General features: G+C 49.8%; 2 protein-coding genes across 3 annotated transcripts; both read right to left on the bottom strand.

Annotated features, from left to right (window-relative positions):
- Positions 1-27,462: 27,462 nt before the first annotated feature.
- Positions 27,463-31,746, bottom strand: LOC100193450 (uncharacterized). The gene is made up of 3 exons (NM_001138568.1): positions 31,069-31,746; positions 28,883-29,118; positions 27,463-27,926 (listed from the first exon to the last, which is right to left on the bottom strand). The coding sequence occupies exons 1-3, from the start codon at positions 31,687-31,689 to the stop codon at positions 27,674-27,676; spliced, it is 1,110 nt and encodes a 369-aa protein (NP_001132040.1). The 5' UTR covers positions 31,690-31,746; the 3' UTR covers positions 27,463-27,673.
- Positions 31,747-36,127: 4,381 nt separating this feature from the next.
- On the bottom strand, positions 36,128-38,029 carry LOC100280486 (uncharacterized). Of its 2 annotated transcripts, XM_008663636.3 has the most exons (3): positions 37,815-38,029; positions 37,481-37,622; positions 36,128-36,588 (listed from the first exon to the last, which is right to left on the bottom strand). In XM_008663636.3, the coding sequence occupies exons 2-3, from the start codon at positions 37,571-37,573 to the stop codon at positions 36,361-36,363; spliced, it is 321 nt and encodes a 106-aa protein (XP_008661858.1). In that variant the 5' UTR covers positions 37,574-37,622; positions 37,815-38,029; the 3' UTR covers positions 36,128-36,360.
- Positions 38,030-52,286: the final 14,257 nt, after the last annotated feature.

The following is a 52,286-nucleotide window of genomic DNA, read 5'->3' as shown; positions in this document are numbered from 1 at the left end:
TCGAGCCAGCCTAGCGCACCGGACACTGTCCGGTGCACCACCGGACAGTCCGGTGCACCCAGACTGGGCAGACTTTGGCTGCTCGAGCCATCTCTTCTCCAACTCGATTTCTTCTGTTTCCAGCACTTATACACAATACATTAGTCCATAAAACAATGTACTAAGTCTGAGAAACATACCTTTATCCTTGATTTGTACTTTGTCCACCATTTTACAATTAGGCACCTGTGTTGGGCACTAAATCACCAAAATACTTAGAAATGGCCCAAAGGCACATTTCCCTTTCAATCTCCCCCCTTTTGGTGATTTATGCCAACACAACATAAAGCAAGTAGAACAAGTACAAAATCAATCCAACTAAGAACTCATAATTGTTTTGATTCAAATTTGACATATATGGATCACTCTATGCCACCACTTGGTTTGTTTTTGCAAATCAAACTCAAATTCCTATCTCTAAGTCAAATCCACTTGTAGAGACATAAAGAGAGGTTTTCCAAAGAAATTTGATCAAGGGTTTCAAAAACTCCCCCTTTTTCCCATAATCAACACTTCTCCTTACAAGAGGCCAACTTTTTGACATAAGAGACAACAAAAGAGTTTTGACAAACCAAAAGCCAAACCAAAAGCTCTAATCTACTATTTTCAAAATTTCTCAAGTGGTAGCTGATCCATCTATTGCTTTGGCCTTTATTTTCTCCCCCTTTGGCATCAAGCACCAAAACGGGATCAATCTTGGCCCTTTAACCCCATTGCCTCACCAAAATCTTCAAATAAGAACACAAAGGCAATAAGAGTATAAAGATGAACTTGGAAAAGTTACTCTTTTCATCGGAGTGCAGTGGAAGTCTTGCATGGTCCAAGTCCACCTTTTCCCTTTCAATTCTCCTTGGAGACTAAAACAACCAAACTCAAGAACATGGTTAGTCTCAAAGGGTCAAGTTGTAGCACAGCTCCCCCTAAATATGTGCATCACTTGCAAACAGGACTTGTGAGGTCCAGGGAGTGTTTGTACAACTTGAGCACCACAATAAGCAACAACATGCAGAATGAACATGATCAAAGGCATAAACACATGTATGCTACATTTCAATCCATGTTCCGCGAATCTAAGATATTGAGCTCACTACGCAGCCTGCAAAAGGTCTTCTCATCTAGAGGCTTGGTAAAGATATCGGCTAGCTGGTTCTCGGTGCTAACATGAAACACTTTGATATCTCCCTTTTGCTGGTGGTCTCCCAAAAAGTGATGCCGGATGTCAATGTGCTTTGTGCGGCTGTGCTCAACAGGATTTTCCGCTATTCGGATAGCACTCTCATTGTCACATAGGAGTGGGACTTTGCTCAGATTGTAGCCAAAGTCCCGGAGGGTTTGCCTCATCCAAAGTAGTTGCGCGCAACACTGTCCTGCGGCAACGTATTCGGCCTCAGCGGTGGATAGGGCAACGGAGGTTTGTTTCTTAGAGTTCCATGACACCAGGGACCTTCCTAAGAATTGGCACGTCCCCGATGTACTCTTCCTATCGACCTTACATCCAGCATAGTCGGAATCTGAGTACCCAATCAAGTCAAAGTTAGACCCCTTTGGATACCAGATCCCGAAGCAAGGCGTAGCGACTAAATATCGAAGAATTCGCTTCACAGCCACTAAGTGACACTCCTTAGGATCAGATTGAAATCTAGCACACATGCATACGCTAAGCATGATATCCGGTCTACTAGCACATAAATAAAGCAAAGAACCTATCATGGACCGGTATGCTTTTTGATCAACGGACTTACCTCCTTTGTTGAGGTCGGTGTGTCCGTCAGTTCCCATCGGCGTCTTTGCGGGCTTGGCGTCCTTCATCCCAAACCGCTTTAGCAAGTCTTGCGTGTACTTCATTTGGGAGATGAAAGTGCCGTCCTTGAGTTGCTTCACTTGGAACCCAAGGAAGTAGTTCAACTCGCCCATCATTGACATCTCGAATTTCTGCGTCATCACCCTGCTAAACTCTTCACACGACTTTTGATTAGTAGAACCAAATATTATGTCATCGACATAAATTTGGCACACAAAAAGATCACCATCGCAAGTCTTAGTAAAAAGAGTTGGATCGGCTTTCCCAACCTTGAAAGCATTAGCAATTAAAAAGTCTCTAAGGCATTCATACCATGCTCTTGGGGCTTGCTTAAGTCCATAGAGCGCCTTAGAGAGCTTACACACGTGGTCGGGGTACCGTTCATCCTCGAAGCCAAGGGGTTGCTCTACGTACATCTCCTCCTTGATCGACCCGTTGAGGAAAGCGCTCTTCACATCCATTTGGTACAACCTGAAAGAATGGTGAGCAGCATATGCTAGCAAGATACGAATTGATTCTAGCCTAGCCACAGGAGCAAAAGTCTCCTCAAAGTCCAAACCTGCGACTTGGGCATAACCTTTTGCCATAAGCCGAGCCTTGTTCCTTGTCACCACCCCGTGCTCGTCCTGTTTGTTGCGGAACACCCACTTGGTTCCCACAACATTTTGCTTGGGACGAGGCACCAGTGCCCAAACTTCATTGCGCTTGAAATTGTTGAGTTCCTCCTGCATGGCCAACACCCAGTCCGGATCTAGCAAGGCCTCTTCTACCCTGAAAGGCTCAATAGAAGAGACAAAAGAGTAATGCTCACAAAAATTAACTAATCTTGAACGAGTGGTTACTCCCTTGCTAATATCACCCAATATCTGGTCGACGGGATGATCCCTTTGAATCGTCGCTCGAACTTGGGTTGGAGGTGTCTGAGGTGCTTCTTCCTCTTCAACTTGAACATCCTGTGCTCCCCCTTGATCATGCGCCTCCACTTGAGGTACCTGTTCGTCATCTTGGGTTGGGGGATGCACCATAGTTGAGGAAGACGGTTGATCTTGCTCCAAATGTTCCTTAGGCCGTACATCTCCAATCGCCATGGTGCGTATTGCGGCCGTTGGAACGTCTTCTTCATCTACATCATCAAGATCAACAACTTGCTCTCTTGGAGAGCCATTAGTCTCATCAAATACAACGTCGCTAGAGACTTCTACCAAACCTGATGATTTGTTGAAGACCCTATACGCCTTTGTATTTGAATCATAACCTAATAGAAACCCTTCTACAGCTTTGGGAGCAAATTTGGAATTCCTACCCTTCTTCACTAGAATGTAGCATTTACTCCCAAATACACGAAAGTACGATATATTGGGTTTGTTACCAGTTAGCAGCTCATATGAAGTCTTCTTGAGGAGGCGATGAAGGTAGACCCTGTTGATGGCGTGGCAAGCCGTGTTCACGGCTTCCGACCAAAAGCACTCGGGGGTCTTGAACTCTCCAAGCAGAGTCCTCACCATATCTATGAGCTTCCTGTTCTTCCTCTCTACCACACCATTTTGCTGAGGTGTGTAGGGAGCGGAGAACTCGTGCTTGATCCCCTCCTCCTCAAGGAACTCCTCCACTTGAAGATTCTTGAATTCGGACTCGTTGTCGCTTCTTATCTTCTTTACCTTGAGCTCAAACTCATTTTGAGCTCTCCTGAGGAAGCGCTTGAGGGTCCCTTGGGTTTCAGACTTATCCTGCAAAAAGAATACCCAAGTGAAGCGGGAAAAGTCATCAACAATAACTAGACCATACTTACTTCCTCCTATGCTCAGATAGGCGACGGGTCCGAAGAGGTCCATATGCAGCAGCTCCAGAGGTCTTGACGTGGTCATCACATTCTTGTTGTGATGTGCTCCTCCCACTTGTTTACCTGCTTGACAAGCTGCACAAGGTCTATCTTTTTCGAAATGAACATTGGTTAGACCTATCACGTGTTCTCCCTTTAGAAGCTTGTGGAGGTTCTTCATCCCCACATGTGCTAAGCGGCGATGCCACAACCAGCCCATGCAAGTCTTAGCCATTAAGCATGCATCTAGACCGGCCTCTTCTTTTGCAAAATCAACTAAGTAAAGTTTGTCGTCTAGTACACCCTTAAAAGCTAGTGAACCATCACATCTTCAAAAGACAGACACATCTACATTTGTAAATAAATAGTTATATCCCATATTACATAATTGACTAACAGATAGTAAATTATATCCAAGACTCTCCACTAAAAACACATTAGAGATAGAATGCTCATTTGATATTGCAATCTTGCCTAAACCTTTCACCTTGCCTTGGTTCCCATCACCGAATATGATTGAATCTTGGGAATCCTTATTCTTGACGTAGGAGGTGAACATCTTCTTCTCCCCCGTCATATGGTTTGTGCATCCGCTGTCGATAATCCAGCTTGAACCCCCGGATGCATAAACCTGCAAGGCAAATTTAGGCTTGGGTCTTAGGTACCCAACTCTTGTTGGGTCCTACAAGGTTAGTCACAATTTCCTTAGGGACCCAAATGCAAGTTTTATCGCCCTTGCATTTTGCCCCTAACTTCCTAGCAACTATCTTCTTATCCTTTCTACAAATAGCAAAGGAAGCATTCAAAGCATGATAAATTGTAGAGGGACCATTCATAACTTTTCTAGGAACATGATGAATATTTTTCCTAGGCACATGATGAATATTTTTCCTAGGCATATTTCTACCATGCATATAGGAAGAGCTGGGGGCAAACATAGCATAAGAGTCATAGGCATGCGAGTCAAAAGCATTACAATTCCTATGAGACTGTCTTCTATCATTGTACATAAAAGCATGGTTCTTTTTAGTATTTCTTGCCATAGGGGCCTTCCCTTTCTCCTTGGCGGAGATGGGAGCCTTATGGCTTGTTAAGTCCTTGGCTTCCCTCTTGAAGCCAAGTCCATCCTTAATTGAGGGGTGTCTACCAATCGTGTAGGCATCCCTTGCAAATTTTAGCTTATCGAAATCACTTTTGCTAGTCTTAAGTTGGGCATTAAGATTAGCTACTTCATCATTTAATCTCGAAATTGAAACTAGGTGTCCATTACAGGCATCAATATCAAAATCCTTACACCTAGTGCAAATCATAACATGCTCTACACAAGAATTAGATTTATTTGCTACTTCTAATTTAGCATTTAAATCATTGTTAACACTTTGTAAAGTAGAAATGGTTTCATGACACGTAGATAGTTCATAAGAAAGCGTTTCATTTCTTTTAACTTCTAAAGCATAGGATTTTTGTGCCTCTACAAATTTGTCATGTTCATCATACAACAAATCCTCTTGCTTTTCTAAAAGCCTATCCTTTTCATTCAAGGCATCAATCAATTCATTGATTTTATCAATTTTATTTCTATCCAATCCCTTGAACAAGCTAGAGTAATCTATTTCCTCATCACTAGATTCGTCTTCACTTGAAGAAGCATAAGTAGAGTCTCGAGTACATACCTTCTTCTCCCTTGCCATAAGGCATGTGTGACGCTCGTTAGGGAAGAGGGATGACTTGTTGAAGGCGGTGGCGGCGAGTCCTTCATTGTCGGAGTCGGACGAGGAGCAGTCCGAATCCCACTCCTTGCCAAGATGAGCCTCGCCCTTTGCCTTCTTATAATTCTTCTTCTTCTCCCTCTTGTTCCCTTGGTCCTGATCACTATCATTGTCGGGACAGTTAGCAATAAAATGACCAAGCTTACCGCATTTGAAGCATGAGCGCTTCCCCTTGGCTTTGGTCTTGCTTGGCTGTCCCTTGCGACCTTTAAGCGCCGTCTTGAATCTTTTGATGATGAGGGCCATCTCTTCATCATTAAGTCCGGCTGCCTCAATTTGTGCCACCTTACTAGGTAGCGCCTCCTTGCTTCTTGTTGCCTTGAGAGCAAGGGGTTGCGGTTCGTTGATCGGACCATTCAAGGCGTCGTCCACGTACCTCGCCTCCTTGATCATCATCCGCCCGCTAACAAATTTTCCAAGGACTTCTTCGGGCGACATTTTGGTGTACCTGGGATTCTCACGAATATTATTTACCAAATGAGGATCAAGAACGGTAAAGGACCTTAGCATCAGTCGGACGACGTCGTGGTCCGTCCATCGCGTGCTTCCGTAGCTCCTTATTTTGTTGATAAGGGTCTTGAGCCGGTTGTATGTTTGTGTCGGCTCCTTGCCCCTTATCATCGCGAACCGTCCAAGCTCGCCCTCCACCAACTCCATCTTGGTGAGCAAGGTGACGTCGTTCCCCTCATGAGAAATCTTGAGGGTGTCCTAGATCTGCTTGACGTTATCCAAGCCGCTCACTTTGTGGTATTCATCCCTGCACAATGAAGCTAGAAGAACAGTAGTAGCTTGTGCATTCTTATGGATTTGCTCATTAATGAACATAGGACTATCCGAACTATCAAAGTGCATTCCACTCTCTACAATCTCCCATATACTAGGATGGAGAGAGAATAGGTGACTGCGCATTTTGTGGCTCCAAAATCCGTAGTCCTCCCCATCAAAGTGTGGGGGCTTGCCGAGTGGAATGGAGAGCAAATGTGAATTTGAACTTTGCGGAATACGAGAGTAGTCAAAAGAAAAGTTCGAATTAACCGGTTTCCTTCTCTCGTAGTCGTTGTGGTCGTCGTCCTTTTGGGAAGAAGTAGACTCATCGCTATCGTCGTAATAGACGATCTCCTTGATGCGCCTCGTCTTCTTCTTCTTCCCTTCCTTCCGTCTATGGCCCGAGCCGGAGTCGGTAGGCTTGTCGTCCTTCGGCTCGTTGACGAAGGATTCCTTCTCTTTGTCGTTGATCACGATTCCCTTCCCCTTAGGATCCATCTCTTCGGGTGGTTAGTCCCTTTGTGAAGAGAACGGCTCTGATACCAATTGAGAGCACCTAGAGGGGGGGTGAATAGGTGATCCTGTGAAACTTGAAAACTTAAGCCACAAAACTTGGTTAATCGTTAGCACAATAATTGCCAAGTGGCTAGATAGGAATCCTCAACAAAACACAATAACCAACAAGGATCAATCACAGAGATGGCACGGTGGTTATCCCGTGGTTCAGCCAAGACCAACGCTTGCCTACTCCATGTTGTGGCGTCCCAACGGACGAGGGTTGCAATCAACCCCTCTCAAGCGGTCCAAAGACCCACTTGAATACCACGGTGTTTTGCTTGCTTTTTCTCAATCCCGTTTGCGAGGAATCTCCACAACTTGGAGCCTCTCGCCCTTACACTTGAAATTCACAAAGAACACGGAGCAAGGGAGGGATTAGCAACGCACACAAGACACAAGAAACAGAGTGTCAACACGCACACAAGTCGCAACAAGAGCTCACAACACAACTCAATGAGTTCACAACTCCACTAGAGCTCTATATGCTATCACAATGAAAAGAATGCGCGAAATCGATGTCTTGGTGCTTAGGAATGTTGTAGGAATGCTTGGTGTTCTCCTCCATGCGCCTAGGGGTCCCTTTTATAGCCCCAAGGCAGCTAGGAACCGTTGAGAGCAATCTAGGAAGGCTGATCTTGCCTTCTGTCGACTGGTGCACCGGACAGTCCGGTGCACACCGGACATGTCCGGTGCCCGATTTCTTTCCATAAACAGCGCAGTCGACCGTTGGCAGCCTGAGAGCCGTTGGCGCACTTGACATGTCCGGTGCACACCGGACAGTCCGGTGCCTGCTTCTAGCCATTGGCTCGTCCACGTGTCCGGCGCAGATTGCGCGGCCGACCGTTGGCCCGGCCGACCGTTGGCTCACCGGACAGTCCGGTGAATTTTAGCTGTACGCCGTTGATGGTTTCCCGAGAGCGACGAGTTCGCCTGTGAGCGGCCCACCGGACAGTCCGGTGCACACCGGACAGTCCAGTGAATTTTAGCCGTACACCGCCGTCGAAGTCCCGAGAGCAGCCTTTTCCCTCGAGCCAGCCTAGCGCACCGGACACTGTCCGGTGCACCACCGGACAGTCCGGTGCACCTAGACTGGGCAGACTTTGGCTGCTCGAGCCATCTCTTCTCCAACTCGATTTCTTCTGTTTCCAGCACTTAGACACAATACATTAGTCCATAAAACAATGTACTAAGTCTGAGAAACATACCTTTATCCTTGATTTGTACTTTGTCCACCATTTTACAATTAGGCACCTGTGTTGGGCACTAAATCACCAAAATACTTAGAAATGGCCCAAAGGCACATTTCCCTTTCACTTTTCGACTACTTCGATAGTGGGATCCTGAAAACGACGGAGTACAGGTAAACAGCAAGGCCGACCGAGCCGAGGGACTCCTACGCCTCCGGGATACGGATACCTCACTCATCACCTTCTGCGATAAGTAACTCACGCTCGGATAAGCGATTCCGCTGGCCGAACAAGTCTTAACGCTCAAAAGCTTTTGTGCCGAAACGATTTTTCGTGCCTTCTCGACTATATCGATAACAGAATCCGACGGACGAGTAAGAGTACACGTAAGCGGCAAGGCCGACCGAGCCGAGGGACTCCTACGCCTCCGGGATACGGATACCTCACTCATCACCTTCCGTGAAAAGTAACTCTCGCTCGGATAAACGATTCTGCTACCGACGAACAAGTCCTGATACTCGAAACAAGGGGAAAAGAAACGCAGCTTTACAACACGACGACAGTATGTTTGGGCCTTGGCGGCCGCAAAAAACATACGCACACTACAGATAAACTGTTCCTGCAGGTTTAGACATCAATAGGGGGGCGATGTTGGGGCGAAGGCGAAGACGCCACCCTTCGCTCGATGCCTTCGCCGACCTCGCTACACCAACGGAGACAAGACAACTGGCAGATTTACCCTTCGTCCCACGCGTCGTCGGACGAAGACCTGTGACGAGGTCGTCTCATCTTGCGGCCTCGTCCAACATGGAGGCCCACGTGTGATCCGGCCCATTGTAACAGGCCCTGCGTGGCCGCTGCGCATTACAGGCCTAATTTGTAAAGGTCTCCCTGTACTTACAGTCTGTAACCCTGCTTTATGGGAATATACCGGGGATAACCTAGGCGCCTGAGGGCACATGCGTCCTTAACACTGGACGCTGGGCACTCAGATACCTATAAATACCCCCCACACAGTGCCCTTGAGAGGCTAGATTAATAGAGCTATTGCCATCTCGAGCAAAAACCCTGTTTACGTTGCTTCACTCCCCCGTTGGATCAACTTGCCCAGGAGAGCAAGTTCCAACATTTGGCGCCCACCGTTCGTGCTACGAAAAAACCACCCGCGATGGCACCCAAGAGAGCTACCTCGAAGGCTGACGAGGCTGCGAAGGCAGCACTGCTGGCCGAGAAAAAGGGCAAGGCCCTTGTCGACACCACCCACCAAGAGGCCTGCGAAGACAACGCACTCAGTAAGAGGCAGCGCAATGAGCAACCCACTCTCGAAGGCAGTCTCCGCACCTGCAGCTCTGGAGGACAACCACAACTTCCCCCGAGGCTTCGCTCCACCAGAGGGCGCGGACGCCACCGAGGACGGCGAAGTCATCGGCGTTTTGGCAGAAGAACAGCTACAACTGCGCGCATTGCGCATCAAGAACCGCAACCTCCAGAAGCAAAAAGAGATCCTCGAGGCCAAGCGCCAACGCGTGTCCGCACAAGCCAAGGTGCGACAGATGATACACGACGAAGAGCAGAAGGCTCAGGAACTTGAACAAGAGATCGCCCTCATGCAGAGCGAAGGCCAACTCGGCCTGCAACACGGCCCACCCCTCCAGCAGCGCGCACAAATCGAAGACTTGTTCATCCCTCAGCGCGGACACGCCGTCCCACACGTCGCAACATTCCAAGGCATCAACTATCTTGACGAGCGAAGTCCCCTGGCGCCTCACCTGCAGGTGTCACCATGGCCCGCCAACTTCAGGGCAGGGACCTATCCCAAGTACAATGGCAGCACTGACCCCGCACAGTACATCATGAGCTATCAGGTCGCCGTTGCATCATCCGGAGGGGACGACGCCACGATGGCCAAGTCATTTATCATTGCCCTCGAAGGCCCAGCCCTCACCTGGTACACCAGGTTGCCGCCGTTGTCCATCGACTCCTGGAGAAGTCTCCGGGACAAATTCTTGCTCAACTTCCAAGGGTACCGCCCAGACACCGATGCCTTGGCCGAACTTTCACTCTGCAAGCAGCTGGAAAAAGAGACTCTACGGGAGTACTACCGCAAGTTTCTGACCCTCAAGTCACAACTGCGTTCGGTCGATGACCAAATCGCCATCCACTACGCCATCAGTGGCCTTCGGGCCGGCGTCCTTTACAGCCACTGCATCAGGGATCCACCCAAGAACCTCCAGGAGTTGTATCAGCTATTTGAAAAACATGCCAGATCCGAAGAGCTCCACCAGCGCAAAGTCGAGTCTTAGAGGAAACCCAAAGACACTCCACAGTCCAGCCGCACGTGGACGAGGCCTTCGCAGCCAGATTCCGGTCGGGACGGCCGCAATCAGCAGTAGGTGCACAACATTGCCAACCAGCACCCCGCTGGCGAGGCCCCTCGCCGCCGCGAGCATCCCCCCCAGGGCCGCGGGAACGGAACTCGTGGTCAGGGCCGGGGACGCGCGCAGCAGCCGCGTAGATTTTACTGCCTGTTCCACGGCGAAGACTGCGCCCACCCTACCAGAGACTGCCCAGAGATGAAGGCCACCAGAGATAGGATGACACGGGCGCAGCCAGCCGACAACCCTAGAGTTGTCGCGCACACATATCAGCAACCCCCTCCGCCATACATCCACGGCCCCGCTCCGCATCCACCGCACCACGCATACCAGCACCACCAGGAGGTACAAATCGTACCTCCCCCACCCCCACCTCCACACCAGCAACAACAAAACATCCACCACCCCCACGCCCCAAAGCAAGAGGACTTCGCCGATCAGCCGTATCGCGGAGTCATTCATATGATCACTGGGGGGTCCAGCGCTGACTTCGACACAAAGCGACAGAAGAGGGACCATTACCGTAGCATCAACCACGTCGCCGTCACAGGCCCAATCGTGCAGACAAAGTGGTCCCATGTGCCACTAACCTTCGACGCCCGAGACGTCGATTTGCGCAGCGCACCCCACATCGACGCCATGGTTATCAACTGCAGCGTGGCAGGCTGGGACCTGCATAAAGTCTTAGTCGACAATGGTAGCCAGGCGGATATCATCTTCCTCCATGCCTTCGATCGCATGGGCATAAGCCACAACCTGCTCAAGCCTTCGGACAACCCGCTGTACGGTTTCGGCGGCAAGGGCACCTTTCCTCTCGGCAAAATAGAGTTACCTCTCTCCTTCGGTGTAGCACCCAATGCTCGAAGTGAGCAAGTCACATTCGACATCGTCGACATGGTGTATCCGTACAACACCATAATGGGCCGGGGCTCCATCAACAAGTTTGAGGCAGCCATTCATGGACTTTACCTGTGCATGAAGATAACAGGTCCGCAAGGTGCCATCACGGTCTACGGCAACCAGCAGGCTGCGCGTAACATAGAACGAGACTTCGTCCCCGGACAAAGAAACGTGCACTGCCTCACGGCCTAGCGTGAGGTCCCCGCATCAGCCAGCCCAACTGACAAAGAACACGACAAAGCACAGCTACAGAGCAATGATGGGACCAAGACTGTTCCCCTCGACCAGGCCACGCCCAAGCAGACGGTCACCATCAGCGAAGACCTCACTTCGCATGATGAGGAGAGACTCCTCTGCTGCCTGTCCAAGAATAAAGACGTCTTCGCCTGGTCCGCCCTCGATCTAGTCGGAGTCAGTCGTTCCATCATCGAGCACAGTTTAGGAATCGACCCTTCGGTGAGGCCGAAGAAACAGAGGCTGCGTAAGATGTCTGACGAGAAGCCAGAAGCCGCCAAGGCCGAGGTACATCGCCTGCTTCAGGCCAAATTTATCGAGCCAATCGCCTACCCCACATGGCTCGCCAACGTAGTAATGGTGCATAAGAACAGCGGCAAGTGGCGGATGTGCATCGACTTCACCAGTCTTAACAAGGCCTGCCCCAAGGACAACTTTCCGCTGCCTCGGATCGACAAAATCGTCGATAGTGCGGCCGAGTGCGAGGTCATGTCACTCCTCGATTGCTTTTCCGGCTACCATCAAATATATATGAAGGAGGAGGACAAGGCCAGCACCAGCTTCATAACACCCTTCGGCACATATTGCTTCATCAGAATGCCGGAGGGACTCAAGAACGTCGGGTCCACTTTCTCCCGGCTCACCAAAACGGTGCTCGAGGGACAAGTCGGCAGAAATATATTCACGTATGTGGACGACATCGTCGTCGCCAGCAGAAGCAAGGAGGACCATCTTGCTGACCTCGCCGAAACGTTTGCGAACATGCGGGACGCACGACTTCGCCTAAACCCCGAAAAGTGCGTCTTCGGCGTTTGCCAGGGGAAAATATTGGGCTACCTGGTGTCACACCGCGGAATCGAGGCCAACCCAACCAAAATTCAGGCCATCATCAACATGACGCCCCCGCAGTCAGCCAGAGATGTCCAACGCCTGATAGGCATATTGGCCACCCTCAACAGATTCGTCTCCAAATCCGCAGAGCGAAGTCTCCCCTTCCTCAAAACTCTCTGCGGCACAAAAGACTTCGCTTGGGGACCAGAGCAGGCGGCGGCCTTCGCCTCATTGAAATAGTACCTGTCGGAATTGGCGATTCTTACAAGCCCCGACTCTTCGCTACCCCTGTTGCTCTATGTTGCGGCTTCGCCACATGCGGTCAGCGCAGCACTGGTTCAAGAGCAGACCGTAGAGGGCATGATCAGGCAATGTCCAGTTTATTATGTCTCCGAAGTGCTCACACCATCAAAATGTAATATGACGGAACTGGAAAAGATTGCCTATGCAGTTGTTATGGCTTCGCGCAAATTGCGCCACAATTTCGAGGCATTCAAGGTCCGGGTCACCTCAGATAGGGGACTCGGCGAACTGTTTAGAAACCCGGAGGCATCAGTTCGGATCGCCAAATGGGCAGCCGAACTTTCCGGCTACCACATCACATTTGAACCCAGGACAACCATCAAGTCACAAGTCCTGGTAGACTTCGTTGTTGACTGGATTGGGCCAACAACACAGCCGGACCCGTCGACAGAAAAAGTATGGACAATCCATTGCGACGGCGCATGGTGCCATGCGGGGGCAGGCGCCGCTGCAGTCATTACTTCACCCACAGGGGTCAAGCACAGATACGCAGCACGCCTCAGCTTTGCTTTGGAGTCTAACAGATGCACTAACAACATAGTAGAATATGAAGCTGTCATCCTCGGCTTTCGCAAGCTAAGGGCCCTTGGTGTCACCACCTGCATCATCAGAACGGACTCCAAGGTAGTCGCCGGCCAAGTCGAGAAAGACTACGCAGCAAAGGACCCCGCACTTATGTAGTACCTCGCAGCTATCCGTAGCCTCGAGAGGCAATTCAAAGGTTTCACCTTACAGCATGTGGACCGTGCCAAGAATGAGGAGGCTGACGCGTTGGCCAAGGCAGCCGCCCGAGGCGAGGCCCTGCCCTCCGACGTATTCTACCATGTCATCGGCACGCCAGCCGTCCGCAACCCAGAAGGGCTCCAAATAACCAATGACAACGAGGGCCACCACATAGTCAACCTTATCATGACCGAAGACTGGCGGGCACCAATAACCCTATTCCTGTAGGGGTACTATCATCCAACCGACATCAATGAGGCCAAGCGCCTCAAACATCGAAGCCGGGACTTCGCACTAATTGAAGGACAACTTTACAAGAAGGGGGTCAGTCAACCCATGCTTAAATGTGTCACCGAGACCGAAGGCGTCCAAATTTTGCGCGAAGTCCACAGTGGGACGTGCGGCTCTCACGCAGGGCCCAGGGCACTAGCCGCAAAGGTAATCTGGCAAGGTTTCTACTGGCCCGCCATGATCTGCGCCTCAAATCGGGTCACAAGGTCCTGTGAAGCCTGCCAGAAATTTTCTCCACGATCGGGAAGCCCTTCGCAGTTCACGAAGCTAATCGCCCACACATGGCCTCTTCAGCGCTGGGGCCTGGACATCATCGAGCCCCTACCCACGGCCCAGGGGAACCTCAAGTTCACCTTCGTCGCTGTCGAATATTTTACCAAATGGATCGAGGTGAGGTCTGTATCCACAATAACATCGAAGACTGCCTAGAAATTCTTCTGGCAAAACATTGTTTGCCGCTTCGGAGTCCCGTCCGAACTCACAGTTGACAATGGCAAGCAATTTGACAGCCAAGACTTCAAGGATTTCTGCTTCTCCATTGGCACCAAGCTTGCCTTCACCTCAGTATACCACCCGCAATCCAACGGAGTTGTGGAACGCGCAAATGGAAAAATTTTCACAGCTGTCAAGAAGATGCTCCTCGACGATAAAATAGGCAAGTGGGCCGATTTGTTACCTGAAGCGGTCTGGGCATTGAACACGACTGAGTGCAGGGCGACTGGGTTCACCCCTTTCCGCCTTCTATATGGATCGGAGGCCATGACCCCGCAAGAAATAAAACACGGGTCCCCACGGACAGTCCCGTCAGCTGTCCCCGACGTGGACGAGCTCACTTCGAAGGACCTCATCGATGGAGACCGCGTCTTCGCCCTACAAGCTCTAAACAAATACCAAGCCCAAACTAAAGCATGGCGTGACCATGCAGTCATCCCGAGGGAATTCAGCGAAGGAGACCTCGTACTCGTCCGGACAGCTCGGACAGAGTCCCGGGGCAAGCTGGAGCCCAAGTGAGAGGGCCCTTTTATCGTCAAGATGATGGCGTCCCCCAGCGCGTACAGGCTCGCAACGCCAGCCGGCGAGGACTTGGAGCATTCTTGGAACATTGATAATCTCCGCAAATTTTTTGTTTGACTCCTCAGGGCCAGCTCGCCCTTGTAATTCGCAAAACAATTTTATTCTGGCCCGCACTCTTTTCCTCCCGGGGGGTGAGGTTTTTAACGAGGCAGAGCCATGTAATATACAAGCGAAAAATCCCCCGCAAAAATCTACGTCGAAAAAAGACCGCGTCGACGGTCTTCGACATTCGACCAATACAAAGTCACCGCGAGGGGCAGCGCTAGCTACCCTCGCGTGCGACACTCCGCGCAAAAGTCGCCTAAGGGTGCAGCCGGACTAGCACAACAAGTGAGCAAAATCGAAGTCTTCTCCAAAAGACTATCCGTGCAAAAGTCGCCTAAGGGTGCAGCCGGACTAGCACAACAAGTGCGCAAAATCGAAGTCTTCTCCAAAAGACTATCCGTGCAAAAGTCGCCTAAGGGTGCAGCCGGACTAGCACAACAAGTGCGCAAAATCGAAGTCTTCTTCAAAAGACTATCCGTGCAAAAGTCGCCTAAGGGTGCAGCCGGACTAGCACAACAAGTGCGCAAAATCAAAGTCTTCCTCAAAAGACTATCCGTGCAAAAGTTGCCTAAGGGTGCAGCCGGACTAATTCAACAAGCGCGCCAAAACGCAAGCGCATTACATCCATGCACAAGTCTACACCAAGAAACTATCCGTGCACAGACCAACTACAGGCGCAGCCAGACCAACATAATAAATGCACCAGACCAAGCGCGCAACGCCCCTATAGACATAGCCGGATACGCGAAGGCGCACAACCTCATCATACAAACTATAGTAACACACTTACAGCGAGGGCATCACACCTTACATCGGTTCAACCTTCGGAATGATTCCCATCTCCCTATAGTTAAATAGCATTATCCTAAGCTCCTCACCCTTAAAAAGACTTCGCAACTCCCCCTCACCTACACTCGCCCCAGCCGGCGAGGACAACAATTCCTGCTTGCCAGCCCTGCCCACACGAAGCCGACCGCCATCCACCTCACTCACTCTACGCTTCGCCACCGCCCTTCGCCGCCTACGCCCAGCACTCGGACCAGGCACAACTTCAGCATCCACAACACGCGGAGAAGCCTCCGCCGCTGCCACATCTAAGGCCGCAAAGTAATCCAAGTCCTCATCCGAAGACTCTTCCGTCCACTCAACCGAACTCCCAGAGTCACCAAAATCAGAAAACTTAGAAGCAGACTCATCTGATTCATTCCCAGCATCCACGGTCGAAGCCGCCACAAAATTAGCAGTAGCGGTTGCGTGCGCAGGCCCAAAATCTTGAACCTGCGCAGCAACCAAGGTTCAGCAACATAGACAAAATTCTCTAACTACCCCACACCCACTAAGCCACCTGCGAAGACCCAGCCGCCGCCGTGGGATCCTCCGCTACCGGCTCCGTCGCCGTCTTCGGGGGATCCTCCACCCTCGGCACAGCGGTTGGCGACGAGCCTCCACCGGACGCAGTAGCCACAGGAGCAGCGAGGGAGCCTTCACCGGTTTCTGGGGGCGGTGCCGGGTCGACCTCAGCCTCGGCCACCACCGGGTTGGCCTCCGCTTCGGGCCGCACGCTGTTCAGGGGTCCGAAGTCCTCCACGACCTCGACACGCGCCGATTCAGCAAGCCCACGCATACCCCACATTCAACAAACACTAAACAAAAGACAAACTTTACCTGATCCCTCGCCCGGTCGGACCGCTCCCTCACCACCTCCCGACCGTGGGGGCCCCACATCCGGTCAAAGAGGGCACCTGCGGAGTCCTTCACCAGAGGGTCTTTGACCTTGAAAATCTCGCGCCCAAAATCTTCATCACATCGGTCAAAGACCTCATAGTGACTGCACCCCTCGCGGGACAGCACGTTCATCGCCCCTTCGCAGGTGACGAGGGAGGCAAAGGACATAAATCCCTCCACAATGGTCGGGAGCGCCAAAAGTTCCTCTTGCAGCCACTCGAGGAAGCGAAGGCCCACCTCCCGGTCGGGCACTTCGAAGTCAGTAGTCCGTGTGCCCAGCTCGCGGTATGAGTCCACGAGCTGTTTGCGCGTCCGCTCAACTTCCGAGCACGTAGAGGCCTCGACCCTCTCCATGCGGGCCTGCAGAGCGTTGTACTGCACCTCCTATTCCTCGGCGCGCTGGTTGGCGAGACTACCCTCCACCCGCGCCAAATTGGCCTCCGCCTGCGCCGCCTGCGCCTTGGCGATGGCCTGGTTAGCCTCCCTCCTCTCCTCCACCAGCTGGCACCAGAGGTCCATCCTCTCGCCCTCCAGGGCGGCCACCTTCTCCGCCAGCTTGCGGCACTTGCTGTCCGCGGCCGACTTTTCCCGGACGGTGTCAGCATGCTGCACCCGAAGTCTCTCGACTTCGGCAGACACATCTGCAGTAAGGGCCCCCGACGCCACGCGGTCGGCGAAGTCGGCCGCCTAATAGACACACATGAGACCACAATCCCCATGGAAGCGGTAAACACCGAAGTCCAGCTCAACTTACTTGACTCAGCCGCTGCGACGCCTCCCTCAGCCGTCGGGACACAGTGCCCGCTTCGTCCTTGACGGCAGTGACCGCCGAAATCTCACCACCAGCGCTAAGCGCGCTACCCTTCGCCCCAGGCACCGCGGCAGACACCGTGGTCGCCACCACAGGTGGAACAACAGCAAGTTGCCCCTCGCCCGATCCTGCAGCGTATCACCAGTTAAAAAAAATACTTACCAACGAGATAGTCGTCCACACTAATATTGGTGCCGAAGTCGGGAACACGCTTCCCCGGCGAAGGCAATTCCCGGACCTTCGCAGCTCCGGCCGAGGCAGACTTGGTTCCACCGGCGCCGGCCGCCTTCACACCCTCCGGCACCTTGGTGGACCCAGGGGCGGCCGGCTTCGCCGCCAGCGTCGGCTGGCTACCGCCGGGGGCGGTAGCCTTCGCAGTCCCCCGCGCCCTCTTCAGCCTAGCCTCGGGAAGCCTGATGACCGCCCGGCGCTTCTGCGCAGCTTCCTGGAGATCCTTGTTCATCACTGCCGACACAACAGCAGCAATATTCCGTCCGTAAGGAAACACTCTCAGGTCACGAGCCATGCGAGATGTAAAAAAGTCTTCGCCGGCCGCGCGGGGGATAGGAAAGTTCTTAGGCCACCGACCCCCGGTAACCTCCAGCATCCGCGCCAAAGACTCCCGGAGCTCGGGCGAAGACATCCTTCCCCCGGGGGCCGCGCATGTCCCCATCAACTCCATAGCAAAACTATCGGAGACCCCCAGTCCTCCCATCGCAGTACCTAGCTTCCTCTTCTTAGTGAATGGGGCGGCCGCCGGCGCGGGGTCGTCTTCAGTCTCAGCCGCCGGTTTTTTCCCGCGGCGGTCGACAACGTCTTGCCCGGGATAACCGCCATATGGCAAACAGTTCAACTCGAAGACCCTATTCAGGCGGTCGTTGGATCCGCGTATATCCCAACTCTGCTGGGCCTCCGTCTTTAGCATGTAGCGACCAACAATCTGCACCGCCCCATCCTCCGCCTCACGCACGAATGCGGCGGGATCTCGGCCATGCAAATCCAGTGCGAAGGCAGGACTCCGCACTAGCATCCCACCGCGGGAAGGCATCTGGCGAGGTCATACTTCGCCCACCGCCCAGCCACGCGCCAAGGGCCATACCCCATACCCGACAAACTCCTCAACCAGATCGCGTCCGCTACTCATGCGGGCCGCGCACCGAAGGGCCTCTTCATTTTCATCCTCCTCCACTACCTCAAACTGCAGGTACGCTGAGTAATAATGTGAACACATCTCGGCCACGGGGAGCCTCGGATGGTCTTCGACTGTGCCTTCGGCAAAGTAGAACCAAAATTCCCACCAGTTGCCCCATTTATTGCGGACGCAAGGAACCAACTCAACGACTTCCATCGAAGTCTTGCCGGTCTTCGGCGTAAATGTGCAAGATCCAAATTGTGCAATCTTATTTCCGATTTTCCTTTTCTGCCAATGCAGACAATAATGCTTCGCGAAGACTTTGACCGAGGGCTGCCCGCCGTACGAAGTCGTTGCCCAGACATATTTTGCTAGGGCCACCACGGCATTCGGCGTCAGCTGGTGGACCTGGACGTCGAATCTACGCAGAACTTCTCCCATAAATCGATGCGCGGGCAGACGAAGGCCAGCGGCAAAAAAAAAATCCTCGAAGACGACCAACTCGCCTTCCGGCTCGGGAACCTCCTCTGTCCCCGGGACACGTGCCACTCCGCCGCCGAAATACCCAAGCTGTTGCATGTCTTGCACACGGACCGAAGACATCCGCGACACGCCGAACTCCACTGTGTCGCCGGCGCGCAACTCCTCCGCCGCCACAATGCTCAGCGTCTCCTCGGACGACGTGCCGGTCGGCGGTGTATCGGCAACAGAAGAGGAAGAGGACGGCATCGCTACGTACCGTTTGAGAAGGAAGGAGGGCAGACGAGCAGCGGGCGGTTTGAGAAGGAAGTTAGGGTTTTCGCGGAGCGCGGAAAGATAAAGTTCAAAACGCGCCGCCCCCGCCCCCTTTTATACACAGGGCGCGGCGCTTCGGGAAACCCGCAATTCAACAGTACGACGTCAATCAACGGTCATGTCAAAACCCCCCGCGGAACCACTTCGAGCGAGGGCAGCGTCTCCACCATCTAGAGACGTCTTCGGCACCAGATGACTTAGTCGAACTGGTCCCTCGGAGGGCAAATGTTGGGGCGAAGGCGAAGACGCCACCCTTCGCTCGATGCCTTCGTCGACCTCGCTGCACCAACGGAGACAAGACAACTAGCAGATTTACCCTTCGTCCCACGCGTCGCCGGATGAAGACCTGTGATGAGGTCGTCTCATCTTGCGGCCTCGTCCAACATGGAGGCCCACGTGTGATCCGGCCCATTGTAATAGGCCCTGCGTGGCCGCTGCGCATTACGGCCCTAATTTGTAAAGGTCTCACTGTAATTACAGTCTGTAACCCTGCTTTATGGGAATATACCGAGGATAACCTAGGCGCCTGAGGGCACATGCGTCCTTAACACTGGACGCTGGGCACTCAGATACCTATAAATACCCCCGCACAGTGCCCTTGAGAGGCTAGATTAACAGAGCTATTGCCATCTCGAGCAAAAACCCTGTTTACGTTGCTTCACTCCCCCGTTGGATCAACTTGCCTAGGAGAGCAAGTTCCAACAGGCGGCAGCACCCTCGGCGTCGACTCCACTTTCGACGGAATCCGACCCAGCCTCGGACGGCGACACGGTCGAAGGATCTCCACCTCGAAGAAAGATGTCAGCATCGCGCCTAGGTCATCGTCGCCAGGGTCTCCTCCAGGGACCTGGCCCAAGCAAACGGCTGGACCGGCCGCCCCGAAGCCTCAGCCAGCTGTCCCCCGAGGACACCAGCCCGGCTCATGGCCTCGGCTGCCCGACTCCAGGGTTGGTCCCACCAGCGGACGACCCGGCCAGGCTCCGGCCACCGCTGCTACGCCTCCTCGGCCTGGGAAGTCCCCTGCTCCCGGGCCGACAAAGTTTCTTCTCCAGCCGACTCCGCCTCTGTCCATGCTGACACCGCTGCCTCCGGCTCATCGCAGAGCGGTCGAGGGTTTCTTTAACTGGGCAAGAGAAGCCTTGGGCGACAAGGCCGACCGAGCCGAGGGACTCCTACGCCTCCGGGATACGGATACCTCACTCGTCACCTTCCGCACAGGGCAACTCACACTTGGTTAAGCGGTCCAGCTAGCCGACAGGCGAGTCTGGTGCTCGAAAGGAAGAAGAAACATGGCTTTACGCCCAAATACACAGATGTTCAGGCCCCGACAGCCACAATGAACAGACACCGACACTCAAGGTGCCATTACAAATAGAACTCCGGTTCCACCCCCGCAGGTACGAACAACCCCCCACATTGGAGGGCCTGCGGGACGACAAACTCCGGGTAACTCGCCAGCGACCTCTGCAGCGGCAGCGATGGTCCCAGGACGGACGCTACCGCTGGAAGGCTCTCGTTCGTGTCCCCTCGCGGGGGACGAGAACCAGATATTAAAGCCAAAGAGCCGGAGGTCGGTCCGCGGGTGGCGCTGACGGTCTCGTCGGCGGAGAAGCTTTCTCCAGCTGCCACCACCTCAGCACCGACGGTGACATCCACCTGCCCACCAACATCGCACCAGCGGGCGCCGGCCGCCCCAAAGCGCACCGGCAGGTCCTCGCTCCTGTCCTCGTCACGAAAACGAGAATGAAACCGTCCCAGAACACGAGTACCGCCCTCGCGGCGTACGACATGTTGGGAGACCCCCCCGGTGCGGCTGACCACCGTCGCCTGGACAAAGGACTGAATGTTGCACCCTGGCTGGGCAGCAACATTTTGCCTTCCCCGGCATGGCTAGAGGGCGCCTCCTTCACAGAGCTGGAGGATGGTTTCCACCCCCAGAAGCTGGAGGAAGAAGCGGGACGCCGGCCCACGCGAAGGCAGGCCCCGGCTCAGCCTGGCCTCCGCCCAGCAAGGATGATGAAGATCCTTGAAGCTGAGGGCAGGGCAGAGGCCGCAGCCCGGCTTGCTTCTCCCCACCATCAAATTGATGGTCACCGTCTTGGGTGACCATCGGCGAGGGGATGCAGTCGGGCTGCCTGATGAAAATCCTTGAAGCCGAGCGATGGCTGAAAGGTACCAACTTCCGCGAAGTTGCGCTCCTCCAACGACAGCAAGACGAAAGCAACGCGGGCGCCCCCATCCGGGGGCTCGAAAGGTGGAAGGGCGCAATGCATGAGGGGAGTGTGAAGGCATGGCTGCCATCCAAGGAGGTCGCCCCCTTTTTAAAGGCGACTCTCCCCACTTGCGTCCTCAACCGCCGCAGACTGAGTCTTCACCAACACGCTTCGAGGTCCTCCCCCTACGACACGGGGGCTGGGTCCCACGCGTCATGCAAGCTGGCCCAGGACAGAAGAAGTCAAACCGCCGCGCGCGGAGCGCGGAACTGCCCAGCGGTTACGAGCACTCCTCCACTTTCGCCCAGACCAGCGGGTGGAAGGGCGGACCACCATAAAGGCGGCATGCAACCGCACCAAGGGAGCGCACCCTTTCGACTTCGACGCGTCCGGCATGGAGGCCCAGGCCCACACGTCATGTAACCAGCGCGCCGGTTACTACGTGCGAGAAACTGCACCACCACTTGCGCCAGTACCGCGCCTTCTCGACTACGGAACTGGTGCCGCGACTCGAGGCAACCCTGCGCATGGCCCAACAGTGCCAACCGAGCACATCGGTCACGGGTCAGTCAGCCGCGGGAGAAGGCGTGACGGTCGATATGGCCAAAAGTGGGCCGGCAGTAATGGCGGCGGCAGGCGGGCGAAAGCAGCAGTCAAATCGACTGCAGGCTCACGTCCCCTCCTGGAGCAGCAGGAGAGCCCTCTCCCACGGCGTGAAGACGACGCGCCCGTGTTCCGTTCCTCAAACGGTTCGCGCATGCACAACGGCTGCCCTGCGAACCACTCGTCTCGTCGCATTAACTCTGCGGCAGGACAGGCGGCATCTTTGGCAGGCGAAGCAGGCGACGCTTCACCTCCGCCATAATGACCGCGTCAAAAAGGGTGCGCCACGTCGTTCAATTTCGTATCCTTTTCCTTTTCCCCTTTTCTCTCTCTTGCTACAGGGACCGGGAAAGGGGATACTCCGAAAGGGATCCTTCCCTGCGAAGGAAGCGGGCCCCGAGCCCTCCTACTGATCAGAGGTTCGAAGGCTGGCCCCTCGGAAGGGTTCGACAGCCGCCTCAGAGCACTCGGGCTCCGCGCCCACTACTGGTCAGGGGTTCAAAGGCTGGACCCTCGGAAGGGTTCGACAGCCGCCTCAGGCCACTCGGGCTCCGCGCCCACTACTGATCAGGGGTTCGTAGGCTGGCCCCCGAAGGGTTCGACAGCCGCCTCAGAGCACGCAGAGCGAGGGATGACTCTGGGTACGTCTGATACATGACCGAGGCTCGGGCTATGCTCCCGAGGTACCCTAGGACATTTCCGAGACCAGCAGCAGCGATTCTGTAACGGAATCCCATCAGAGGGAGGCATCGAGCCCTCGGACCCAATCAAACGGGACCGGGTCCAGCAAACCACCTGCAGGTACTTTTGGAGCGCGCCTCTAGGCCACTAGCCGACCCTTATCGAACGGGGCACGGGCGTCCACTCGGATCACCCGTTAGCAACTCACTGGAGACACCATGTTCGACGCCCTCCGAGGGCAACATGGCGCTTTCCCCCTCCTCCTTGTGGAAAGGCGACGAAGGGGCGTATGATAAAAGTCGAGTCAGTCCTTGACCGTCCTCTCGCTCTGTGTGGAGGCTCGGGGGCTGCTCTCGCAAATCCGGCTTCGGCCAAACCGTTGACAGCGTCAACATACCAGCCCGAGAACTCGGAACCTGACTATGCACCCGGGCAACGACCAATTCGCATGAGGGAACAACCAGACTGGCCGAGGCATCACGAAAAGCGCTAAGACCTCGGAGAAGTCAAACCACTCCTCCGAGGCCTCAGAGTCAAACCACTCGCGTCGCGCGCACCCACCGGAACAAAATGCAACCGAGAGAGGCCGGTCCCCTTGCAAAAAAGTGTGACAAAGCCTCCAAGCGAGTACCCACACTCCCTTTGAGGCTCGGGGGCTAGTGTCGGGGACCATAATTAGGGGTACCCCCAAGACTCCTAATCTCAGCTGGTAACCCCCATCAACACAAAGCTGCAAAGGCCTGATGAGCGCGATTCAGGTCAAGGCTCCGTCCACTCAAGGGACACGATCTCGCCTCGCCCGAGCCCAGCCTCGGGCAAAGATAGCCGACCCAGGAGGATTCATGTCTCTCCCGAGGGTCTCCTCAAGCAACGGGCGCACCTTCGACTCACCCGAGGCCCAGCTCGGGCAGGCTTCACGAAGAAGCAACCTTGGCCAGATCGCCACGCCAACCGACCGTATCGCAGGAGCATTCAATGCAAGGATCGCCTGACACCTTATCCTGACGCACGCTCTTCAGTCGACAGAGTCGAAGTGACCGTAGTCACTTCGCCCCTCCACTGGCTGACCTGACAGGAAAACAGCGCCGCCTGCGCTACTCCGACTGTTGTGCCACCCGTCAGGGTGAGGCTGACAGCCGCCAAGTCCGGCCTTAGGCGCCATAGGAAGCTCCGCCTCGCCTGACCCTAGGGCTCGGACTCCACCTCGACCTCGGAAGACGGTCTCCGCCTCGCCCGACCCCCGGGGCTCGGACTCAACCTCGACCTCGGACGACGGACTCCGCTTCGCCCGACCCCAGGGCTCGGACTCAACCTCGACTCCGGAAGACGGTCTCCGCCTCGCCCAACCCCAGGGCTCAGACTCAACCTCGACTCCAGAAGACGGTCTCCGCCTCGCCCGACCCCAGGGCTCGGACTCAACCTCGACCTTGGACGACAGTCTCCGTCTCGCCCGACCCCAGGGCTCGGACTCAACCTCGACCTCGGACGACGGACTCCGCCTCGCCCGACCCCAGGGCTCAGACTCAACCTCGACCTCGGACGATGGTCTCCGCCTCGCCCGACCCCAGGGCTCGGATTCCACCTCGACCTCGGAAGACGGTCTCCGCCTCGCCCGACCCAGGGCTCGGACTCAACCTCGACCTCGGACGACGGTCTCCGCCTCGCCCGACCCAGAGCTCGGACTCAGCCTCGACCTCGAAGGAATCACCGCCTCGCTAGACCTTAGGCTCGGACCGACCACGTCACAGGGGGGCCATCATTACCCTACCCCTAGCTAGCTCAGGCTACGGGGAACAAGACCGGTGTCCTATCTGGCTCGCCCCGGTAAAACAAGTAATGATGGCACCCCGCGTGCTCCATGACGATGGCGGTTCTCAGCCCCTTACGGAAGCAAGAAGACGTCAGCAAGGATCCGACAGCCCCGACAGCTGTGCTTCCACAGGGCTCAAGCGCTCCTCCGACGGCCACGACACCACATGAACAGGGCAGCAACACCTCTCCAACAGCCACGTCGGCCTGTACATAGGACTCTGGCTTCCCTCTGCTAGACACGTTAGCACATTGCTACACCCCCATTGTACACCTGGGCCTTCTCCTTACATCTATAAAAGGAAGGTCCCGGGCCCTCGTACGAGAAGGTGGCCACGCGGGAGAACGGGCTGGCGGACAGTCTCTCTCTCTCTCTCTCCCTCGCGAACGCTTGTAACCCCCTACTGCACGTGCATCCGCCTTGGGCGCAGGACAACACGAGGCCACGGTTTCCCCTTACCGTTTTCCCCCTTGTGTTCTGTCTCGCGCCGACCCATCTGGGCTGGCACACGCAGCGACAATTTACTCGTCGGTCCAGGGACCCCCCGGGGTCGAAACGCCGACAAAAAGATATATTAACCATAATAATATTATATTGTCATTAATCACTAAAACTCAACGAAAGGCTTAGATTATAATATTGTTCCTCCCAATGGCTATCACAAGCATTCACACCTCACTAGCAACTGAACAAGCTCTCCAATCTCCATTGAAGGCGTCAAATCTCCCCACTCACCCCCTTTGTGAATCCTAGAGAAATTTGCCTCCGAAACTTCATTAGAGAGATGTCCAAACTGAGATTAGACTTCTAGAGCACTTGGTTTGCGCTCAAGCCGATGGATAAGGTCATAGGATTCATTACTCTTGGAGCAAGAGCTCCTAGCCAGTTAGTCATTGCTCATCGAAGCACCAACTCTCATGGGTATTTTAGGAAGTTTGTAAGTCACCCAACATATTGTAATAACTCTCAATCAAGTGACTTGTCATTTTTTATTGAGAAGTGGGTACGATTCATTGAAAATAGAATCCTTGGTGGATGAAAGTCGTCTAGAGGGGGGTGAATAGGCGAAACATGTAAATTATAAACTTTTAAACACACACTTCACACGGGCTTAGGATTAGAAACAAATAATTAATACGGAGTGCGAAGATATTTCTTTTTGCTATGAGTCGCTCAATCAATGCGGATAACTTTGGAAGCTAACTCAAAAGGATTGTGAGTAAGAGAACTTTTAGAGAGAGGAGAGGGAAGAAACAAATCAAATGGTGAAGATAAACACAAATGAACACAACGATTTGTTTCCCGAGGTTCGATTCCAAAGAACCTACTTCCCGTTGAGGAGGCCGCAAAGGCCGGGTCTATTTCAACCCTTTCTCTCTCTCAATCGGTCACCTAGACCGGTTGAGTGCTTGCTTCTTCTTAATATCACGGGTCACAAAGACCCCGCAAGGATCACCACACAATTAGGTGTCTCTTGCTAACTTTACAAATCACTTGGAGTTTAGAAAGAGATGAAGAAAGCAACCAAGAAGCAAGAGCAACAAATGAAACACAAACCTCACTCTCTCAAGTCACTAATCACTATTGATCACTTGTTTTAATTGTGGGACTTGGAGAGGATTGAAAGCTTTGAATGTGTTTTTGGAATGTACACTTTGCTCTTGTATTGAGTGTTGAGAGTGGAAAGCTTGGATTTCTTTAATGGAGGTGGTTGGGGGTATTTATAGCCCCAACCACTATTATAGCCGTTGGCTGTGCTTTCTGTCGACGGGCACACCGGACACTCCACTATTCATTGTTCGGTGCGTGCCATGTCAGCCGACCGTTGGAGTTTGGAGTAGTTGACCGTTGAATTCGCTTGTCCTTGTGGCGCACTGGACAATCCAGTGGCACACCGGACAGTCCGGTACGACCTGACATCACAGACTGTTTCTGACCTTCTGACGCTACAGACTATGGTGGCAGCCAACCGTTGGCGAAGTTGACCGTTGCTCGTGGGCTCACCGGACAGTCCAGTACGACCTGACATCACAGACTGTTTCTGACCTTCTGACGCTACAGATTATGGTGGCAGCCAACCGTTGGCGAAGTTGACCGTTGCTCGTGGGCTCACCGGACAGTCTGGTGATTTTTAGCCGAGGAGCGTTGCGTTTCCCGAGAGCGGCCAGTTCGCTGGGCATGCCAGCCTGCGCACCGGACATTGTCCGGTGTACACCGGACCGGTGCGCCACAGGCTGGTGCAATCCTGTCTTGCCCCATACTTACAGAATTGCCATAAGGGTCATTTTCCTTATATGTGTATATGAACTTTATGCACCTGAGAAAAATATCAACTAGGCAAACTAGTTAGTCCATTAGGTTTGTGATGGTCGTCAAACACCAAAATCGATTATAGAAAATGTTTGAGGTCATTTCCCTTTCAGTGGATTCTTCAACAATATGGAGGGTAGGAAAACCTTAGTGGTAAGTTGAACCACATGATAAATCATTTTCCTCTTGTGGTCTTGCTATTGTGTTGTGCTCCACTTGTGCATTAACATCTAATCTTATTCCATTGATGACATAATCTCTACACTACCCAAAAAACCTCACTAATTTACTCTATCTAGTTTTTATTAGGTAGTTTTTGAATTGCTTACATGTGTTGCTCTCATACGTGGCACCACTATATTGTTCTCTATCACTATCACGTTGTAGCAATTCCACGTAAAAGTGCGATAATTTCATGCATGTTACTAACTATTACATTAAGTTTGTTTTAAATGGACCTATTCACCCCCTCTCTAGCCTTGCATGCCTAATCATTTCACTATGTCACTATGCAAAGGACATAAAGTTGATGCACATTGGTTAAATATGCCACTAAGGCTTTAGCAACGACAAGCACCATTTATGTGGACATCACTATTTATGATTTTGAAGCGGTTTGTATAAAAACCAATCCTAATATAGATAAAGCAAATTGAAGTACTTCTCATATCATAACATTAAACTTCATTCCACAGTTCTTAAATAAATTTAATGCTTCACACAAATACAATGGCAACAAGAAAGGTAATATCAATTGAACAAGATTTGAACATGAATTACATTCCACAAGCCAACAGTTTAAAAATAATTCCAAATTTTGTATTATTGTGGGCAATTATGTGATTTATAACACCACATGGCGTTTTTAAGGAACTATAGTCAACCAAATTTCTTTATGAAGTTGATTATGTGCTCACTAACTTCATTTGGTTTTTCTTCATTGATAAAATGCCCAACATCTTTCATGACAATAATATCATCGTCGAGAAGTGGAACGAACTTCTTGAAGCCACCCTTGTGAATGAAATCTTGTATGCCAGGATTATGGTATGTCAAATCCAAATCTCCAATGATGAACTTAACAGGTACATTTATCTTAGCTAAAGTCCATGGTGATGTGAGCTCCCATGTCCTAAACACACATAAATCATGATTTTGTTACATTAGAATATGTAATCGGAAATGATGATAAAAGCACATAATCTACAATATTAAATGTAATTGATATATAATTTTATATAAACCATATCTAAATAGTATTAATAAATTTGCTTTGATCAAAACTACAAATCCATCTAAGGAGTCAACCTTAGCCAATTTTGCTAAGGAATATCTAGACATATTATCTTAAATAAAAAAACTATATATTGTGAAATAACTTTTTATAAGGGTTCTACTAATATCAACATGTATATAAGTTTCTATATTAATGATCAAGTTAAAAGAGTTTGACATTGAATGGACCTTACTAAACTTACATTCCTTATCAAAGTAAATATAATTGTGTTATTTGTATGTTAAAATAGTTTTTCACACTGTACTAACTAACTTTATTTTTTTTTACAAAAGGATTGATTTTGGTTCCTTGTTGGTTGCTATATTTTCTTTAATTCTACTTTACAATAAAAATGTTGTTTAGTTAACAATTAAGTATTTTTTTCAATAATATAGATTAATTAACTGCATTAACTTAGTCAGCCTTCTAAAATATCCCCCTATCATAAAACTTATGATCTAGTAGAGAAAACTATGAACCAACTTTATATGAGAAATATTATCATCATTTGGCAAGGATAACAACTCAAGAACTGTCTAGCTAGTTACTCTCTCCGATGAAAAGTATAGTTTGTTTTAGTTTGGTTCTAAGGAAAACATGCCTTAACTAGGTATATAGGAAAATACACTAACATCGACAACATTAAAATAGTTGCATTAAATTCTATATTAAAATATTTTGGTATTGCATTTATTTGAACTTATAGATGTTAATATATTTAAAAAAAATCATGGTCAAAGTTAGGGAAATTTGACTTGGGATAAAACAGAATTAGACTTTAATTCAAATGGAAAAAGTGTCAAATAACACACTTATTTAGGGCACGGTAGTAGTTGAGTCCCCCAGTGAAGCCGGTCTTCTCAAACATGCTGGTGTAGTATTTAAGGTCCTCCTCTGTTACCCAGCTCGGTAAAGGTACTTCATCATCTGGTGAGCCCCAACCACTCTTTGGGAAGAACAAAGCTCCAGGGGAGCGATAACTAAAGAATTTCTTGAGCACCAACTCAGTGCCAAGGCGTGCAAATTCTGCTTCTATTTCCCCGGGCTCCTGCATATAATATCCATTATCATAGTTATTAGTTACTAAAAGATAGTGTAGCTGACATGCAAAAAAAATGTATACATTGTTACACTTTTTGTGCCTCAAAAATACCAATAATTGCCCTTTTGAAGTGGAACCAAAAGTATATGACACATTGGTTCATGTAATAGAATTAAGCATATCTAAGAACTCCACTAAAGGGAGAGCACTTGGAGGACCTTGAAAAATAAGACAGAAGAGACATTTTGAAGTGATTGGTGGGCTCTAATTAGTCATGGCACAGTTCCCAACAACTTTAGAGACCGATACCTCAAGCGAGATGAAGAAGACTACACTCATGTTGCCCCTTATTTGCTAAGGGGGCCGGGCTTTGTTTTTATAGAGACAGAGACTTCCATGCCGTGGTATATAGCATGGAATAGTGACACTATAGTGTTGAGTATGTGAAATAGTGTCACTACATTGTGCAAAATCTATGGTCCTAAGAAACAAACAACCCTCCTATTTCCTGAGAGAGACCATGTGGGTGGTACTAGGGGTTTGTTGGACGGTTCGGGAACTACTCCTGTGTTTTAATCCTCAAGGTCTCTGCTAAGCATTCTACTTAAGCTTGGCATGAATGAGGGGGTGCAAATTGCTTTTACTACTCTACATAACATTGTAGGCACTTAACAATGAGGGAGTGCAATTGCTTTTACTTAAGCTATCTATAGAAGCGACATAAACCAAGCTGGCTAAAAGTTAATGTTGATGGGGCATATGATGGGGGGGATTTGAAGTTCATCATGGTAAAAGCTATCACGAGAGGAAATATATTACCTAGGTGGAGAATTATCCATGCAAAAAGTGTGTAATATAGTAACGACTGGTGGAGGTTAGTGGGGGCCATAGTAGGCCATGTCCCTCCTAAGCCTAAGCGAGATGGATTCTTAATGACGAAGGTATTAGCTTTACTACTTTGGTTGGTAATGAAATATCAACATGTTCTCCTCTTCTTACATTTTACATCACATTGGCCTCCTCTCCATTCATGCTCAAGGCCTCAAGCTCATGTGATTGGATGTAAGATGGGTGGTTGTCCGTGAACATGCAAATAACATTATTCTTGCATCCCTGTCCATGAGCTTGAACAACTCATGAAGAGAAAATAGAGTATTTATTAGCAGTTTGGGCAGTTCACTTTGCAGGACTGTAATTTTGAATCCTGAGAAATAGATACAGCTGGATTTTTTTTCCATAAGAAGGATGGTTGGATATATTTCTAGCAGAGCCAGCAGGTGCCTTGTAGTAGCCGAAGTATAAAGAGATGTCCTGAACAACGTTTGATTCGGACTCAAAATGGATTCTTGAGTATTGTTTGAACTCGACGTGTAATAGTTTTGAATCAATAAGATTCTTTCTTTATATATATAAAAAGAAACGAATTAAATAAAAAGTGGATTCTTTCAGATTAATTTCCTACACGGAAAGGATATCGACGAATGAAAGACAAAGCAGACGACCAAGACAGATCAAGAGAGACTACTACTGTTGGCTGATCGAGTGGTTAAGCGAAGCAGCATAGAATTCATATATCACGGCCTTACACCAAATACTTTGGATTGGATACATAAAAAGGTTAAAGCGTCCAATGCAAGGGAATTGGAATCGGAGACGAGACAAAGGAAAGCATCGTCGCACTCCTGCTTTTTTTTTTTCACGTACGTGCTCAAAAGATAGGTAGTATAGACGACAGTGGTTAGCAACAAGGCAGGCACGTACGCTGCTTTATGTGGTGGCCACTGGCCAATGACAACTACTGCAGCTTTGGAGAACACGTTGAAACCCAAAAACTATTGGAACGAACTGCTTGCTTTCGACTTTGAACAGTTGTATTATTATTTGGTGCAACGCTAGAGCTAGGGATTCTATCACGCATCACAACGCACAAGAGGCATGCATGGCAAAAGGTGTTACCTGGATCCGGCAGATGTAGTAGTCGTCGCCGAAGAGCGCCCGGAGGCCGTCGACGGGCTTCCGCGCGGCGCTGCGGGGCGTGTAGGCGACGCTGAGCGCGACGAGCGCGCGCACCCGGTCGGGCCGGAACAGGCAGAGGCTCCAGGCCACGAGCGCGCCCCAGTCGTGCGCCGCCACGAACACCTGGCTCTCGCCGAGCGCGTCGAGGAGCGCCACCAGGTCCCCCACCACGTGCAGCGCGGTGTACTGCGCGGCCGGATCGTCGTCGTCGTCGTCGCCCCGCGCCGGCGGCGCGTCGGAGCCGCCGTACCCGCGCAGGTCCGGCGCCACGGCGCGGTACCCGGCCGCGGCCAGCGCCCGCATCTGGTGGCGCCAGGTGTACCACAGCTCCGGGAAGCCGTGCAGCAGCAGCACCGCGGGCGCGCCTGCTGCCGCTGCCGCGCCGGCCTCCGCCACGTGCAGGCGCACGCCGGTGCTCAGCTCCACGGTGCGGTGGGCGATGATGGTGCTTGCCGTCTGGTCGTCGTCGGCGGCCATCGTCGGCTCTTGCTCGTGGTTGTTAGCCTTGTCGTCGTCCACGTCGAAGCAGGTGCAGAGGCCGCGGAGGCAGGCTGGGATCATGAACGATGAATGGATGGGCAACGGTGCCTGCACTTGCTCGCGAGTAGTGGGTTTTCCGTTGTGGCGCACGAAGGGCGAAGGCATTTGTTAGTGGGGGCGTGGGAGGAGAACGTGTTACGTATGGGTGGAGGGGAGCCGAGAATCGCGTTTGAGTGTGAGGGGGATGAAGTATGAACCACCCACCTATCTCTAGTTTAAGTACTTTAGTATTGATCTTAATCTACGTATATTAAATTATATTATAGTATAATTTAAATTAATTTACATCTAAATTCACCTCAACGTATGTGGATTGATATCAATACTATAGTACCTAAATAAAGTCTTAGAGTCGTTCATTTTGCTCTTAATTTATATGGATTAAATGAGATTGAATGTGTTAAAATCTTAAATAAGTCAAAAAAAATTTATTTTTAAATATTATTCAATCCACATGAAATAAAAATAACCGAATAAGATATGAAGTGATCCAAGCATATGCTGTCCATGGTAGCATAGTGGTGGTGTGTATGCTTCTTTTCTGGCCGTCGAGATGCCCAGTTCGGCGAGTATGGGAACCACTTTTCTCGTGTAGGTCTTCCACTTACCTGCCTGAGATTTTTTTTTTTGCATTTTAGCTTTTTTTCGAAAAAATCTCATGTTCGGACTATAAAAAATTATTTTTGTTTTTAGACCTTTTGTTTATGGTGTTGAGATAATACTGTTCGGCGTCAGCGTCAAAATATTAGCCTCGCTGGCATGCGTAGGCTGACTTGACGCTGATGTACGAGCTCGATGCCAAGATCCATATCACCAAGCAGTATGTGGCTGGTCCGACATCGGTGTCTCCGCCACCGGTAGGGCAACGAAAAGAAAGCGACGCGAAGCAGCGGAGGTGCACTGGAATATGGTCGGCGTGGCTCAGTTTCGGCTCTGTGCCCCTATTGTTCTTAACGTCGGTCCGGCCATAGTCACATCACGTCTCGTCAAGTCTCGTCACGTCACGCTTGCACTGTACGCTTGCGCGGTTACTAAAAACTGATAAAAAAATAATGCATAATAATTTTATATCTCTAGCTGCCGTATAAAAATTTCTAAAATATATTAGACAATAAATTACATCTATATAAATGTATATACAACAAAGATTTGCAAAATCTAAACTACTGTCCGCGACTCATTTCCAAATGTCTCTAAACATTTATTTACTTTTGGTTGCAATTTTTTTTCTTGCAATTAGAATTAATTAATGAAGAATTAATCTAGACATAAACAAATACACCAAGAACATGGGGTGTTGCAACTTGCAAGTCAAACCTCCTGACATTATCACAGGGACGGACATGCCTTCAGAGACTCGTGGCAATGCCTGAGGCTATCCGCACTCATTCAACTCTAAAAATTCACTCTAAAAAGAATATTCCGTCCTAATCAGCAATATTCTCTACTCTATACAACAATTCCCTGCGCTCATGTTTACTCTACATCTCAACTCTATACCAACTCCCACGTTTTATATTATTTTTCCCACTCTCCTACCCCGCCTACCTACCTCCCCGCTCGGCACTCCGCCTCCCTCGCGGCAGACAGCAGCCGCTCGCCTCCCCTCCACCCGCTCGCTCTTCGTCCTCTGCCTTGCCTCCACCTCCCCAGCCTCCTTCCCTCCGGCCGGCCACCGCGCCTCCTTCCCTCTTCCTCCTCCCCGGCGTCGAGCGGATCCGGGCCGGCGCGCCGCTCTCCTCTCCCACGCCGGCGCGCGCAGATCCGGCGAGGAGGCGCGCGGATCCAGCCCGGCGGCTCGCGAATCCGGCTCGGCCACGCGCGGATCCGGCCAGGCGGCTCACGAATCCGGCGAAGCCACGCGGATCCGGCGAGGAGGCGCGTGGATCCGACCCGGCGGCGCGCTGTCATCCTCCACCGGCTCCAAGACGTGGCCGCCTGCTCCTCCGTCCAAGTCCGGCATCGCGCGCGAGGAAGAGGTGGTTGTCCACGTGGAGGAATAGGGTATCCACTGCAAGACGCTATATCTGAGGTTCGAGCTCGCCTTGGGCCCGGTGCAGTTGGTCATACAGTCCACCGCTGCAGGGATATTTTACTGTAAATGGCGATGCATCCAGTTTGCAGTCCGCGAGTGCAGATAGCCTGACCATGCCTCTAGGCACACGTCGCTCACGAGTCACGACGATACAAAAGATGCAGTAACTGTTGCCTATGACATCACAGAACCTGCTGCCATGCCTTCGTTCTTCATAGGAGTCACGAAGGATTTTGGTCTCCAAAATATGTCAAGTCTATTTTTTTTGGATAAAATATGTCCAACCGCGCTGGGATGGAAGTACACGGTTATCTCTCGTGCCTTGTCAAGTCAATTTTGGTCTCTAAAATATGACATGTAGGCGTTGAGGGAGGCAACGTCAACGTCAAGTCAGTCTGGGTACGATAGAAAGGCTATGTGTTTTCGGTGTCAACGAGAGACGGGTTGAAATCAACCTTGGACTGACCTCGTCCCTTATTTTTTGAGGGATAGCCTCATCCACCATTTTTTAAGAATATTTTTTGACCCTGACTCTGGATCTCAAAACCAAACGCGGGTGAAGTTAAAATAATCTCATTCCATCTCTCTTCGTCCTTCCTCATCTCTCCATCCAAACACACACTAATACCTCGGCGCTATATATCCTATGACGCTGTTATTTCAGTGTCATGGTCTATGATATCAAGCAAAGAGTTTAAAAACGACAATAGTTTTTTCAGACATCGTCCAAACATTACATTTTTTTAGAGAGGACTAAAATAAAAAAAATCGGTAGCTGTGACTGAATGTGTGCTATACGTTCCTATTTAACGAAAGCAAAGTGCAAATAATTGTGGTCCATGCGCAAGCAAAGCGACGTTTCTGTTTAGCAAATGGCGTTTCTTGTTTAGAAACCATCCATAATCAGGACCTCTCCGTCTAAAACTTTAAATTATTAAGCTCTATATTTTAAAACTAAAACAGTACTGTACTCTAAAATTGAAACCGCCTCATATATTAGAACTTTACAAGTGAGCTATAAAGTGTTCTAAAGCTTTTAAAGCTCTAAAGTGTAGGATTGTGGATCCAAACAAACCCTTAACATATATTATAGTATTCCTAGGTAGGCAGTCGACTAGTGCCATAGCACACAAGACTTAGCGATTAAGAAATGTCGGCTATGGAAATCCAAAGCGGGTCCTTCCTTCCCGGCTCCGATGCACGGTGACATCCCAAAACAGGCTCGTGCCTGTAAGGCTAAGCTTTCACTGTCACGTCTAAACCTCCTACCACGGTCGAAACATAAACCGCCAGAAGAAAAGTGACAATGACGAGGGTTTCCAATAACCGGTGGTTCACAGAAAACCGGCAGTAATACTCCCTCCATTGCAATTTATAATTTGTTTGACTTTTTGATTAGTTTTTTGCAATTTATAATTCGTTTGACTTTTTTATTAGTTTTGTGTGTGCAACACTGTGGATTCATTACACAAGTCGACGGTGTATACCTGCACTATCTGATCTGTACCCAAGCCGAAAGTGATCATAGATATACCATTGTCGGCTTATGTGTTGACCCAACTTTAGATGTATTATAGCAACTAAGTTTCAACATGGTGGCAATTTCTCTGTGTTATTTCATCATTCCTGATAAAATCCAATGCCAATTTCTGTGCAACTTTCTCCCACAAGACCAAGATTGCAAAGCTTTACTTATAGACCACCAAGTTATGCACATTTGAGACCATGGTTTTGGAGCAAAGAACCATATGCAATATCTGATTCACAGAAACATGTCACTGAGGCAAGAACAGAAGAGTGTGATGCAAATACTGCTTTAAAACAATAAAAAAAACAGATAGCGAAAGGCAAGAGTTCTCAAACTGAACCTAACTGCAACCTAATCCCACAAGGTTTTGGACATGGAACCCTGACCCTTCTTCAATCATGGAAAGGTCATCACTAGCTCACCAGATTTTCAACTTGCCTGCATAGTACAGATCAAAGCAGTTCACAGATGAATTATTAACACTGTAAAAATAGGTACTCTTGATCAGTCTAAAGATTTCGATAGGTATATCACATGAAGGACCAGTTCGTTAGCCAAACGTATCAAATACACGCTCCCTTTTTAAAACAACAGTCTGAATACCAAGAGCAACATCAACAGACAGAGAAATACATGTACAGCGTTTAGGAAACGATAATACCACAGAGGATTTCATCTATAATGTTTCGTTTACCAATGTTAAATCAGTGTCATGTCAACTAAGCTATTCCCTTGTCAAGGAACCACAAGTATCTTCTCATGTTCTTCCTACAGAACCAAACATAGAATCAGGCGTTGGTTTTTCAGCAACCTGATAAGACCCACCCCCAACGACAAATCCCGCACTACATTCTTACCCAGAATGAGGATGGAACAAATTTTGAGGGCCCACCATGTTATGCACATTAGAGGCCATTCCATACCAAATAACCAAATGAAGTACCTTATTCACACAAATGAACATGAACAAGTGTGTGCTTTACAATTGTCACTGAGGCGTGAACATGGGGCACCTTAGCACTGCAATCCACGGAGGAAAAGCTATTTACAAGGACACAAACATCCAAAAGCACACTAAATGGCCATTTCATCTTCACCAGAACATTTGGTGATTGGCAACTTGGGGGCACTACCAGTTTTCCTTCACAATCTTTGACTTCTCGAATATGAATTTTCCTTCCTTGTATTTCTGCGTCTCTTCATATGCTCTCACATACTTCCAGCCCAACACCTCACGGCAGTCATTACAGTAGATATCAGCAACTGTGTGTAGCCCTGTCATGAGGTGTCTATCCTCCTTCGCCCCCACAACTACGTTCATGGCATGAGAGAACAGAAACGCACGGCCATTCCTCCCCTAAAACAGAAAAAAAGGAAGAAGGCATCATCATCCAGGCGCCAGCAGAAGACTCAGCTAGTTACAAAGAATTTTCCAGTCCCTAATGACACAGAGCTTACAAATTGTTTCAGACACAATACTTGGGATCCTGGTTTTTGGTTGTGCGTTCAGCACCAAGTCAACGAGAAGGTATCCAGTATTCCATTCTTCCCAGATTCCCAAGCTCCCATTTGGGAAAAAAGGATATCCAAATGTGCCCGGAAAATTATAAATAAAAATATGAATGGATAGGTGATGCAAAGTTTAGTTTTTTTAAATATCTATTAATGGATAGGCTCTGTTTGGTTCCACCCAACTCAAGTTTAGCTAAGGCCCTGTTTGGTTTGGGGTGACTAAAGTTTAGTGACTAAAGTTTAATCACTTTTAGTCTCTAAATAAGCAAACATGGTGACTAAAGTGAGGTGACTAAACTTTAGTTCTTTAGTCACCAAGGAGTGACTAAATGGAACTAAAGTAGGATTGTTACCTTATTTATCTTCTACACTTTCTTCTTGCAGCAAACATCCACTAATTAATAGGGATAATACAGTCATTATTCACAACAATTAATGCTCTTTAGTCTGATTTAGTCACTAGAACCAAACGGTGTGCTTTAGTGACTAAACTTTAGTCTAGTGACTAAAAGAACCAAATGTATTGGCCAGCTAAAGGTTAGCTAGCAATGCGGTGTTTGATTTACTAGACCTAGCTAATACAAATAAAAAAGACAGATATAAGTATTCTTTTGAGTGTATGACCTACGGAAGGACTCTCGGTTTCGTAGAGAACAGAGGTGTCCTGGTAATTGCAGAACCTCCTAAGAAACAACTCGCCCGGTAGTGAAGGAGAGGTAATTGCGGGGAGTTCGGACCTGAAAGGCCTTGGAGATGACGTCGTCGTGAAGGCAAACGTGGTTCCGGCAAGTGCAGCAACTGTAGACGCGCGGTCCCACAAGCTCCGCCATGGACCGACGCTGTCCCGCGAAACCTCGACTAGGCCCCGACCACCCAATCCTGCAATCCAAGGGTCGGAACACCAGTTCTTTCAATTCAATTACATTTTTTTTCCAGAACCGAAAACCGCATCGATGATGGGAGAAACATGGTGGACAAGGAACCGCTGGACCCCCAAATCCGAGCACGGGAAAGGGAGGAGCGGAGGACGTGAGGGTGAGATTAGCCTGTAAGCGCGACGGAGGTACTCACCGATGCGGCGCGGAACGGTAGGCGCGCGGAGAGTAGCCGATGTGAGGGAGGTGGAGAAGCGGGTTAGAGAGAGACGGCGGCAGGGCAGGGGGTTGGCGTCGGAATCAGGAGTGAGATGGTGGATTAGGGCATGTACAGCCCACATACATATATTAAAAACACATACAGTAATACAGACAACACAAAAAGACAAATTATATAATAAGTTATCTATTTACGATGTCTATATAGTTTTTAATTCATATAATAGTCTTTATTGTAGTTTTTATGGAGCTGCTGCTGCACAAGTACACGATAGGCATCCTTTGTTGCCGTCGTCGTACACCGGTTGTTTCACGGTCTTCTTAGCATCGGACCACGAGCCACGACACGGCTACAACCTCTTTCTTCACTAACTACATGCCACATTGGATTATTGCTTTTAATCATCGCTTGCGTGCCTGTTTATAGATGGCACATTAACTTGTGTTGTAGGGAAATATAGATGTCTAGATGGACCGTGCCAACCAAGTGGTCTGGAACCGATAAGGATTGACGGGCCGCAACATGACACATTATGTTAGAAAATAGGTTTGTGCTGACTCGATCGATTTACGTGTTGTGTTTGGGTTATACAGTAAACACGATATGTTGATCGTACAATACAACTAAATTGGTCGGTCTGTGAAGTCCACACCCCACTGTCGTATGAAACCTGCCCCTCGTGGCGGTCCCACGCTACCCTTCGCCCTTCTGCTTCTAACAATCCCTTACCCCTCCTCTCCCCCTCTAAGGCGGCGAGCTCCCTCACTCCCTCCTTAACGCCTTCGACGCGGCGACGATGCCTGCCTCCCCGCCATTGCATAAAATCTGCCCTGGCACTCCCTCGTTCGGTCGCCCTCCTTCTCCTAGCAAACTCTAACCCCCTCCTCTTATCCCTTCGACGCACGAGCCAACAACGTTGTCCCTTGCTCCCTCCTCCTCATTGCCTCCGAAGACATCTTCTCTTCTCTAGCCACTCTCCTCTTCTCTGTCACATGTAGATCAAGATCTGGTGTCGGTGGCCTTCCTCTTCTTCGGTGACGGTGGACTGGATCTATGTCAATGGTGTTCATGCCATGATGTGCTTCCTGTTAGGCCATCTATTTTGTTTGTCTTATCTACCCTCCCACTCCTACCTTCCACTCTACCTCTGACCTCTACTCCCCGCCTCTCTCTCTAGCTGCCTCATTGGCTCATTCTCACTACCTTGTTATCACTTTTTATCATGGTCATCTTGTTCGCCATAGGTGGTTTCATTGCTCCTGTCTAGCTACGCTCTCGCTTCTCGACTCCTCACCAAACCCTAACCCTAACTAATTGTCTCTTGTTTCCTCTCACTTGCAGATAGCGAGGAACTGATGTGTTGTCGATGGAGGGTCGGCATGACCTAACCTCCATGAACTATGAGTTCAAGATGATGGGGACAGACATAGGATGACGAGGATGACTTGCAAGCTAGGCGGGATGACCTATTCAGCAACACTAATCAGGCTCGAATTGACATCAATGTCGTCAACGGTGAGGACGGTCAAGGTGCCGCAGCCCCTGGTGATGCTACAACGGCGTCTAGGAGGGTGAGTACTGGTAGGAAGAAGTAGAAGTGCACTAGTGATGTCTAGGATGATGTGGATGAGATCTTTGTCATGTAAATGGCATGAAGTGCACTAGTGAGAGCACCTAGACGAGGTGGTGAATAGGCGATCCAGCAAAACTTAACTCAACAAACCCCAAACTTGGTCTAAAATATGAGTTAGAGAGAATTAAAACCAAGTTTGAGAGTAGAGATGAAGAGAGAAGTTCCTTTCACTTGATTGCTCTATCAAGATTTAATTAGGCTTAGAGCAAAGTCACAAGTGAAGATTGGAACAAGGAGAACTTAAAAATTACAATAAAGTAAATGTCACAAGAGACACGACATTTTTTATCCCGTTGTGGCATCCCAATGGATGAGGGCTGCACTCAACAGCTCTCAAGTTATCCAAAGATCAAAGTTGAGTACCACGGTTCATCCTTATATCTCACAATATCATAGTTGTGAGAAATCTCCACAAGTTGGAGTCTCTCATGCCTTACACAAGGGATCACAATCAAATCCGGAGTAATGGAGGGAGTAGAGAACACGCACAAAGCACACCACAACAACAACACGCACAAATGCAAAGAAGAGAGCGCAACAACAAAGCGATAGAGTAACGACTCAAAAAATACGCCCAAATCTCTCTCAAACACTTCAGAGGCGTGGTCGCGGAGTCTCAGAGTTGTAGTGTGCTCAAAATATGCTTGGTGTATTTCTCCATGCGCCTAGGGGTCCCTTTTATAGCTCCAAGGGGCCTAGGAGCGATTGGACACCGGACAGTGCACGAGACTGTCTGGTGGCACACCAGACAATGCACAGTAAAATGGTTAGATGATCACTGATTGGCCACTTTCCTTCTCTGATGGGCACCGGACTATTCGGTGCGCCATTTGGTCGTTGGCGCTAGCTGATGTGGTTGATAGCCGATGGTTGTCCAGCACACCAGATTGTCTGACGCTATGATCAGACCGTCCGGTGAATTATAGCCGAGGGGGTCTGGCCACACCCTAGAGCGGCCTCTTCGTCCGTACAATCATTGGACTATCCAATGCACACTGGACTATCCGGTGGGTGGCACCGAACTGTCCGGTGCTGCCCAGACCAGCCCATCTTCTCCTTTTTTGTGCAAATTTCCTTTGGCTTCTTTTGGCTTGACTTTAGATGATCTGTAGCACTTAGACAAACACTTTGATTCATAATAGTTTGTAGTATGCCCAAACTCAAGCCCTAAAAGTGCTTCTCTTATTTTCCACAAACCCTTGGACTTGATTGCTTCAATTTTATTAACCTCATATAAAGAGTGTTAGTTCAATTAGTACACAAAACTTTTTGACTAAGTGCTAGAAACATCTTTGATCATGCTCATATGAAGAGTGTTAGTTCATAGTGGTGCGTTGAGCAGTTAATCACCAAAACACTTAGAAATGGCCCAAGGACACATTTCCCTTTCAATCTCCCATTTTTGGTGATTTATGCCAACACACCTAAAACAACTCAAAACTCACTAGCTTAATCAAATATGAGCCATCTTTTGCAAATTTGAAGTCAAATTAAACACCAATAAAGTCAGTATGAGTTTTGGTATAATTGGATCATTTTGTCACCACTTGGTTTGTTTTCACAAGAAACAAATTCTTTTTCTTACTTCTGAGTCAAAACACTTTAGTTCTACAAATCAAACCATTTTCCTAGGCTAGTTTTGATCAAAAGCCAAAGGCTCCTCTTTTATCATAAGAAAGATTTCTCCCCCACAAGAGAGTAGTTTTGCAATTAGAGGGCTCCTCTTTGCAATCAAGAGGGTTTTGATAAAAAAAGACGAGTTCAAAAACAGGCATTTTTTAAATTCACAAGCGGCGGTTGATCCAGTTGCTTTGGCGTTAGTTTCTCCCTCTTTGGCATTAAGCACCAAAAGGGAGAAACTAGTGGCCTTTAACCTCATTGCTTCACCAAAAATTGTGAATTAAGAGCAAAAGGCAATGAAAACACCAAAGATAACTTGAACAAGGTACATTGATATTGTTATGCAGTGGAAGCCTTTTCCTTTGTCCAAGTCCACCTTTTCCCATTCAATCCACCTTTGAGACTGTATCAAAATTACTCAAGCAAACATATTAGTCTCAAATGGTCAAGTTGTAGCATATCCTCCACCTTAAGATATGCATCAAACTTGTGAGGTCCGGGGATGACATTTTATAACTTGAGCACCAAAGTAAGCAATAAAACAAAATTAAGCTTAGGAGAACATGATCAAAGGCCTAAAGACACATATGTGCTATAGATCAATCCAATCTTCATGAATCTAAGACATTTAGCTCACTATGCATCTCACAAAACCTTCTTTCATCTAAAGGCTTGGTGAAGATATCGGTCAGCTGGTGATCGGTGCTAATATGGCAAATATCGATATTTCCCCTTTGTTGGTGGTCTCTCAGAAAGTGATGACGAATGTCTATGTGTTTAGTGCGGCTGTGTTCAATAGGATTATCCGCCAAGCGGATTGCACTCTCATTATCACATAGCAGTGGGACTTTGCTTAGATTGTAGCCAACGTCCTGGAGGGTTTGCCTCATCCAAAGTAGTTGTGTGCAACACTAGCCTACAACAACATACCCGACCTCGACGGTGGATAAGGCAACATAATTTTGTTTCTTAGAGCTCCACGACACCAGGGACCTTCCTAGAAACTGAGAAGTCCCAAATATGCTCTTCCTATCAACCTTGCACCCGACATAATTGGAGTCTGAGTATCCAGTCAAGTCAAAGGTAGACCCCTTAGGATATCAGAGCCCAAAGTGAGGCATATGAACTAAATATCAAAGAATTCGCTTCACGACCACAAGGTGAAATTCCTTGGGTCGGATTGAAATCTAGCACACATGCATATGGAGAGCTTAATGTCCGGTCTACTTGCACACAAATAAAGCAAGGATTCTATCATAGACCGGTATACCTTTTGATCTATGGACTTACCTCCTGCGTTGAGGTCCAAGTGTTTGTTGGTTCCCATGAGTGTCTTGATGGGCTTTGCGTCCTTCATCCCAAACATCTTAAGAAGATCTTGCGTGTACTTCATTTGGGAGATCAAGATGTCGTCCTTGAGCTGTTTCACTTGGAATCCTAGGAAGTAGGTCAGCTCGCCCATCATAGACATCTCGAATTTCTGTTTCATCACCCCACTAAACTCCTCACAAGGCTTTTGAATAGTAGAACCAAATATTATGTCATCGGCATATATTTGTCATACAAAAAAAATAACCATTGCCAATCTTTGTAAAAAGAGTAGGATCAGGTTTCCCGACCTTGAGAACATTAGAAATAAAGAAATCTCTAAGGCATTCATACCATGCCCTTGGGACTTGCTTAAGTACATGGAGCGCCTTAGAGAGCTTATACACTTGGTCGAGGTACCTGTCATCCTTGAAGCCAGGGGGTTGCTCCACGTACACCTTCTCCTTGATTGACCCATTGAGGAAGGCGCTCTTCATGTCCATTGATAGAATTTAAAGGAATGGTGAGCAACATAGGCTAATAAAATTCGAATAGATTCAAGCCTAGCTATAAGAGAAAAAGTCTCCTCAAAAGCCAAACCTGTGACTTGGGCATAACCTTTTGCCACAAGTCTTGCCTTGTTTCTTGTCACCGCCTCGTACTCATCTTGTTTGTTGCGGAACACCCACTTAGTTCCCACAACATTTTGCTTTGGTCGTGGCACCAGGCTCTAGAATTCATTTCTTTTGAAGTTGTTTAGTTCTTCCTACATGGCCATCACCCAGTCTGGATCCTGCAAGGCTTCTTCTACCCTAAAAGGCTCAATAGAAGAAACAAAGGAGTAGTGTTCACAAAATTTAGCAATACGTGAACACGTAGTAAGTCCCTTGCTGATGTCACCAAGGATTTGATCCACCAGATGATCCCTTTGAATGTTGGTGTGGACTTGGGTTGAAGGTGCATGTGATACTTCTTCCTCCTCTTTGTCTCTTTCCTCTTGTGCTCCCCCTTGACCCATGCAATCATCTTGAGGTACATGTTCCTCATCTTGAGTTAGGGGTTGCACCATTGTTGAGGAAGAAGGTTGATCTTGTACTTGTTGTTCATGTGGTCGCACATCGCCTATCGCCATAGTCCTCATTGCGGCCGTCGGAACCTTGTAATCATCTATGTCATCAAGATCAATTTACTCTCTTGGAGAGCCATTAGATTCATCAAATACAACATCACAAGTGACTTCAACTAGTCTAAAGGATTTGTTGAAGACCTATATGCTTTGAATCATAACCAAGTTAAAACCCTTCAACGGCTTTGGGAGCAAACTTTGAATGCCTAACTTTCTTAACCAAAATGTAGCATTTGCTCCAAAATACATGAAAATAAGAAACATTGGGTTTGTTACCGGTTAGGAGCTCATAAGCCAACTTCTTGAGGAAGCGATGAAGATAGAGGTAGATTATGGCATGCCAAGTCATATTCACGGCTTCCGATCAAAACTGCTCTGGCATCTTGTGTTCTCCCAACATAGTTCTTGCGATGTCAATGATCGTCCCGTTCTTCCTCTCCACCAAGCCATTTTGCTGTGGAGTGTAGGGGGCAGAGAAATCATGCTTGATACCTTCCTCCTCAAGGTACTCTTCTACTTGAAGATTCCTGAATTTCGAACCGTTGTCGCTCCTTATATTCTTCACGTTTAGCTCAAACTCATTTTGAGCCTACCCTAATAATCGCTTGAGAGTTTCTTGGGTTTCAAATTTATCCTGCAAAAAGAATACCCAAGTGAAGCGGGAATAGTCATCAACAATAATGATACCATACTTACTTCCCACGATGCTAAGATAAGCAACGGGCCCGAAGAGATCCATATGTAGCAACTCCATTGGTCTTGATGTCGTCATTATGTTCTTGCTTGGATGACTTGTTCCCACTGTTTCCCTGCTTTACATGTTGCACAAGGTCTATCTTTCTCAAAACAGACATCAGTTAGTCCTAACACATGTGAAAGAGAAATAGGGTTAACATTTTCCTATAATTAATTTTGGTGTTTGATCGTCAACACAAACACATGGACTAACTATTTGCTCTAGAACTCATGTATTATAGGTGCATAAGGTTCAACACAAACCAATAAAAGAATCAAGTTAGGGACCCAATTGAAAAGGAGCAAAAGGAATCGAGTGTGTTGAAAAATGGCGCACCAGACTGTCCGGTGCACCAGAGCCATACACTCTGAAGCAGCCACTCTCGGGAATTTAACGACGCCCTCCGTTATAATTCACCGGACTGTCTGGTGAGCCAGCGGAGCAACGGCTACCTGCGCCAACGGTCGACTCTGACAACAGCCACAGTGAGCAACAGTTCCACGTAGAAGTCAGAGCAGCAAAGTCAGAGGGGCACCGGACTGTCCGGTGTGGCACCGGACTGTCCGGTGCCGCAAGAGGACAAAGCTCCAACGGTCGTCTCTGCTCCAAACCCAAACAGTTGGGTGACATGGTGGCGCACCGGACAAGGAACAATGCCTGTCCAGTGGCTGTCACACCCGGTTTTAGAAGGCAAACCGAATGCGAACCATGTACGTGCCAGGATCAGTTATTCACGTACACAACAGTTACATAACATGGACATCATCACACAGTGCTCAAAATAGTATTAAAAGGGAAATAATAGTCGATTACATCATACGTCTGAGACGTCCATATAGTCCTTACAATAAATCAAAGTGCGGAAAAGAAACGTAGATAAACGCGGCCTTCACAGGCAGCCGACTGGGGGTTGCCGCTAACCCACGCCTAGAACTCGTCGTAGCCTTGGAACTCCTAGAAGTCTCCTTCCACGGCTTCATCTTCTCCTGAGCAGTGGTTGCAATGCTGATAACCTAGGGATGGGGGGGTTTGGTGTGTAGAGCAAGGGTGAGTACACATCAACATACTCAGCAAGTATCCTGTTTGGCTGTAGTGGACTAGCTTTATGTGGGGATAAGTCAAGCAGTTGCTTTTAGTTGGTCAAATTATTATTTACTAATAGAAAGCTAGGTTTTAGCATTAACCCAAGTTATTAGCCCGATGTACCCTTTCCAAACGGAAAGAATACCACTTACCAGCACCATAGTCATAACCAAAACCGTCGATCTCATAGTCACCTGTACCATAATGTCTCTGATCAAGTACCACTAATCACTGGAGCTCCCTTGGCCGCTCATAACCGCGAGCACGGCTGATATATCAGTTTTCAAACACTCTGCAGAGGTTGTGCACTTTACCCACAAGCCGTGATTCCCATTCTTCCCGGAGAGAGCTACTCCCCATTAACCACTACCTAGGTGGCCTAGCAGGGCATCACTATGTAGCCTTTACAAAGATTCCCCGGGGCTGTAGCCACCCGTTAGGTTTCCTAAATGCACCGCACTCCTCCCCAAGGGGCGAACCCAAACTTGGCAGAGCGAGCCGCATACACCGAGCCCCATTGACGGCACGATGGCTAAGTGAACTACACCCCGGATCCTCCAATTATTCAGCTAAGGGCATCCCATTCCACCCTCATGGTTGCACTGTTTTCCCGGGCGGTCATCCATAGAACAGGTCCTTACGGAGAGGCACTCGAGAAACCACTCGAGCCCCCTTGAAGACCACAAGTACAACATCATAATAAGAGAAGGGAAAACAGCGTATCATAGATAATCTCATCATGTTCATTGATTAGAGTTTGAGCAATAGCATAAAGCTAGACAATAATAATCCAACCCAAATAGGTAAACAAGGACATGGATAACAAAAGCTAGTCAATCCTTAGGCATAAATGTGTAAAGCGGGAGGTGAATTAAAGAATGAATAGGACAGAGATAGGTCAAGGGACACTTGCCTCCACCAACCGACTGCTGCTCAGGGGCTTCTCCTGCTAGTTCTTCGGGCTCTTCAACCGGATCGTTCTCTATGCGATTGCAAGCATACATACATCCATCCATTTAAATTAGGAAACAAACAGTACACCATACAAGAGAACAAATAAAGTAAACATGCATAGAATATCACATACGATAATGAATTTACCTTGATTTGAAAGAAACGAGAGAAGGTCTCGCAGGGGTTAAGGCTTATGCTCGAGGTGCACTACGGGTAAACGAATAACTAGACGTCACGTGCTCTAATTCCAATTGGTTCTAATAAAAGAATTAGCTACATGCACTAATGTAAACGTGACCACTTTTAGTAGATTATCATTGAATGAGATAGATGATTAGCTATACAAATTAACTAACGTAACCAATTTCCAAATTGAGGCCCCTATCTTATTAATATGAACAACGGGATTAGCGCGCATAGGACACGGGGGGGGGGGGGGGGGTAGACGGGGCGTCTGGGGGGGGTAGACGGGGCACGACTGGTCGTGCCAAGGCACGCGCACTACGCGAGCACGCGCGCGAGACCGCACGCACACGCCACGAATTAGCCGTGCGCACGTCGGGGCCGAGCGCTAGCCGAGCTCAAAGCCGCGCGCTAAAGGCACGCTGGGCCGAGCTCGAGGCCATGCCGGGGCCGTCACAATGCGAGCAAGGCACGGCGGGGCGAGCGAGCGAGCACGGCGCACGGGCGGGGCCGGGACGGCACGGGGCCGAGGCGGGCGAGGCCGAGGCGGGCGCGGGCGCGGTGGGGACGGCCGAGCCAGGGCGGGGCGGCCGAGCGGGGCTCGCGCGGGGGCGGCCGAGCCGGGGCAGCCGGGGCGCGGCGAGGGGCGGGCTCGCCGGAGCGAGGCGCGCCGGGGCCGGGGGCACGGCCGAGGCGGGGCGGGGCGGCCGAGTCGAGCTTGCCGGAGAGCGGCGCGGGGAGGGCGGGCGCGGGCGAGGCCGGGGCCGGGGCCGGGGCCGAGCGCGACGGGGCGGGGCGGCGCGAAGCGGAGCGGCCGGGCGCGGGCGACCGAGGGCGGCCGAGCCGAAGGCGGCCGGGGCCGGGGCCGAGCTCGCCGAGCCGGGGGCGGCCGAGGGCGACGCGGGGAGGGCGGCCGAGCGGGCGGCCGAGCGCGGGCGAGGCCGGGGCGACCGGGGCTGGGGCCGAGGCGGGCGCGCCCATGGCGCGGGGGGCAGGGGACGCCGGCGGGAGAGAAGGAGGAGGGAGGGGAGGAGAGGAGGGAGGAGAGGGGGAGAAACCTCACCGGAGAGGGAGGCCGGCACGGCGGTGGCGCCGGGGAGGGGCGGCGGCGGCACGGGGGCGGGACGGGGGCAACGACGGCTAGGGTTAGGGTGAGGGAGAGAGAGAGGGGATGACGAGCGGGGCCCGCGGGGAGGGGATTTTTTGGAAAAAGAAAAGGGGAGGGGGGGCGGCTGGGCCGGCTGGGCCCAAAGGGGGAGGGGGGCGCGGCTGGGCCGCTAGGCGGCCCACGGCGGGAAGGGAAGGGGGGGCGGCTGGGCCGCCGCGAGGCTCACGCGGGGGGAAGGGGGGCGGCTGGGCCGAAAATGGGGAAGGAGAGGGGGAGGGAGAAAGAAAAGGTTTTCTTTTTCTAAAATTTATTTTCCTCTAAATGATGCATTCACACTTTTAAACAATCAAAGGGTATGCATGGTCCGGCATGGTGCATCACACAAAATAGAATATTTTAGGGTTTTGCTTTACATGGGACCTCAAGCCGAATCCCGCTATACTTTGGAAAAGATCAAGGTTTAGCGAGGAGAAAAGGGAAAAGGAAAGGGTAACGCCTGAATTTGGTGAGGGAAAAGAAGAAAAAAATTCTACCCCCAAATTCAGGGTGTTACAAACCTATCCCCCTTAAAAGAATCTCGCCCTCGAGATTCAGGGTTGGCTAGCAAAGAGCTCTGGGTATTTAGCTATCAGATCATCTTCACGCCCCCAGGTTGCTTCTTCCTCTGAATGGTGATTCCATCTGACCTTGCACATTCTGATGGTCTTCCTTCGGGTGACTCTGTCTGCAACCTCAAGGATTTGCACTGGCTTCTCAACGTAGGTCAAGTCCTCCTGGACTTCAAGACCTTCCACTGGCAACTGCTCTTCTGGCACACGCAAGCACTTCTTCAACTGAGACACATGAAAGACATCATGCACAGCAGACAAATTCTCTGGCAGACTGAGTTGATAGGCCACTTCTCCACGCCTTGAGAGAATTTGGTACGGACCAATGTAGCGGGGTGCTAGCTTGCCTTTGACTCCGAACCTTTTGACTCCTCTGATCGGTGACACTTTCAGATAGACAAAGTCTCCGACTTCAAAACTCAGCTCTCTTCTTCTTGTGTCTGCATAACTTCGCTGCCTTGATTGTGCTATCTTTAGATTCTCTCGAACCATCTTGATGTTCTCTTCGGCTTCAAGCAGAATGTCTGGCCCAAACACCTGCTTTTCTCAAGGCTGATCCCATTGCAACGGAGTTCTGCAACTCCTTCCATAGAGCGCCTGAAATGGTGACATCTTCAAACTGGCCTGGTAACTGTTGTTAGAGGAAAACTCTGCATAAGGCAATCTCTTGTCCCATCCGGACTGATCCTGCAACGCAGAGGCTCTCAACATGTCTTCAAGAATTTGATTGGTTCTTTCGGTCTGACCATCTGTCTGCGGATGATAAGCTGAACTGAAATTCAGATGTGTGCCCAAGGCTTCATGCAACTGCTGCCATAAATGAGAGGTGAACTGCGTTCCTCTGTCTGACACTATCTTCTTTGGCACACCATGAAGACAAACGATCCGAGACATATACAATTCTGCCAATACTGCACTGCTGTAGTTGGTCTTGACAGGTATGAAGTGGGCTGACTTGGTTAAGCGGTCCACTACTACCCAAATGGAATCGTAGCCGGCTCGAGTGCGAGGCAATCCGACTATGAAATCCATACCGATTTCATCCCATTTCCACTGAGGAATTTGCAACGGTTGCAACAATCCGGCAGGTCTCTAGTGCTCTGCCTTAATTCTTCGGCAACTATCGCACATAGCCACATGCTCTGCGATTTCCCTCTTCATTCTGTACCACCAGAATTTCTTCTTCAGATCCTGATACATCTTCTCACTGCCAGGGTGAATCGAATAGGCTGTCTCATGAGCTTCCTTAAGAATCAATTCCCGAATGGATTGGACATTAGGAACACACAAGCGGTCTTTGAACCATATCACACCTTCTGCATCTTCTCGAAATTCTTTGCCTCTGCCATCTAGAATAAGTCGCCGGATCTCACTGATCTTCTCATCATTCTTCTGCGCTTCTTTGATTTCACGCTCCAAGGTAGGTTCCAACTCAACTGTGACTCCTCGCGAATTGTTCAGAAATCCGAGACTCAACCTATCAAACTCCTTAGCCAACTCATAAGGCATCGGACGAGCGACCATCAGATTGACTTGACTCTTCCTGCTCAAAGCATCTGCCACTACGTTTGCTTTGCCTGGATGGTAATGGATCTCCAACTCATAGTCTTTGATCAACTCTAACCATCTTTGCTGCCTCATATTCAACTCTGACTGAGTGAATATGTACTTCAGACTCTTGTGGTCTGTGTAAACATCACATTTCTGTCCATACAGATAGTGCCTCCATGTCTTCAGTGCGTGAACCACTGCTGCCAACTCTAGATCATGGATTGGGTAATTCTTCTCATGAACCTTCAGCTGTCGGGACGAGTAAGCCACAACTCTTCCCTCTTGCATCAACACACATCCCAAACCTGTGTAACAAGCATCATAATACACTGAGAAAGGCTTGTGCACATCAGGCAAGACTAGGACAGGCGCTGTTGTCAACTTCTCTTTCAGCGCTTCGAAGGCCTCTTGGCATTTCTGGGTCCACTTGAACTCAACCTTGTTGCCTAGCAACGCTGTCATTGGTTTCACAATCTTCGAAAACCCTTCAACGAATCGCCGATAATATCCGGCCATTCCAATGAAACTCTTGATTCCTCGAGTATCTGTTGGCGCTTTCCAGTTCAGAATGTCTGCCACTTTCTTCGAATCCACGGCCAATCCTTCTTTGTTGATTATGTGACCCAAGAACAGGACTTCATTGATCCAGAATTCACACTTGCTCAACTTTGCATACAACCGGTGCTCTCGCAATCTCTGCAATACCATCTTCAAATGATCTGCATGCTCTTCTTCGCTTTGAGAATAAATCAGAATGTCATAGATAATACCACCACAAACTTATCAACGTAATCCATGAATACACTGTTCATCAAGTTCATGAAAAAGGCTGGTGCATTGGTCAAACCAAAAGACATCACAGTGAACTCATACAAACCATACTTGGTAATGAATGCTGTCTTCGGAATGTCCGAAGGTCGGATCCTGAGCTGATGATAACCTGACCTCAGATCAATCTTGGAGAACACACTGGCTCCTCTCAACTGGTCGAACAGATCTTCTATTCTGGGCAAAGGGTACTTGTTCTTGATCGTGACCTCATTCAAAGCTCGGTAATCGATGCACATCCTTTTGGTGCCATCTTTCTTTTCCACAAACAAGACAGGAGCGGCCCAAGGCGAGGTGCTTGGCCGGATGTAACCTTTCTCTGACAGCTCATCAATTTGCTTCTTAAGCTCAACCAACTCTGGTCTGGATATTCTGTAAGCTCTCTTAAAGATAGGGGCGGTTCCAAGAAGAAGCTCTATGGCAAACTCAACTTTCCGCTCTGGTGGCATACCCGGTAAGTCCTTTGGAAACACATCCGGGAACTCAGACACAATCTTGATCCTCTCAATTGGGTCTGCTTCACTGCTATCGACAGCCATCTGATAACAACTTCCTTTCTTCGGCTCAGGCGGGACTAACTCGGTCACCACTTCCTCTCCTAGTGGAGACACCAACTTGATTGTCCTCTTATCACAACTGATAACTGCCTGATACTTATCTAGCCAATTCATCCCTAGGATGACATCTATTCCCTGAGTACCCATTACTATAAGGTTGGCGGGAAATGCTATCCCCCTTATTTCCACACATACATTCAAACAAATGCTATCGGCTCGAATTCTACCACCGGCTGAGTCAATTTGAATGGAGGTTGACATGGTAGTAGTTGGAAGATTATGTGCTTCTACCCATGATGCAGTAATGAACGAATGTGTTGCTCCAGTATCAAATAACACTTCTGCAATATGGGAGTCGACTGGGAACATACCTACTATCATGCCGGGGTCTCCTGAACTGCTTCGGCCTCCAAGTGATTCAGCCTCCCTTGGTTGTAGCGCGGCTGAGAGCGATTGCCTGCTCCAGGCTGAGGCACATTCTGCTTTGCTGGGGCATTAGGGCCTGACTGCTGCTGGGCTGCCTTCTTCGGACATTGCATCACCCAGTGGCCTTGCTCTCCATAGTGGAAACATGCTCTGTTTCTGACCTGAGCTGGTGCTGCCTGACTGTTCTGCTGGGTTGCTGGGGCAGGAAGACGAGGTGCCTGCTGATTCTGCCTCTGAAACTGACCTCCTGACTGATTGCTCTGACGGTTCTGGTACTGATGCTGAGGATACTGCCTTTGGAACTGCTGATGCTGCTGAGGTTGACGCTGGTTCTGCCTGAACTGTTGAGGTTGATTGCCTGAGAAACGAGGACGGTTGCTGCTTCCAGGCTGGGGTCCACTGATCTTGCGCTTACGATCCTCCACCTCCTTACGCTTCCTCTCTGTCATGATTGCTCTATCAATCAGGTGCTGGAATGTCGGGAAGGTATGATTCATCAGTTGGTATTGCAGAGGGTCAACCAAGCCTCTCAGGAAACGGTACTGCCGCTTGGCGTCGGTGTTGACATCTTCGGGAGCATAGCGAGACAACTGCAGAAACCTGTCCCGGTACTCACTGACAGACAATGGCCCTTGCTTGAGAGCCAGTAACTCCTCCTTCTTTACAGTCATCAGGCCTACAGGAACATGGTACTGACGAAAGCTTCCTCTGAACTCTTCCCAAGTGA

The sequence above is a fragment of the Zea mays genome, chromosome 10 (genome assembly GCF_902167145.1).
Source record: "Zea mays cultivar B73 chromosome 10, Zm-B73-REFERENCE-NAM-5.0, whole genome shotgun sequence".
Lineage (NCBI taxonomy): Eukaryota > Viridiplantae > Streptophyta > Magnoliopsida > Poales > Poaceae > Zea > Zea mays.
Note: the sequence above shows the minus strand (reverse complement) of the source record. Positions and strands in the feature narration are given on the sequence as shown.

Excerpts from the sequence above, each read along its gene's own strand:
- LOC100280486 (XM_008663636.3), bottom strand. The coding sequence starts at position 37,573 with ATGGCGGAGCTTGTGGGACCGCGCGTCTACAGTTGCTGCACTTGCCGG. Across the intron at positions 36,589-37,480 it reads TCATCTCCAAGGCCTTTCAG|GGGAGGAATGGCCGTGCGTT; the intron begins GTCCGAACTCCC and ends TTTCTGTTTTAG.
- LOC100193450 (NM_001138568.1), bottom strand. The coding sequence starts at position 31,689 with ATGATCCCAGCCTGCCTCCGCGGCCTCTGCACCTGCTTCGACGTGGAC. Across the intron at positions 29,119-31,068 it reads ACTACATCTGCCGGATCCAG|GAGCCCGGGGAAATAGAAGC; the intron begins GTAACACCTTTT and ends TATTATATGCAG. Across the intron at positions 27,927-28,882 it reads TACTACCGTGCCCTAAATAA|GACATGGGAGCTCACATCAC; the intron begins GTGTGTTATTTG and ends ATGTGTGTTTAG.